General features: G+C 42.0%; 2 protein-coding genes and 2 pseudogenes across 3 annotated transcripts; 2 read left to right on the top strand and 2 right to left on the bottom strand.

The window, feature by feature from the left end:
- Positions 1–28,901: 28,901 nt before the first annotated feature.
- Positions 28,902–30,345, bottom strand: LOC102917902 (EKC/KEOPS complex subunit LAGE3-like). The gene is made up of 3 exons (XM_006992424.4): positions 29,869–30,345; positions 29,405–29,533; positions 28,902–29,228 (listed from the first exon to the last, which is right to left on the bottom strand). Exons 1-3 carry the CDS (start codon positions 30,222–30,224, stop codon positions 29,084–29,086), a joined length of 630 nt encoding a protein of 209 aa, XP_006992486.1. The 5' UTR covers positions 30,225–30,345; the 3' UTR covers positions 28,902–29,083.
- A 12,246-nt stretch (positions 30,346–42,591) lies between these two features.
- LOC143270697 (EKC/KEOPS complex subunit LAGE3-like) lies at positions 42,592–51,967 on the top strand (annotated as a pseudogene).
- A 7,455-nt stretch (positions 51,968–59,422) lies between these two features.
- Positions 59,423–60,596, top strand: LOC143270930 (uncharacterized). Its single transcript, XM_076562290.1, has 3 exons — positions 59,423–59,697; positions 59,893–60,021; positions 60,298–60,596. The coding sequence occupies exons 1-3, from the start codon at positions 59,423–59,425 to the stop codon at positions 60,422–60,424; spliced, it is 531 nt and encodes a 176-aa protein (XP_076418405.1). The 3' UTR covers positions 60,425–60,596.
- Positions 60,597–67,024: 6,428 nt separating this feature from the next.
- LOC143271016 (NAD-dependent protein deacetylase sirtuin-1 pseudogene) lies at positions 67,025–70,515 on the bottom strand (annotated as a pseudogene). The gene has a single exon (XR_013048264.1). The product of XR_013048264.1 is annotated as an NAD-dependent protein deacetylase sirtuin-1 pseudogene (transcript).
- Positions 70,516–71,809: the final 1,294 nt, after the last annotated feature.

The following is a 71,809-nucleotide window of genomic DNA, read 5'->3' as shown; positions in this document are numbered from 1 at the left end:
ACAGTGAGGCAGGGAGAAGTTGCTCTTTATTTGTGAGGCTAGCTATTTAAAGGCAAAAACCACAAGCTCTTCAAGGCAGTTGGGGGGGTTTACCAGGGTGCAACTCGGATTGGTTTATTTTCTTCTCTGTTCTCTTTTAATTGGGTTAGGGTATGTAACCTTTGAATTTACTGGTTGGTGGTTACAATTATCACTTTGGGGGCAGTCCAGCACTAGTCCCAGGCTTTGTCCTTGAGCCGCCATGGGGGATGGCTGGCTAAGCACTGTGGGGGTTGGCTCAGTGGTCCGGGCTCTGTCCTTGAGCCACCATAGGGGCTAGCTGGCCTAGCATGTACTGACTGTGGGGGCTGGCTCTATCTAGGCTCTGTCCTTGACTCATGCACATAATGCTAAGTTGGTGAGGGGTCCCAGACAGTAAACATCTGGCTGAACTTTGAGCAGTCAGAGTACATGTAGAAAGAGAGCTACTGCAAGGACTATTTCTTTTGTTCAGGGCCCTCCCTGAGACTGATTGCTCAGTCTCAGGAAACTGAAATTGAGGCCTGATCTCCGAGAGAAGACTGAGCTGCCTGTTATGGCATCTGCTTGGTCCTTTCACTTGGGATTACGGAAGGGTCTGGATCCTGTTTTAATATGGGGTCGAGGACATGTTTGTGTTTTTTCACAAGAGGAGAATGAAGCTCCGTGGTTACCGGAGCATCTGGTAAGGAGCATGGAACTAAGGAAGGGTCAGCTCCAATGATGTTCCTATAAAGGAACCAAAATGAAAGTGGCTCGATTAGTGTTTCTGAGGTTTTGTCACTGGTTAATGCAAACCATGAGAAAATAGAGTTTGGAGCTGAGCCACTTTTGGCTTTACTAGCTCCTTTAGAAAAATACTTTATATCACCTAATAGCTGTGCAATATTTGGCGAAGAGTGTGATACCTCAGTAACCCCCCCCCTCCCCACTCTATCCCCTACAGACAAAGAGAAGCTTAAACCAGGATTCCTAAGTGTAGATAAGAACTTAGACCCCTTTTCCCCAGGTGTCTGTATCTGCTACAGGGACTTTGGAAAACACAGAGTCAGGATATTCGACCAAAAGACTAAAAAAAAAGGGAGGCGGGTTAAAATAAATTATATGGTCTGTGCTTTTAGGAACTAGCCTCACAAAGAAAGGGGAGCGCTCCTTCCAACCTCCCTGCTGTGAGTGAGAGATTTGGAAGAGCCTCCATGGAGGCTTGTCAACTTAGAATACACCTTACTTTTGCATTCTGTACCTAAAGTCTCCAGTGGCTGCTTTGGGGACGTGATCTAGGCACAACAAGACCCTCACTCTATTGTCTCAAAAAGGGGGCCTTAGACAAAGATATCTCAATATAGATAGACCCAGGCCAGTTTCAAGTCACCAGAAATGATGGCGCCAGCCCCAGGAACTCAAAAGAACAAAGTCAGGATGTCTGATGGTAACCAATTAACCACAAAATGCCCCTCTCCAGAGATAACATGACCAGACCCTGGAGATGAGTTGTAAAACTCCTGACAGGGCAAACAGATAAGCCAGAATAAGATAAAGTCCAGGCCTGGGAAAAACTGGACCAATCAAGGATGGACCCATACTAACCCCCTCCCCTCTAAGAAATTTTATGGGTTTTGCCTATAAAAACTAACTTCCCCAAGAAAGAGTAACTCTTCCCTGCCTCACTTGAGATGGCTTGAGATGAGTTCCCTGTCATGACTTGTAACAAATAAACCTTGCTTTTGCATTCTGGTATGCTCGTCCTTGGTGGTCTCTCTGGGTGTTACGATCTGGGCACAACAAAGAGCTTTGCTAAATACAGTAATTTCACCCTCAGCGTGAAGTGAAGTTTTTCGGTAGAGCAAACCAAGAGTACTGCTGTAATAGAAATGTTTGTCTGAATTGAAGCACTTAAGGGACTATTATGAATTTGGGTGAAGGGTCAGCTGTAGTGGGTAGCCATTCCAGCTTTGGTCTGGAAGTTCCAACCCCCACTGAGGTTTTGGTAACTATCACGTCCACAAGGTGGGGCCAAGGGAGGGCCTGAAGACGCTCTCTTGTTGCTGGTGGACAGAGGAGAGTTCTCCAGAGAACATCGCTGGACTACTGCTGCGTCTTTCCCAGAACCCTCAACCTACCTATTCCTTCATTTGTAAGTTATGCCATTAAATAAATCTCTTTTTAACTATGTGGAGTGGCCTTAATAATTTCACCAATAGTCAGCCTCTAGTTAAAAACCATTTACCGCTGACAGTGCATCTCTGCCAGTTCGGGAATGGTGCATCACAAGTCTATAATGACAACACTCACTAATGATGGGTTCACAACACGCCCCCACAGTTGGGTGTGTTTGCACATGCCCAGCACCAGTTCCAGGTCAAAATAGCCATTTCTGGGTCAAGGCGTCTCACGTGACCAGGATCCGTGAAGTTGCATGATTACGTAAGAGCACACAACGTGATCTACGCACATGCGTGGAGTAGTTACATCAACCTGTGCACACCCAGCCTTTATAAGCCGGCGCCAAATTTCCGGCATTCTCTCCTCTCCTTCTTCTCTACACACGTGTCTTTCACAGGCCTTGGCACTCTCTGTCCCTTTCATCTTAATAAAATTCTTATTAGCCGATTCTGTTGTGTTTTGTGACATTTCCTCGCAGGGTAAGAGTGCAGCAAAATAACTAATAACTAAATCCCAGTGTTTTATAGCAAAGCTGACTATAAACTCTAAACTTTAGAAATGGTGTACATACTTCCTGTCTAGTTAAGAGAATCTTTCTAATAGAGATAGTGATGATAATTAAGAGTAAGAAGTAGAAAAAGATGAAAATAAGATATGTGAGTTTGTAGAAATTCTGTCTTGTTAGATCTGTGTTAAGAAATCTTTAGGTGTTTGCTAAGTTAAATATATGCTAATGGTAGTCCTATATAAGTTTGTAAAATAGATCTATAGAGTCCCTTTAAGAATATAAGCTTGTAAGAAGTAAAGATGCTAGTTGTAAATGTAAGTTTAAATAGGAATAAGATGGAATGAATATAAGAAGTATATAAGAAGTAATAAGAAATATATTTGCTAAAGTAGTTCTATAGTTTCCTTAAGGAGTATAAATAAGTAGATGTTAATATGTTATATGTGAGTTTGTAAAAATGTGTAAATGTTGAGTGTGAGTTTATGCTTAAGCACATGTTATATGTGAGTTTGTGAGAAAGTGTAAATATTGAGTGTGAATCTATGCTTAATGTATATGGTGAAAAAACCTGAGATATACAAGTTAGTGTCATAGCAGACTGCAAAGCAGGCAGTCTGAGTGGTTTTCAAAAGCTCCAGAAGACGCTAAGAAGCTAAGAATGGCGGACGACAGAACCAGCACAACAAGGCATCCGCAGCTGAGATCCATGGAAAATCAATGCAACACAGAAAAACCTAAGCTAACAGCAAAAATGGTGCAGTTTAAAATATTACTATAACTAAAAAGGTCTCTGGCTTGAGAATAAAAGTTGCAGAGATGCTTGTTTGAACTAAAATTGTTAACTGCAAAAAAGTTTTGGTTGTAAAACGTCTCTTCATTTTTGGAAGTGAAAGCCTGATACCAGAATTTACTTTTTTGAACTTTTGGAACTTAAAATGAGATAAAACTACAAAAAGATTTTTTTTTGGTTTTTTGAGACAGGTTTTCTCTGTGTAGCTTTGCGCCTTTCCTGGATCTCACTCTGTAGACCAGGCTGGCCTTGAACTCACAGAGATCCGCCTGGCTCTGCCTCCCAAGTGCTGGGATTAAAGGCCTGCGCCACCGCTGCCCGGCAAAGATTTATTTATTTTTTATGTATACAGTATTCTGTTTGCATGTATCCCTGCAGGCCAGAAGAGGGAGGCAGATCTCATTACCGACAGTTGTGAGCCACCATCTGGGTGTTGGGAAACAGCCAGTGTTCTTAACCTCTGAGCCATCTCTCCAGCCCCAAAAAGATTTTTGTTATGGATTTCTTCATATTTGGAAGGCTAGTAGCAGAATTTATCATTTGAATTTTGAGACTTAATGAACTGAACAATAGATTTCATTGCAATGGGACAATTTTGAGTTTACTTATAGCAATGACTTAGGAACTGGTTTCTGGAATTGGGTTAAAAATGGAACTGTTTAAATGAAGAAATTTATTGTTTCTACCTAGACTCAAGATGCAGTTTTGTGTATGCATATATGCTTTATTAACTGGTGATTCATGAATTGTTTTATGGAACTGTTTATGTAAAAATGGAATTACTTATGGAACTGGTTTTGTGTTACAAATGAAACTGTTTAAACAGAAAAGTTTGGGTTTTCTAACTAGCCTTGAGATTTTGCTTAAAAAATTATAAAGAAAGGGGAGAGTTAATATTCCTTAGCCTATTTAATTTAAAAAATTTATTTTAGTGGATTAATGTTGTTTTGTTAGTAAGAAATGCAAATGGGTATACTAAGATTACTTTAAAGTGTAAAGAGTTTTATTATGAAACTGCTTTTGGGTAAGTTTGTTTTTTTTCTAACTAGGTTTGAGATTTTGTTTAAAATTTTATAAAGAATATTACAAACAATGCTGATATAAACATAGCTGAGCAAGTGCTCTTGTGGTATGATTGAGCATTTCTTGGGTATATGCCCAAGAGTGGTATAGCTGGATCTTGGGGGAGATTGATTCCCAATTTTCTAAGAAAGCACCATATTGATTTCCAAAGTGGTTGTACAAGCTTGCATTCCCACCAGCAGTGGAGGAGAGTTCCCCTAGTTCCACATCCTCTCCAGCATAAGGTGTCTTCAGTGTTTTTGATCTTAGCCATTCTGACAGGCGTAAGGTGGTATCTCAGAGTTGTTTTGATTTGCATTTCCCTGATGATTAGGGATGTTGAGCAATTCCTTAAATGTCTTTCAGCCATTTGAGTTTCCTCTGTTGAGAATTCTCTGTTTAGTTCTATATATAGACCATTTCTTAATTGGACTGTTGGTCTTTTTGATGTCTAATTTCTTGAGTTCCTTATATATTCTGGATATCAGTCCTCTGTCAGATGTGGGGTTGGTGAAGATCTTTTCCCCTTCTGTAGGCTGTCACTTTGCCTTGTTGACTGTATCCTTTGCTCTACAAAAGCTTCTCAGTTTCAAGAGGTCCCATTGATTGATTGTTTCTCTCAGTGCCTGTGCTACCGGTGTTATATTTAGGAAGTGATCTCCTATGCCAATGCGTTATATCAGCATTGTTTGTAATAGCCAAAACCTGGAAACAACCTAGATGCCCTTCAACTGAAGAATGGATAAATAAATTGTGGCACATATACACAATGAAATACTACTCAGCAGAGAAAAACAATAACATCATGAGGTTTGCAGGCAAATGGATGGATCTAGAAAAAAATCATCCTGAGTGAGGTAACCCAGACTCAGAAAGACAAATATGGTATGTACTCACTCATAGGAGGATACTAGATGTGGAACAAGGATGACTGGACTGCTACTCACATCACCAGTGAGGCTACCTGTAAAACAGGACTCCAAGAAAGACACGGGGATCATCCAATGACAGAGAAATGGATGAGATCTACAAGAACAGTCTGGAAATGAGTGGGAGCAATGAACAGCGAGGGTCGAGGGAAGGAGAGCGGGAGATCCCAGCTGGATCAAGAACAGAGAGGGAGAACAAGGAATAGGAGACCATGGTAAATGAAGACCACATGAGAAAAGGAAGAAACAAAGTGCCAAAGAGGCCCACAGAAATCCACAAAGATACCCCCACAAAAGACTGCTGGAAATGGCCAAGAGACAGCCGGGACTGACCTACTCTGGTGATGGGATGGCCAAACACCCTAATAGTTGTGCCAGAAACCCCATCCAAGGACTGAGGAATATGGATGCAGACATCCACAGCTAGGCCCCTGGGTGGAGCGCTGGGAGTCTAATTAGTGAGAAAGAGGAGGGTTTATATGAGCAAGAATTGTTGAAACCAAGGTTGGATAAAGCACAGGGACAAATAGCCAAACGAATGGAAACACATGAACTATGAACCAAAGGCTGAGGGGCCCCCAACTGGATCAGGCCCTCTGAATAGGTGAGACAGTTGATTGTCTTGATCTGTTTGGGAGGCATCTAGGCAGTGGTACCAGGTCCTGGGCTCGCTGCATGAGATAGCTGTTTGAAACCTGGGACTTATACAGGGACGCTTGGCTCAATCTGGGAGGAGGGGACTGGACCTGCCTGGACTGATTCTATCAGATCGATCTCAGTCCTCGGGGGTGGCCTTGATCTGGAGGTGGTGGGAATGGGGGGTGGGCTGGGGGGAAGGGGAGGGGGGCAGGAAGGGGGAGAACAAGGGAATCTGTGGCTCTTATGTAGAAAGAATAGTATTGTAAAATAAAAGAAAAAAATGTAAAAAAAATTTATAAAGAAAAGGAGGAGTTATAACTGAATTAAGGTTGAATTATGTTTGCAGAAATTATGTTTAACCTATTGGTATTAATACACCCTGGTTTTGTGGAGTTAAGGAAATAATTAAGTTTGATGTGAATACATCAGAAGTTTTTCCTATGTTCTATTAGCAAGAAAAATTCAAATGATTAAGAGTTAAAGTTGTAAGACGGAGAAAATTGTTAACTATATATAGCACCATATATGCTAATTCAAATGGTTCTGTTAAGAGTTTGCTTTGTGTTGTAAGATTGGGAGAATTGTGACTATGTATAGTGATATTTATGTTAACCTGTTAATGGTAATGATGAAGCTAAGGGATTCTTTAAGTTTGTAGTTGCCTTAAGAGTTTTTGGTTTAGAAAGGGCTTGAGGTAGCTAAGACTGCTGTAGTCACCTTGGACCTAATTCAAAAGAGAAATGCCATCTATACCATCCTCTACTCCCATACTGGGAGGTGTAACAGCTATGGAGATTGCTATAGGCCATTAATAACGAGTTCTTTTTTTATATATATTAAGAAAGGGGGACCTGTGGGAGCTCGTTTTCGTGTTCCTCGTGGCTTTACCCAGCATGTCCGCATAGAGGATGATTAGGACCACGGGCCTGAGTGCAGGTGTCTGAGATGGTCTGCACTGGACTGTGCTGGGGGGAGGTCTTTTGCTCCACCCCTTGGTGTCTCTATAAATACCCTGGGGCAGAGATAGTCAGGGCCTGTTGGAATAGGTTCCAGGCCCTCTCGAGGCTATCCTTTATTTTCTATCTGTTTATCTCCACACTCTAAATCCTTCTATCTAATATTTCCTTCTGCTCGCACTCAAGAAAACTCTGGGGAGCTGTGGTGTTTGTGGGTAAATGCCCCACAACACTGTGAAGATATATGGGTGTGATTGGTGTAATAAAAAGCTGAATGGCCAATAGCTAGGCTGGAAGTATAGGTGGTATTTATGGAGAATGAATGGAAGAGGAGGAGGAATCTAGGCAGGTAGGAGATGCCAGGAGACATGTAGAGGAAACAGGATATTTTGGATGGTTTTCTTGGGTTTTTCACCTCAAAGATTTTTAACAAATATATCTTAGTATAAATTCAAGTTATTTTCGAAGATGGCGGAGACAAGCAGACGCAGGTAGGCCTGTGGCAGCGGCCCGCAGAGGTAGACGGGTCCGGCAGCAGTGGCTGACAGGGACATTTAGGCCCGGGGACAGCTGGCGGAGACATTCAGGCCCACAGAGGTGGACAGGCCCTGCGGCGGAGATAAGCAGACGGAGGTAGAAGGGCCGGGCGGCGGCGGCCGACAGAGACATTCAGGCCCGGCCGCGGCCCACAGAAGTGGACAGGCCACGCGGCGGAGACAGGCAGATGCAGGTCGGCGACCCGCGGAGGTGGATGGGCCCGGTGGCGGCGGCCGACGGGGACATACAGGCCCAGTGGCAACCGGCAGAGACATACAGGCCCGGTGGCAGTTCACAGAGTTGGATGGGCCCGGCGGCAGTGACGAGCAGAGGTGGGTAGGCCCTCAGTGGCAGCCGGCAGAGACATACAGGCCCGTTGGTGGCCCGCAGAGGCAGACAGACCCACCGGCAGCTGACAGGGACATACAGGCCCGGAGACAAGCTGACGCAGATGGGCCTGTGGCGGCAGGCCGCAGGGGTGGACAGGCCTGGGGACAGAGAGGGGCGGACGCAGCTTGGAACGGGGACGACCCTAGCCCCAACACCTGGGGAAGAGGCTATCTCCGCGGGTCGGAACCAGGGCGAGTCTGGACACTCCGTCTGGGGACAACCCAGGGCTCAACTGCTGATCCTGTGAAACCCAACAACTTGGAGGTGTTGGTGAGACTACCCTGCTCAGCTGAAACCCATCTGGGAGAGGATTCAGATGCCTCCAGTTTGAAGTCTGAAGACACAAGATCAGCTGAGGAGTTGACGAATGAACAAAACGTGACCAGGGAACACAGAAGAAGGCGCTACCCAGTCACCAAACCAGATCACCAGAATCATAAGTATATAATTCACCGACTGAAATCAGCTATCCCTGAAGAAACAGCCCAATAGCACCAATTTAACCAAGAACCCCTACTAAACCAAGACTAAAAAGAGAGGCACTCTCAGACACAGACACCACCTGCACCGCACAGAGGAAAAGATGAGTAGATGCCAGTGCAAAAATACAGGCAACAACATAAAGACCTATATGGCAACATCAGAACCTAGTGATTCTACACCTGCAAGACCTAAACATACCATGACAGAAGAAACAGAAGAAATCAACCCTAAAAATGACTTTAAGAAGATGATAGAGGCCCTTAAAGAAGAAATAAAACATTCCCTCAATGAGGAAATAAAAACTTTCCTTAAAGAGGAAATGAAAAACTACCTTAAAGAGGAAATAAAAACTTTCCTTAAAGAGGAAATGAAAAACTCTCTTAAAGAAGAAATAAAAACTTCCCTTAAAGAGGAAATGAAAAACTCCATTAAAGAGGAAATAAAAAACTCCCTTAAAGAAATGGAAGAAAAAACGAACAAAAAATGGGAAGAAATCAAATCAAGCCAAGAAAAAGCAATTAAACAAATGAAAGAAACATTCCAAGATCTGAAAAATGAATTTGAGACAATAAAGAAAACACATGCTGAGGGAATGCTGGAAATAGAAATCCTGACTAAACGAACAGGAACTACAGAAACAAGCATAACCAACCTATTGCAAGAGATGGAACAGAGAATCTCTGACACTGAAGACATGATAGAGAAAATAGATTCGTCAGTCAAAGAAAACACTAAAGACAAAAAAGTCGTAACACAAAACGTCCAGGAAATTTGGGACACCATGAAAAGACCAAACCTAATAATAATAGGGATAGAAGAAGGAGAAGAATACCAACTCAAAGGCACAGAAAATATATTCAACAAAATCATAGAAGAAAACTTTCCTAACCTAAAGAAAGAAATACATATGAAGATACAAGAAGCTTACAGAACACCGAATAGGCTGGATCCAAAAAAAAAAGTCCCCTCGCCACATAATAATCAAAACACTAAACACACAGAACAAAGAAAAAATATTAAGAGCCGCAAAGGAAAAAGACCAAGTAACATATAAAGGTAAACCCATCAGAATAACACCAGACTACTCAATAGAGACTATGAAAGCTAGAAGATCATGGACAAATCTCATGCAGACACTAAGAGACCACGGATGCCAACCCAGACTATTATACCCAGCAAAACTCTTAATCACCATAGGCGGAGTAAACAAAATATTCCAGGATAAAACCAGATTTAATCAATACCTGTCTACAAACCCAGCCCTACAGAAAGCACTAGAAGGGAAAATTCAACCCAAAGAAGCTAAACACATCCATGAAAAATCAAGCAATAGATAATCCCACACCAACATACACCACAGAAGAAACAAGCTGGTGTAGCTATCCTAATATCTAGAGAAAAGGATGTTTCAAAAGAGAAGTCTTGTGGCAATGCCTCAGTGGTCCAGGTAACTACCAGAACTCGGAAAAGTTGCTTGAACTTGGGATTGACTGGGAGGCCAAAGATTTAAAAAGCAGAAGATTCTCTCAAGACACAAGTTGTGTGATAATAGTGTGTTTTGTGTGTGTGAATGAGAATTTGTAAATGTTGAATTCTAGGCTTCGACAATCATTGTCAGTGCAGATTAAGCTGCAAGTATTTATGCTTTAAAACTTAAATTATAAAGCTAGTTACGTCTTTCTAACAACTAGTTTTAATGTTTATGAGCATATTTTACCTACATTACCTTTTCAGGATGTTGAGAAAGATGCATCACAAGCACAGGCTGGAGGCTGGGGGCTAGATGGTTTTGAGGAAGAGGTCTTGGTGGACTCTTTCATAGAGCAAAGGAAAGCAATGCCTTCTGGGAAATGAGCTAAGTTTTAATCTAGTCTTTAAGATTAGAAGTAAAAAACAAAAATATTAAGGAAAGGAAAACCTAATTGATCTTTGAAGTATTGTTATGTGGAATTGAGTGGGACTTTTGAGGCCTTTCTTCCAGAAAACAAGGACTAGGTTGTCAGGCCTATATTAGGCCTAAACCTTGGTGCCATGTAGTTGTACTTAAATCATTTCAATGGAAAGTGTCTTAGTGATTGGAACTTCTAGTGCAGTTTGGAGTTCTTCCATTTGAAGAATGTGATATTTGCATGGGATTGTTTGAATCTTGTTTTCTAGTCCCTCCCCATCACCACCCTCATAGTCTGAAGGTAGATTTTTCTCTTGATAAAGGAACAAAAAAGGTGAACATCTTGTTTGTAAATAGGTATCTAGTAACTAGTGGTAAACTTGAAATGGTAGAATTCTTTAAAGCCTAATTCTAGATAGCCTTAAGAAAATGTATCTTAATTACTTTTGAACCTGTATTCACCTTGTTTTTTTTTCAAATATCTTAAGTTATATTTTCTTTTTCAGAGCTGCTTCTTATTTGGGGCTACTTTTTTTCTTTTTTTTTTAAATTGAGGCGTTCATTCATAAAAGGGTATATTGTTTTGATGAGACTTTTTACAACTGTGGCTGGATGTCTTTCTTTAGTCTTCCAAGAAGGGCCATTTTACTTTTTTAGAGTTACTTTTAAAAGTCATGAGGTCAACAACTTGGACTACTATGCATGTAAGTGCTAATGCAAATTAAAGCCCAAGTTGACCTCCAGCAGCAGTTCATTCTATGTTGACAGTGAGAGAACACTTTGCCTGTTAGGATACTGTTACTCGTGGACTGAAATGCTGAAGAAACCCCTCCCCTATTTTGTTTTTTTGCAAAAATCAAGGTATATTCTAGGGTTTCCTGGTTGACCTCAACAGATAAACTCAGATGATAGTCTTAGTTCAGAAATGATCTGAATGTAGATTTACAGTCTACGTGTACAGCTAACTAAGTGAGATCGCTTTCACAGTTCTACATGTATCCCATCGGCTCCCCATTAGTCACTGAACTCTTAAAACTGGTATTGTAACATTATCACAATGTTTTGCGCCAATTTTATAAACTTTACAGTGCAATATGTGTTCCTTTTCTGAGGCAAACCAAAGGTATATTTCTCAAGGTTCTGCTGCTATCAGCAGCGTTGATGGAGGATTTTTTATACATTTGTAATAGATAGAAATAAACCAGAAAAAAAGAAGAAAAAAAGGTGGTGGAGGAAAAGGTGAACACTGCAAGAATACTCAAAAGGGCTGAGAGTTGCAAACGCCAAGAATGGCTTTGCATAGTAAATGGAATAGAACAGCTCTGAACTATAGCTTACTTTTCCTGGTTTGGTCTGACAGAATGATTGAATGCTTTTGTACAAAAATCAGAGCCTTAAAAACAAGGATTTGGTGAGATTGTAAAATGGTGTGCCACTTTGGCAAAACAGTTTGGTGGTTGGTCAAAATGCAAAACATTGTTACTTTGTTACTCAACAATTCTACCCTTAGGAATATATCCTCAAACTACTGAAAATGTGCACCTATGAAACATGTACATGAAGGTTTACAGCAGTGTGTTGCTAATAGTAAAAAAGTTAAAACAACTCAAATAGCTATCAAATACTGGAGAGAAATAAAATGTGGCTTATTCATACAATAGAAATTATTAAGACATAAAAATGAATGAGAAACTGACAGAATAAATGACTTTGGTGAACCTTCATAATTTCATTTGTAGATCTTTCCATTTCTAATTTATAAATACATTTGGGGTTATAAATTATAAATGTACTGCCTCCTGTCAACATTGTATACTTCTATTTGATGATTTCTGTGTCAAGCATTATATGGAAATGTTTCCAAGTATTTTCTGTATTAACTGTGAATGAATAGAACAAAATAAATTGCCTGCGATGGAAAAAATAAAATAAAATAAAATAAAATAAAATAAAAAAATTCAAGTTATTTTCAAAAATTTGTCTCCAGATTTGCACTCCAAAATCTGTGAACACATCTCCCAACATTAAGGTTAAAGGAATTTAAGCTAGCTGGGCTACCAAGACTCAATTGTTTTTCTTAATTATTAGCCTAAGCCACAGTCTATATGGCTCCTCAATAGAAACTCATATGTTCTAGCTGAGTGAAACGTCCTTGTATTTATTTTTTAAACCATCAAAACTCTATTTAAACTAACATTATTATCAATTAGAAGTACAGTTTAAGAAGAAATCATCTTCATAATAATACACATGTAAAAATGCCCAGTAGAATGGGATATTTACATAAGATAAACACACTACATTACAGGCAGTTGGGATCTCTCCATACCCAGTCACACCATGCCAGATACCAAAGAAGGATGGCAGTGGCAAACATGTAAAGGCACAGAAGAATCAAAAGACATTCTGGAGTCTATGGTCTCGGGCCTTTCCTATCCGAGATTCATCTATCAGGGATTTTCTTCCTTTTGGGATGACACCTCGAACTTCATTTGCCATCTGCTACTCCTCTGATATGGCCACCAGCAAGCAAAACAAAAACAAAAACAAAAAACAAACAAACAAAAAGCAACTCCCACAAACAAACAAAACAAAACAACCCTGTAGATGTAACCAACCGTCTTATTAAATAAGAAACACAGAACCAATGTAAAAGAGAAAGCCGAGAGGTCAGAGCTCAGAGCTAAAATCTCACCCTTCCTCCTGCGTGCTCCTAGCTTCCTGAAAGAGAGCTATTTCCCTGTGTGTAAGTCATTTCATAGTTTTTTGTTCTGCCTTCTCATTGGTTGTAAACCCAAACACGTGACTGCCTCGTCACTGTCTGTATGTATAGCCCCCCGGGTCTTAAAGGCATATGTCTCCAATGCTGGCTGTATCCCTGAACACACAGAGATCTATGGGATTAAAGGCGTGTGCCACCACCACCACCACCACCACCACCACCACCACCACCACCACCACCACCACCACGCTCTTTCTATGGCTCTAATAGCTCTGACCCCTGGGCAACTTTCTTTATTAACATACAATCAAAATCACATTTCAGTACAATTAGAATACCACCACACAACCCCCCCCCCGAAAAACAATGAAATTGACTAATGATATGCTAATGATATTCTGCTATACTCATAGATCAGTGCCTATCCAATCGTTATCAGAGAGGCTTCCTCCAGCAGCTTATGGGAGCAGATGCAGAGACCCACAGCCAAATATTCAGCAGATCTTGGTGAACCACCACAGAAGAGGGGGGAAGAAGGATTGTAGGAGCCAGAGGAGTTGAGGACACTAAGAGAACAGGCCCACAGAATCAACTAAATAGGGCTCATAGGTGCTCACAGAGACTGAAGCAGCAATCATGGAGCCTATATGGGTCTGCACTAGGTCCTCTGCATACATTTATGATTATTTATCTTGGTGTGTTTGTGGGTCTCCTGACAGTGGGAGAGTGTGTCTCTGACTCTTTTGCCTGGGACCTTTTTCCTCCTACTGGATCGCCTTGTCCAGCTTTGATATGAGGGTTTGTGCCTCGTCTTATTGTAACTTGTTATGCCATGTTCAGTTGATATCACTGGGAGGGCTGCTATTTTTATGAAGGGAAAGGGAGGAGAAGTGGATCTAGGGAAGAGGGGAGGTGGGGAGGGATTGATAGGAATGGAGGGAAGGGAGGTTTTGGTTGGGATGTACCATATATGAGAAGAATAAATGAAAAAAGAAAAAACCCCACAAAATGCCACTGAGAACAACAACAATCAACAACACAATGACCACAATTAACAATAATAACTTTAAGTATCAAGGGCTTCAATTTTTTAATCAAAAGGCACAGGTTGACTGAATGGATCAAGAAGCAAAATCCATCTTTCTCTTGTCTATAAGAAACACAGCCAGGTGGCACATGCCTTTAATCCCAGCACTTGGGAGGCAGAGCCAGGTGGATCTCTGTGAGTTCGAGGCCAGCCTGGTCTACAGAGTGAGATCCAGGAAAGGCACAAAGCTACACAGAGAAACCCTGTCTCAGAAAAACCAAAAAAAAAACCCCAAAAACAAAAACAAAACAAAACAAAACAAAAAAACAAAACAAACAAACAAAAAAACAAACAAAAAAACCCACTTTAGTTTTAAAGATAGGCACCACCTTCTTAGAGTAAAAGGGTAGACAAAATTACTCCAATCAAATGGGACCAGGAAGCAAGTAGGCATCACTCTCCTAATATCGACAAAATAGGCTTCAAACTAAAACTAATCAGAAGAGATAAAGAGTGACACTTCATTCTAATCAATGGAATGGTTAACCAGGAAGATATTACTACCCAAACATATATGTACCAAACTCAGGGGTGCCCAATTTTATAAAAATTGCTATGGATGTTAAGGACACATATTAACATCAATCCATTAGTAGTAGGTGATTTTAGTATGCTACTTTCTCCAATAGACAGGTCATCTGGACAAAAAAAAAAACCCCAAAAAACAAAAAACAGAATTAATTGACACATCAAATTCACTTAACAGATAGCTACAGAACATTCTACCCAAACATCAAAGAATACACATTTTACACAGTACCACATGGCAGCTTTTCTAAAATAGATCACATCCTGGGACACAAAACAAATCTCTACAAGTTGAAAAAGATTGAAATTACTCCTTGTATCTTATCTGACTACAGTGCAATAAACTTAAAACTGACAGCACAAAACAACAACCACAACAAAAACAAAAAAACAAGCAAACTCATGGAGATTAAACAACTTATTACTAAATGATGAGTGGGCCAAAAAAGAGATCAAGAAATAAAAATCTTGGAATTAAATGAAAATGAAAATATAATACAACAACCCCCAGACACATTGAAATCAGTCCTACAAGGGAAATTTATAGTTCTAAGTACTTATATTAAAAAATCATCACAAATAAAATGGTTTAATGATGCAAGCTTTGAAAAAGAAGAACAAAACAAATCAAAACCAAGTTGACCACAAGAAATAATAAAAATTCAAGCAGAAACCAGTGAAATAGAAACAAAGAAAAAGATACAAACAGATTTTTTTGAGGATAAACAAAATTGACAGACATTTGGCCCAGTTAACCAAAATAAAGAAAGAAATGAGATGGCTCAGAGGTTAAGGGCACTCAGGCTGCTATTCCAGAGGTCCTGAGTTCAATTACCAGCACCCACATGTGGTTCACAACCATCTATAATGAGGTCTGTTTCTTGCAGTGTTTAGAGTACCAGCTCCAATACCATACTTATGGTATGTAAAAAATTCCACAATGTCAGTGAGAATTAAACTTTTTCCATCTGAGGGGTAGGAAAGGAGTGTAGCTGAAAGTTTTCCTGTGTCCTGCCTGGTCCTGCAGCTGCTCAGACCCAACTAAACACACAGAGACTTATTTTAATTAAAACTGCTTGGCCACTTAAACTCCTCTCATTTCTGTTAATCTATATGTTGCCATGTGTTCCCTGGCTTTACCCATGTGCCATTACATGCTGCTCCCTAGACGGTGGTGTCTCCTGACACAGCCTTACTCTTCCCAGATTTCTCCTTGTCTGCTTATCCCTCCAATATTTCCTGTCTGGCTACTGGCCAATCAGTGTTTTATTTATCAACCAATCAGAGCAACACATATTCACAGCATACAAAACACCCCACAGCAAAGGAGCACACATGTTCTGATGGTAACTTTCTTTATTAATGCATCTTGAAATCTCTTCTTTGTCTTTACATATTCTCAACAGAAAGCACTAGACAATATATGAGTTACATTTTGAGGGTCACATTACATTTCTTGAGTAAACAATAATCAGAGCCATTCTGATAACACACATGAAATCACATGGTTTCTCTCAGGCTTGGAATGTTGCTCTGACTATGCAGCTGGCATGGCTGAGAGTGAGTAACCATGGCAATGCTCCACTGTCAGCCAAGCTCCCTGGTATGCAGGCTGTAAAGCAAAGAAGGGAGGCATGAATCGCTTGAGTGCTCTGTACTTTCTTGAGGGATGGTGACCTTAAAAGCATCCCAGGACCTAAACATAAACAGTTAGTTGGCTGAACCTTGTGTTTTGTATCATAAAACTGAGATTAGGAGTTCATACAGAGAGTTAGCATTTGTGTAGGGAGTTATGTCTTTAATGTTATCAGTCAGAGTTTTGCAAGCAAAGAACTGGAACTAAAGTTGTTTTGTGCTTGACCTTGGTTCAACAACCAGACACCTGGGAATCTGTCCTTGTGCAATTCATTTGCAGGGACAACTAGTGTATTTTGAATTTGCTCTGAGGCCTTAAGTCAGTTAATTGTATGTAATTGTCTTGAAGCCATGGAATAAAGGCCTGACTATGAAAGTACGTTTTATTCACCCAAAGTACACAATGTAAGAAGTAATAATCTTTCTGTCAATTCACAGACATAACTGTGCCCAATTACTGTAAAATACATTACCAATAAGCTGTGGGAAGAGTCCCATAGCTGTTTTAAGATAGAATTGTAGTAGCACACAAGAAAACTATAGACAGAAGAAAACAACATTCATAGTAGCCTGTGGCCTTGTAAACCTTGCTTGATGAGGTTCCTCCCTCAAAGAGTTATTCATCTGGTGGGTTGACCTTATTATGAATGTCAGTTGTCATGTGCTGCATATTCTTATGGCCTCTGGCATCTGGTGCTCTCTTCTGGCATACAGGTGTATATGCAGGAAGAACATTGTGCACATAATAAAAATTTAAAAGAAGAGAGGCCCTGAATTAGTAGATTCAGGAATGAACAGGAAAACATTGAACAGATACCAAAGAATTTTAGAATATTATAAGAGAATATTTTTTAAAACCTGTACTTCCTTACACTGAAAACCTAAAGCAAATGGATCAATTTCTAGATTCAGCCAAACCACAAAAATTAAACCAAGAAGGCAACTACCTAAACAGAGTCACAACAAATGAGGATATTGAAATAGTATAAAAAACCTTCCAGCTTAAAAAAAGTTTAGGACCAGCTGGATTCACAGCACAATTCTACTAGACATTCAAAGAAGATTTATATAGCCAATTCTTCTTAAATAAAAAAAGAAACAGAAGGAACACTCACCAATTGTAGTCAGATGTTTCTTGGGTCCTGCCAAGCCCCTGCAGTCCTGTGGCCTGCTTATAGAATAATCACTCAGAAGCTTATGTTAATTATAACTGCTCGGCCACTAGCTCAGGCTTATTACTGACTAGTTCTTACATTTAAATTAACCCATAATTCTTATCTCTGTTTAGCCATGTGGCTTGGTACCTTTTCTCAGTTTTGCCTTTTCATCTTACTTCCTCTGTGCCTGGCTAGTGACTCCTGACTCAGCCCTTCCTCTTCCCAGAATTCTTTTAATCTGCTTGCCCTGCCTATACTTTCTGCCTGGCTACTGACCAATCAGTGTTTTATTTATCAACCAATCAGAGCAACACATAGTCTCAGTGTACAGAAAGATAACCCACAGCACTTCCCCTTTTCTGTCTAATCAAAAAGGAAGGTTTTTAACTTTAACCTAGTAAAATTACATATAATAGAACAATTATCTAGCAAGAATTACTGTTACAGTATCTAGTCTATTTATATTTGGTAAAATTAAAGAAAATATTTTATCTATCCTATATTTGTGAGTCTAAAGTTTCATATCTAATTTATCTTTTATCATAACCAAGGAAAATTATAATTATAACTATCTAGTCTTCAACTACATCAAAGACCCCAGAAGGATATAACATTACTTAAATAAACAGGAAATGCATTATAAGCAACTTCCAAAATTCTGGAAATGACAGAGACAGCTGCCTGCCTGGACAGTCATCCAAAGTTCCTCTGTAACATTGGGGTATCTATCTTCAGCCTATAGGCCTAGAGTTTTTCAGTTACTTCTCCTTATGTCCTGTAGAATATTTGGCAGTCTTCTCTGTGAAGCAGGAACATGAAGAACCATTTCGCCTTGCAAAGTTCAGTGGTCACCTTCCTATGGGTCCTGCATGTCCAGTTTATATAACATATTATCAGCAGTCCACGCAAGAGCAGTTCCTTGCCCAAATGGCTATTTTTACCAAGAAGAAGTTAAACTCCATATAGAGTGTCTTTGGTGTCCATCTTCCTCTTTGAAGTAACTTGGTGCTATCAGGAGCAGATGTGTCTCACTGGCCAAAAAGTCTAAATTTTTAAAACATTTTAAATGCCATATTCTGTATGTCTTTGAAGTATTTGAAGATTACCTACTTAACTGAAATATATCTATGTATACCTAGAAAACTTACAAACATGACTATAAGTTTGATTATCATAGAAGACTAATTATTAATCTGTATTTCTTAACTACCCACTACAATTTAAATGAATTACATAAACATAATGCCTTAAACAAGAGTAGAAATATATATACAGTATAACAAAATTAACTTTAAATATTTAGTAAACTAAAATCTATAGCAATGTAAAACATTTTGAACAAGTTGTTGCTCTTTAAAAGTAGGTTCAATAATCTACCCTTTTATTCTATCATTTATATTATCCCCTTTTCTTTTTTAGAAAGAGATTGTATTTATAATCAATAACAATTTTTAACCAACCCCATAAACAAAGAGAAACATCCATAATCCATTTTTTTTGGGGGAATGTGGGCATAGTGTTCTAGGCTACTTTCTGGTGATTGAGGGCAATCCATTTTTTTTGGGAATGTGGGCGTAGTGTTCTAGGTTACTTTCTGGTGATTGAGGGCACTGCATTCTTATGGGGATCCTGAGAAAATTAAGAATTATGGTCAAGTTCTGGGAAGATGGCTATAACCTTTGTTGATAGGTACCATCTGTTAAGGTACAGGTCTGGTTGATCAAATCTGATCTATTTTAACCTGGAACAAATCAATAGCCTCTTGCTTCCTGTAGAAACAAAAACAGAGCCTCCTTTCCAAAGCAACATGTCCTTAGATCCAAATTTTGAAGTTAAGATGCCTTTAAAATATACATATTGGTCTAACTGAGCAGCCTTTACAATCAAATGTCTTTCTGCAGTTAAAAATCCCAAAGACGCCGGGCGGTGGTGGCGCACGCCTTTAATCCCAGCACTCGGGAGGCAGAGGCAGGCGGATCTTTGTGAATTCGAGGCCAGCCTGGGCTACCAAGTGAGTTCCAGGAAAGGTGCAAAGCTACACAGAGAAACCCTGTCTCGAAAAACAAAAAAAAACAAAAACAAAAACAAAAAAAAATCCCAAAGACAATATAATTTAGACTCTGTGTGTGATTTCCATCTTTACATGGCTTATTTTTTATAATACTGTCTCTTTAAAGACTTTATTTTTTTTCTTTTTTAATTTAATTTAATTTTTTTTTAGATAGAACTTGGTTTTTTTTATTATTATTATTTTACAACACCATTCAGTTCAACATAATAGCCACAGATTCCCCTGTTCTCCCCCTCTTGCCCACCCCTCCCCCCAGCCCACCCCCCATTCCCACCTCCTCCAGATCAAGGTCTCCCCCGAGGACCGGGGTTGACCTGGTAGACTCAGTCCAGGCAGGTCCATTCCCCCCTCCCAGACCGAGCCAAGTGTCCCTGCATAAGTCCCAGGATTCAAATAGCCAACTCATGCAACGAGCCCAGGACCTGGCACCAATGAATGGAAGCACAGGATCTATGAACCAAAGGCTGAGGGGCCCCCAACTGGATCAGGCCCCCTGAACGGGTGAGACAGTCATTTGGCTTGATCTGTTTGGGAGGCAGCTGTGCATTGGTGCCAAGACTTTATTTTTTTAAACTGTTTCTTTATAGAACTGTCTATCCTCCTTTTCCTCTATCTTCCAAGCCTATGTGCACTTTTACACGTAATGTAAACCATTTAAAGTCTTATTCCATCTGAATCTGCCGTATTGTGAATTTATTGCTTTAAACTGCAGTGGCTAGTACTGAAGCAGAAGCCTTGGCTGCTGACTCTGCCCACTTCAGCTTCCCAATATGGTGGTGGTACAGTTACCTCCAGCTCTGGGAGCCATGTGCACCATCAACTCTTGGAAGCAGTGGGCCTATGCCTCCATCAAAGCAGTATATAGCTCAGAAACTATTTTTTTGTACTAGCAAAAGCTAAATCTATCATGTACCATGCTGTGCGGCTTGCAGATGCCTCTGTGTACTGCAGCAGGAATCTGCCATGCTGCAGGTCAAGCCCACATGCCACTGTGAACCCGCCATACTGTAGCTCATGGCTTGCCTGAGACATAACCAGAAAGCTGATTTTAGCTTTGTTTTAGAATTTCTTATTAAGTTCTCTCAGGTTTTAGGTGGATACTCTTGTCACCATGTCTTGGTGCCATTTGTAGTCAGATGTTTTTGGGTCCTGCCACGCCCCTGAAGTCCTGTGGCCTGTTCATAGAATAATCACTCAGAAGCTTATATTAATTATAACTGCTCGGCCATTAGCTCAGGCTTATTACTGTCTAGCTCTTACATTTAAATTAACCCATAATTCTTATCTATGTCTAGCCATGTGGCTTGGTACCTTTTCTCAGTTCTGCTTGTCATCTTGCTTCCTCTGGCTGGCTGGCAACTGCTGACTCAGCCCTTCCTCTTTCCAGAATTCTTTTTGTCTGCTTGTCCCTCCTGTACTTCCTGCCTGGCTACTGGCCAATCAGTGTTTTATTTATCAACCAATTAGAGCAACACACATTCACAGCATACAGAACAACATTCCACAGCCCTTCTCCTTTTCTGTCTAAACAAAAGGAAGGTTTTAACTTTAACCTAGTAAAATTACATATAACAAAACAGTTATCAAGCACCACCAACTACCTTCAGCCCCAATTTCTTACTTCAAAAATATCAATTGATGATGAATTTGGTGCTTCTTTCTTGTTTAAGCCTCCCCAACATCCTTGCACCAGAATCCATGATGAAAATTTACCTCAGACTTGCTCATTCACTGACTGTGTGCACAGTGGGTTTGAGGCTTCATCTTAGCCTGGTGAGAACCATAAACTCATGAAGCTCCAGTCCTGCCTGTCAACTGAGGACAGTGTACCCATGAGGTTTCAGTCCAACCTGTAGCCCCATGAAGCTTCAGCCTACCTATTTCCTGGGTGAGGTCAGCATGCCTGCTGAGGTTTCAACCACTCATCTGCCCTAGTTATTAATTAGGCAGGCCTGTTGAGGCTCCAACTCCCTGCTCCCCAATCCTGCAGGGACTCCAATCTGTCATAGCCTCTGACTCTGTTTGGTTTGCAACCACCCTAGGTACCCTGCCAATCTTTGAATCAGAGCTGTCTCAGCTAGTGGATAACATGTAGGAGTAGCATTGGGAATTTAACAGAAAAATAGAGTTAGTGAAAAGTAAACTTGGAAAGTATTAGATTTTGAGTCTGGTGCCCCAACTACCAGTCTAGCAGAGGGGAAAATAACACTACAACAATCTAGTCCCTCTTAAACAGTGTACACATTCAGTTTGAAAAATTAAAGGGAGCTAAATAAATAAATAAATAAGTAAATTTATTCATCATGACCTAGTTCCAAATATGTGAATATCAATGCAAAACACAAGTAACATGAAAACCCAAAGCAATGTAACTCCTTAAAAAATTATTAATCTGGGCTGGATATGATGGTACATGTCTTTAATCCCAGCACAGAGGCAGGTGGATCTCTGTGAGTTCAGGGCCAGCGTGGTCTACAAAGCAAGTTCCAGGACAGCCAGGGCTGTTATACAGAGAAACCCTGTCTTGAAAAACAAAAAACAAAACAAAAAAATTATTAATCATACAGTAACAGTTTCCAGTGAGAGTGAACTAGGTGAAATCCCAGAGAAAACTCAAAAGAATGCTTATAAGTACGTTCAAAGAAGAAGAATAGGGATGGAGAGTTAGCTCGGCAGTTAAAGAGCACTGGCTCCTCTTCCAGAGGACCTTAGTTCAATTCCTAGCACCCACATGGTAGCTTAAAACTGTCTGTAACTCCAGCCCTAGGAAATCTGACACCCTCTTCTGGCCTTTACATAGATGTACATGCATGTAAAACATTCATACATATAAAATAAAAATTAAACAATCAAATAAAATACCCTCTGAACAAATCCCAAAAGAACATAAACAAACATCTGAATGAAAGAATGAAGTAAATTTAAGATATTAAAGAGGAATCCAATAAAGTGATAGAAATACTGCAGAAAAATCGTACTGAAATACATAGTAAATAAAATAAAAAAAGTGGTAGAGGGCTGGTGAAATAGCCCAGCATGAAAGGAGATTTCACACAAGTTGTCCTCTGATCTCCACATACATGCCATGGCACAAATAAACCCACACTCACACAAAATAAATAAATAAATGTAAAAAACTCTGTGGAAAGCCTCACCAATAGAATGGTTCAGGGAGGGCTTTATAAGCTTCATGACGTGAGTTTGATCCCTGGGACCCACATAAAGGTGGAAAGAAAGATTTGACTCCACAAAGTTGTTTTCTGATTTCCCTACATGTGCTGTGGCATGTACACTCTCATGCATATATCACATACACATAATTAATTAATTAATTAATAAAAACAAGAACAAATGAAGGAAAGGATAGAATATTTGAGTTTGAAGAAGATGGAAGAATTGGAATATGAACAAGAAAAAAGATAATCCATGGCTCTGTTGTGACCAGGGTCTGTGGCTCCTGTTACCATTGAGGGCCATGCTGATGCCCGGGGTCTGGGCCACCACCTGAGGTCATGTTCATGTCTGATTGTCGTGCTGCAACTGGGTGATACAGATCTGAATGGTCTGTGCTGCTACCTGGTGCCATGATACCATCTGGGCCAGAGCTGTAGCTGAGGGCCATGTCTGGGTCTGTGGTCTTACGCAGCCAGGGTCTGTGTTGATGTCCATGGCTCCTGTTACCACTAAGGGCTGTGTGGATGCCTAGGGTCTGGTCAGCCACCTGAGACCATGTTGGTGTCCAACCAACATGCTGTTGCTGAGGCCATACTGATCTGTGTGAGCTGAGCTGCCACAGGTGCCATGGTGACATCTGGGCCCGAGCTGTTGCTAGGGGCCATGTCTGGATCCATGGTCCTGCTGCAGCTGGGGTCTGTGTTGATGTTTGTGGCCCATGTTACCACAGGCTGTGGCCATAAGAACCATGCATGCTGAAACCCTAGGGCCAGGCCGAGCTGGCCCTGCCCTTTGCTGGCCCTGGGAAAGCTGACCCTGATCCACTTCAGCAAGAGAGCTGGCTCTGACCCTCATGGGAGAGCTGACCCCATGACCCAGGCACAGGAGAGCTGGCCCTACCCTTCACCACAGACATAGGAGAGCTGGCTTTGATGGCATGGGCATAGCAGAGCTCCCTCCACCCCATGCCTGAGCAGGTTTGACCAGCTCAACTACCACACAGACCCACATCCAGGGCCTTAGGTTGGCCCATCCTAACATCTATTCCATCTAGGACCTACTGGAGTGTGTGAAGAGAGTGACCCTGTGGAATGATACCGGCAGGATCTCCATGACTCGAGGTGGCCACTGGATAGCTGAGAGGAGTTTCCATGAAGGTCTGAGGCCTTGAACCAGACCAAAGACTCACTGCAATGAACATTTGCAAATAAAGCTGATAGGACAAATGGATACCCTTCATGACACACCAAGGTTCCCATTGCTACTAAGACCAATGCAGAGGTGTTTGAGAGGTGGGAAAGACAGAGGAGCAAAGTGGGTTTTTTTTTGGTTTGGTTTTAATTTTTTTTTAATTTCCTTTTTTATTGTGGGGGAGAGAATGCTGCAAAGGTGAAGGGCAGATATGGAAGGACTGGGAAATGAGCAGAATTGGGGTGCATGTGAAATTCCCAAAGAATCAATAAAGAAATTATGTTAAAAAAGAAAAAAAGAAAAATTACTAAGAAGATAAATACAACTTCCAAGATATTCTGGATATTATGAAAAGACCAACTTTACAATTCATAGGCTCAAAAGATGAAGAATTCCATTCTAAAGGCATATAAAACATTTTCAATGAAATAACAGAAAAAATTTCCTAAATTAGAAAGTTGTCAATCCAGGTATAAGAAGCATTTCTAATGCCAAATAGACAAGACCAGAGAACTTTCCTTCCTCATATTCTAATTAAGTCACTAAATATACAGAACAAAGGAAAATATTGAAAGCAGCAAGAGAGAAGTGACAAGTCATCTATAAAGGAAGGCTCATCAGAGTAGCTGCAAATTTTTAAACAAAAACTTTAAAATCCAGAGAGCTTGGTATGATATTTTTCATGTTTTGAAAGACAACATTTGCCAATCCAGACTACTATATCAAGAAAAGCCATCTGTCATAATTGAATGAAAAAGGAAAACTTTCCATGATAAAAATCAGACTTAAGGAATTCATGACTATTAGACTAGCTCTCTCTCCACAAGATACTTGAAGGAGTTCTTCAGACTGAAGAGATAGACAAACACATACATGAGGCTACAGGGAAGAACAAACATTTGAATAACATAAGGATGAGAGGAGTAGGAAAAAATAGAAAGCATTACAAAATCAACAAAGTGACAGGTAATAATAAGCACATTTCAACAATAAGTTAATGATCTCAATTACTCCACCAAAAGACAGACTATTAGACTGGATTAAAAGCCAATGTCCACCTATTTGTTGTCTCCAAGAAACGTACATCACCATAAAAGACAGATACTTCTTTAAGGTAAAAGGATGAAAAAAATGAATTCCATGCAAACACTATTAAGAAACAAGTAGAAATTCTAATAGCTGACAAAATAGGGTTTAATCCAAAACCAGTAGGAAGATACAAAGGAGATCACTTGACACTAATTATAAGAACAGTCTGGCAAGAGGATATTACAATTCTAAATGTATATGCACCAAATATTATTGTAAATTGTATACAATTTCACAGTACAAGCACTACTGTAGGTAAAGCCACAGATTAATCTCAGCACCACAATAATGGTGGGTAACTTCAATACCCTATTCTCATCAGTAGGCAGGTCATCTGGACAGAAAGTAAACAGAAACATTGAAGGTAAATGATGTCATAGCTCAAATGGACTTAAAAGACATCTAAAAAACCCCAACCTATCCAAACACTTCAGAGTACACATTCTTTTCAGCAACCCATGGACTTTTTCTAAAATAAATCATATATGAGGATCAAAAAATATGTCTTATAAAATATGGGAAAATTGCGATAATTTCTTATGTTCTAGCTGATCACAATGGAGTAAGATTACAAATCAACAGCAAGAGAAACTATAGAACATACACAAACTCATAGAGATTAAATAACACTGATTTTTTTGAAGCAGGGTCTCATGCAGTCCATATTAATCCCTAACTCATTATGTAGCTGAGGCTGTCCTTCAACCCCTGATCTTTATGCTTCTAACTCTTAAGATATAGGATTACGGGTATGTGCCACCAAGCCCAGCCTAAACACCATTGTATGATGACTAGTCCTTTGAAGAAATCAAGGAATTCAAAAAATTACTAGAAATGAATGAAAACAGTATTCTAAAACCCAGGGGATAGGATGAAAGTAGTTCTAAGAAGTGAGTTTATAGGTCTAGGGGCCTATATTAAGAAAGCTGAGGAATCTCAGGGCTGGGTAAATAGCTTAGTTGGTAAAATGCTTGCTATGGGAGCCTGAGGACCTGAGTTTGTAGCTCTAGCACCTGTGGGAAAAAACAGCCAAGTGTAATGGTCCATGCTCTAATCTCAGAGCTGTGTAGGCAATGAAAGGAGGACTCTGGGAGCTTGCTAGTCAGGAATTCTAGCTAAATTGGCAAGCTCTATGTTCAGTGAAATCCTGTTTCCCCTAAATATGGTGGGGAATGATAGAGAAAGGCACCTGATAACAACCTTCGGCCTCCACACATGAATGAGCACAATTCCCTGTCCCCCTTTCTGTAAAATTGGAGATCACAAATAAACAACTTCATGATATGGTCCTTGGAAAAAGAACAGGTTAACTCTAAAATCAGTAGATGGAAAGGAAAGAAATAATCAAGATCAGGGCAAAGTGGGGCAAGATGGCTTATTGAGTTAAAACCCTTGCTTCACAAACCTGACAACTTGAGTTTGATACTTGGAATTCATGTAAAGTTGGAAAGAGAGAATCAACTCCACAAAGTTGTCCACATACATATCATACACACTATAGAAATAAGTAAAATAACAGTAAAAGATTTATTTAAAAAATTACAAATGAAAAGGGAGCTATTTTGACAAATACTAATGAAATTCAGAACATCACTAGGCTAAACCTTAAAAACACATGCTTCACCAAATTGGTAAATCTAAAATAAATGGATGAATTTCTAGATGTATATGATCTACTAAAATTAAACCAAGATGAGACAAATAATTTAAACAAATCTATGACAAGTTGTAAGATTGAAGAAGCATTAATAATTAAAAAACCCCTCAAGACTAAAAAAATTTATGCCAAGATGGCATCACTGCTGACTTCTGCCAGATCGTCAAAGAAAAACTAATATCAACACTTTTCAAACTGTTCTGAGTTAGGGAAGGATACTGGCACAGGTAAGGGCTTTCTGAATAGACCCCCAAATGATCAGGAAATGAGGCTAACTATTGACAGATAGGACCTCACAAAATTAAAAAGCTTCTGTATAGCAAAAGAAAGTCAAATGAGAGAAGAGTTAGCTTACAGAATAGGAGAAAATATTTTTGAACTACACATCTGACAGAGGATTAATATCTAGAATATACAAAGAACTAAAAAAAAACTCAAAACAAAACTAACAAGAAAACAAACAACCCAACCAAAAATAGACTAGGAGGATGGGAAGGAGTGCTGTGAAATGCTGTCTTCTGTGCATGACATATCTGATGCATCCATGAACCCAGCCGAAGCAGCTACCTGCAGAAGACTGAGATCAGAAATATTCCATCATAGACATGTGAGAGACTAGTACGGACCCACATTTTCCTGAGGAGCTATAGGCAGTTAAAGGTTGCTGAGGAGGATGAGTCATATTTGTCAGAGGTATAGGTTATATTAAGTTGCCCTTGCTCAAATAAATAACCCATGTTCAGGCAAACAACCCTAATTAAATTCAGTCACACACACAAACGTGTATGACATGAAAGTAGGAGGGGGAAGGAGGTAACAGAACAATATGATCAAAATATATTTTATATGTAACATATGCATTTACATATAATTGTGAAATAAGTAAAAATTTCAGGATGGGTTAAGGAGATGGACAGAGAGTTATAAAGAGAAAAAAATACAAAAATGACCAATAAATATTTAAAAATGTATCCAATATGACCACCACCAGGGAAACAAATTAAAACTGCACTGAGAGTCTGTCCCATGAGCCCAGTTAAAATGGCTATTATCACCAGATGGTGGTGGCACATACCTTTAATCCTAGCACTTGGGAGGCAAAGACAGGAGGATGTCTGTGAGTTTGAGGCCAGCCTCATCTACAGAGTGAGTTTCAGGACAACTTGGACTACACAGGGAAAAATGAACAAACCAAACCAAACCAAACCAAACCAACCAAACCAACCAAACCAACCAACCAACCAACCAACCAACCAACCAATCAAAAACCAAACCAAACCCAAACAAACAAACAAACAAACAAACAAACAAACAAACAAACAGAATTGCTGTTATCAAGAGAACAAATGATAACAGATGCTGGTGAAGATGTGGGGAAAGGGGAAATCTTACTGAATGTTAACACACTAGTGTGCAGTTTTCTCAAAAAGCTAAAAATACAACTACCTTAAGACACTGATATAGCACCCCTGAACAAATACCTAACAGATTCTACATCCTACTTACAAAGGCACTTGCCCATGTTATTCTTGTTACCTGCAATTCTTTTACAATAGCTAAAAATTGGGATCAGTCTAGTTGTCTATCAACTAATGTACAGATAATATAATTAAAGCTCATATACATATGGAATTTTATTAACCCATTAAAAATGAAATCATCCAATTTGCAAGAAAATGAATGGAGCTGTAAAATATATTAAGTGAAGAAAATCAAGGTTCAGAAACAAAAACCCAACATGTTCAATATTAAAAAATTACCTAATTTTTTATATAGATATATTTACATGGGACTTAGTGTGGGTAGAGCCAGTAAAGTAGAAAGAGGCCAGAGAAGTGAAAAAAAGCTTTAAGGAAGAGGAGTGGGAAGGGTGAATGAATATATATGATAGGAAAATAAAAGGGGAGGAGTGCAGGAGATGATAGGGTTAAAGTGGGAACAGCTATGAAAAGAGAGGGAGAGAAGGAAAGACAGCAATAAAAAAGTATGTATGAAAATGCCACAAGGAAATAAGCTACATTGCATGCTAAAATAAAAAAAAAATCAGATCAATTAAATACTCTGAATATATTTAAGTAATTTAGTTTTCCTTCCATATTCTAAATTGTCTTAAATTACTTTGGACTGCTCAAACATTTAAATCCCAGAACTTCTCCTCCACAAAAGCACACAGATGAGAAAATCTGGCGGTTTTTTGCCATAGTCAAAAGTAAAGTCAGATGAAAAATATTTGCTAATTTTTATTTTGTCCAATAACATTTAAACACCCACTCCTTTAGCAACTGGGAAACAATCCAACCACGAGACTAATACGTGGCACACAGTATTGAAACACTGAACCTTTATGGGCAAAATAACAATTACTCAAAACGTGAAACGCCTCTGACTTTTCTTGTATCTGGCAACACGTTAGGATTCACGGCTTCTTCTTCGTCCTCGTTTGACAACAGCAACAAACTCCAGGCGCTGAATGTTTCTCATCACCAGGGAGAGCTGGTCAAGGAAAGTGTTGATGGAAATTCTGAAGAGGACAGGGTCTTCAGTAGTCCACCTACTGAAATTGAGAGAAAGAAGCACTGTCAGGGAAATGATGAGGGACCTGTTCAGGTCCACCACACTGTGCCTTCCTGCTTACATTAAATCCACCAATGTCTCCATTAGGGCACCCCTAGAATGCACACCGCCTCCCAACCCTGAGGCACCCCTACTCCAGACTTTAGGAATACTGACACAGACAAGATACTGTCATTCACTGTGAGCTCCTGCTGAACCATCACTTGCTGGCGACGGGAATTGGAGACCAGGGATCTGCGGGCCATGTCTGCCTCCACTGCAGACCTGAAAGGCACTGTTACAGAGCTGGGAGGAGATAAGGTTAAGGTACCATCCACTACTTCGTTTTCCTCTGCCTGGATACACTTCCTTAGGCCTGCCTGGCAATGAGCGCTCCTGCCACCCGAGCCCAATCACCTCCTACCTCCCCAGTGGTTCGGGTCTTCTATACACTTCAGCCCTCTAAGGCTAGGAGTCTCCTTGTCCTGTCAGGATGTCAACTGCTGCACTGGATTGTCCACACTACACCCACCTGTCCTTTCCCTAGTCATCTGTGCCCCGTGCCCCGAAAGCCTTCCACGGAAGTTTTAGCCTCCCTATGATTCAGTGGCCCCTGCCAAGGGTCTCTTAGGAAAGGATACAACTCCAGGAGTCGATTTCCAGTTGTTGATGCAGTATCTCCGCTGGGTCCAGGGACAAGTGGTGGCTGCTCGCTGTGGGGAACGACAGCCGCCTCTTCAGCGGCTGCACCGGACCCTACAGGACTCCCTGGGCTGGGGCTGCCTGGAGCAGCCTGGCAACCAGGAGCAGCTGGGCTACCAGGAGCAGCTGGGCTACTGGAATCTTGTGGGCCACTCTGAGGGGAGCTGCCATGGTCACCTTCGGTCGCCGAACTTTGAGAGCTAGCCTGGCCTTCGGGTGCTTGAGGACTCTGCTGCCCGTCCTCGCCTTCTTCAGCCCCTGCTCTCCCCTCTATGCCCCCATCAGGGTCCTGCATGACTACTCTGGCTTTCCCCTCAGCACCCTAACCCCTGCCACTAACACATCCGGACCACTCACACTCGGCCGAGAAAAGGAAGTTCTTGTGCCAAGTGCAGCGGGTTTAAACAGAACAGCACGTGAGGCCCACTGCGCATGTGCAAACAAGATCTCGCGAGGATTGGTTCCCCGCTAAACTAGCGTTCCGTTCTGTTCAGATTTGCGTGCGTGAGCGCGCCCCGCGGGCGGGTGCGAGTGCGTCTCTGAGAGCCCACAAAGTACAGCTCGCTCACACAGCTCCTTCCTTGCGGGGTATATGGGACTCTCCAATATATGTTTCTTCCAACTGCCCCACCCATGAGCGGCACTGATCCCAGCAAGCTAGCTGCCAGGGAAGCTCAGCCCAGCAGCAGGAGTGGGTGGGTGGTGCTACCTGGGTATTCAGAGTGCAAGCTGACTGACCAGTGTCCCGAACACCCTGACATGTCAGGACCCTGCTATGATGGTTCTGCCTGGACCCACAACACCCTCATACACAATTCAGTGCTCTTCAGCTGGGCAAGGCCTAGTGATATTGATTAGTGTGACTGAAAGAGTAAGCTCATCACAGCCCTTGATTACTGTGATCCATAAGCAGGGTGGGCTTACAGAAACCATCTGTCATAGCAGCAGCCTCTGTTTGGAGCCCAGCACACAAGCTCGCCCTTTGTCATGTGAAAGAGTTGTATTTACACTCTCAGTGAAGCCAGGAGTGCTTTCAGGGGTAGAGTTTCCCCTGTGTTTCCCTCCTGCGGGGGTAAGGGGGCGGGTTGTCTGCCCAGTTGTGTTTCCTGCTTGGAGGCGTTCAGGTGGTGAGGGACTGTGGGTTCCTGTTAGGTGTGTAAGAAGGGTGAGCAACCATGCAGGCTGAAGACCAAGATGCTGCTGCTGCTGCTGCAGTTGGGGATGAAGGAAGAGGATATTCTGGAGTCACAGAGTCATTGGTGCTCCTGTTGGTGATGGAGAGCCAGGAGCCACAATGTACTCCTACCTACCTTATAGGTGCCTCATACCTGTGGCCTGAGTGGAGATTTTTTGACAGAATCTGGAGGATCCAGTGCACCAGGATACAGAGAGCATCCTTTATCAGGCTTGTGTGGACATACTGGATGGTGGTTTGGTCTACAGTTTGTCTGGGTGCCTTGGGCACATGGCCACAACACTAGGAAGCAGATTTTTTTCATGTGTATCCTAGTCGAGGTAGCCAATTAGGTTGGGGATGTTTTGTGCAGTGGGTGGCTTATTGATAGCACGGGGGAATATATACAGGGAAACAATGAGAAAGAAGATAACTGAGGACTTGGTCTAGTGGAGATGAGTGATTCCAAATTTGGAACAGAGGCCGGATGGTGGCCCAGGCAGGGAGTGGTGGTGGTAGTGGTGGTAAACAGAGATCTCCGAGTGATAGGGAAATTTGAGTTATAAAGTCAGTGTTACATGGTGCCTTAACCATCCTCCACCAGAGTCTTCATGGTGCCTTTCCCTTCACTCTTGGAAGCAGAGGTGGCCTTCCAGTATCTGGTTCCTCAGGACCATGCACTCCAAGGTACAGTTCAAAAAGAATCCACAGTGTCTGGCAATGTAATGATTATGTGAGTGAAGAAAAGGATCTAAGTAGGCCATTTTGCTTATGTCTGGGTTCACTCTCCATCATCCAAGAATGGGTAGGATACAAGAATATGCCTTGATGCCATGGGCCTATTCCCATAAGAGAAATCACCAGAAGTAAATGTATAGTTACCTTTCTCTTCTCCATCACTTTTAGCAAATTGACTGCTAAAGACTCTAGAATAAGGAAAATTTCCATCACCTCTTATCCAGACCAGGTTGCCCTGTTGGTTCAGACCATGCAGCATTTTGCATTCTCATTTTTTGCTAGGCCTCAACAAGGCAGACAGAGTTAAGTCTAACCTAATGTTCTTTAGATGGGACATTTGTGGTTGATATATTGTGCACCCCAATAAACTTATCTGGGGGGGTCAGAGAACAGAACAGCCATAATATTAAACATAGAGGTTAGGCAGTGGTAGCACACGCCTTTAATCTTAGCATTCCAGAGGCAGAAATCCCTCTGGATCTCTGTGAGTTCAAAGCCACACTGGAAACAGCCAGGCATGGTGACTCATTAATCTCAGGAAGTGATGGCAGGAACCAGAAAGCTATATAAGGTATGAAAACCAGGAACTAGCCTGGTTAATATTTTAGGCTTTTGAGCAGCAGTTCAGCTGAGATTCATTTGGATAAGGACTGAGAGGCTTCCAGTCTGAGGAAACAGGATCAGCTGAGGAATTGGCAAGGTGAGGAAGCTGTGGCTGGTTCTGCTTCTCTGATCATTCAGTGTTCACCCCAATACCTGGCTCTGGGTTTGTTTTTTATTAATAAGAACTTTTAAGATTTGTGCTACTGGCCGGGCGGTGGTGGCGCACGCCTTTAATCCCAGCACTCGGGAGGCAGAGGCAGGCGGATCTCTGTGAGTTCGAGGCCAGCCTGGGCTACCAAGTGAGCTCCAGGAAAGGCGCAAAGCTACGCAGAGAAACCTTGTCTCAAAAAACCAAAAAAAAAAAAAAAAGATTTGTGCTACAGACATCCTTCCCTAGGTATTGGGTATGTGCACTGGCTGCTACTTTATCCTCGGGCCTAATAGCTAGATTGCATTGGCCCCTTTGGGTGCTCCACCCTATTGTTGCCTTGTTGGAAGAGGGAAGCACTAAAACATTTGTTAACTTAGAAAATAAAGCTAGGTTACTCAACTGCATCTGAATTTCTTTTCAGCCCATGGTCTTCCATATTTTCTTTTTTTTTTCTTACATTGAAGGAAGGTGGTCCCATAATTCTGGTATTCCTGTGGTTAAAAGGAAAGAAGTTGGAGTGTAGAAGAAAATGGAAATTACTTCTGTCTTGTTTTTCACTTTGAATTGTTTTCTGAATTATGTTGCATTTTTTTTACACTCAAGTCTATATTTCCTGAATTTTATTAAGTCCATTGTAACTTATCAACTAAATTTGTAACTTATATGAGAAAAACAAATGCTGCAGGCCGCAGGAATATATCATAAGAACTCAGCTGGTTATGGCAAAGTCACTACCTGGAGGGATCAGGGAATTCCTCCAGAGGAAGCCAAATCCCAAGGAGTCTTTGGTGTTACTTGGCTTGTTATATATCAGCTGTCTTCTGTTATGAAAATCATGTGTGCCTTCATAGTTTTCTCAATTGACTTTTCCCTAAGAAGGGCTAACAGTGTGGACTGATCACTCTCTGGACATACACATTCCAAGTATTTGGAGAACAGCCTCAGGAAAGGCTTTCTCTGGAATCAGATTATCTCCCTTGGCCACTTTCAAGGACTATAGGAAACACCACCCAGGTGGGTGCCCATTGTTAGTCCCAGGTGGACTAACAATGATAACAGCCCACATGCAAGTCTTCTGACTTACGGTAAATTCCACAAGGAGACACCGCCTAGGAGAGGTGGATGTTAAGTAATAGCTTTACACAATTTAGCTCGGACCCTCCCTTTATATACCGAGACTTCCAGGGCACCGGGAGAGAAGAGAGAAGAGAATGGAAGAACTAGATGGGTAAGAACTTGAGAGGAACAAACTGAGATGGGGAAGAAGTAGATTGGAGGGCTACAGGAGAGTACTAGAGGAATGAGATGGAAGATGAGAAAGAGCCAGATGGGGAAGAACAAGGTGAGGAAGAGTCAGATGAGAGAGAAGGAGACGGGAGAGGAGCTGATAGGAGAAAGAACTAGATAGATGAGAACCTAGAAGGGACAGAACTAGATGAAGGAATTAAGATAGAACATAGAGGGGATCGCAGACAAGTGTAGAGAGAAATCAGGCTAAAGATGACCTAAATATGAGAGTAGAATATAAGCTTATAGCTGTCATAGAATAATAAAGTATATGGACTAAGGAGTTTCGTGTACACAGATTCATTTCATTTCATCAAAGATTAATTATCAGCTGGTTGTAGATTCTTCCCAGACCCTGGGAGGGGACTATCGAGGGGCTGGACCCCCATAGTCCCCGATAAACAAACAAGCAAGAAACTCAGGAAAACTGGACCAATCAAGGGTGGACCCATACTAACCCCCTCCTCTCTGAAGAATTCTGTGTTTTTTGCCTTCAAAAGCTCATCTCCCCAAGAAAGAGGAACTCTCCTCCCTGCCTTGCTGCGCCGGGCACTGCAGACGAGGGTTCCTTGCTAGCTCGTATTGCGCCAAGAAGTAAACCTTGCTATTGCATTCTGGATATATCTGGTCTCCTGGTGGTCTCTTTGGGGGTCCTAATCTGGGCATAACAGTCCCATAATTCTGGTATTCTTGTGGTTAAAAGGAAAGAAGTTGGAGTGTAGAAGAAAATGGAAATTACTTCTGTCTTGTTTTTCACTTTGAATTGTTTTCTGAATTATGTTGCATTTTTTTGCACTCAAGTCTATATTTCCTGAATTTTATTAAGTCCATTGTAACTTATCAACTAAATTTGTAACTTCTGAGAAAAACAAACAAGCAAGCAAACAAAATTCCCTTGCTGTTTGCCAAACATCATGTCAGACAGGAGGGATGATTGTCTGAAGCTTATTCAAAGAGCTCAGCATCCAGAGAGGGCACAGGAAAGAGTAAACTATTGGCATTCAGAAGACCACATTCTTCAGGGATTTACTAAAGGCTGCTTAGGGCACTCTCAGTGAGAGCCTGGGAAGATGCCAGAGGGAGCATGGTGATCCTTATTGCTAATCAGTTAGTGAAAGACCTCTTTGATGGAGAGTTTGCTGATATCCATTTGTTTACCCTAGGACCTCCCCCCATTTTCTGCCCCTTAGAGACACCCACTTACCACCACCAATTGTTCAAATCCTATACTTTTGTTTCTAAACCCTGAATATTATCTCATTGTGTGACAGCATTTTATTTTCCCGTTCCTACTGAGATGGTAACCTGGGTTACTCCAGAACCAAACTACCATCAGTAAATGCGCCTGTTCCTGCATCCCTCTGTTCCTCCTGTCTGAAATTCTCTGGAAAATGTACTCAGGAGTGAGTGTTTGGGTCATAGGACATGTGTGAGCCAGATTGCGCTGAGTAAGTATGTCCAGGTTGTTTTTCAGAATTCTGACTTGGTATGCACTGCAGGAGTCGCGCTCAGTCTGTGAACTGGATGTTCAGCCAACAGAGGGAAGAGTGGTGGCAAGTGTGCACCAGCACCTCAAAGGCGTTGCCGTGGATACGACAAATACATTTCACTGTCTAGAGCTTGCCATTGTGTGCTGTCTAACTGCAAACAGCACCATGGGCTATGTATCAGGCTGGTGGGCTGCTTCTCAGCCACATACTGACAATTATGGTATATGAGAATAGATTTCAGGGGGAGAAATTCCAGCTCCGCCATTGAGTCATTTCCCTGTGGATTTTCGAGAGTTACTTTCATAAAATTTTCTTCTTTTTCTGTCTTGTCTGTAAACTTTGACTAGAATTGGTCATTGCCTCTAAATTCTTTTCTCTCTTTCTTAATGTTTTTTTTTATTAATTATTTGGAAATGTCACATAATACACTCTGATCACATTCACCTCCCAGTCCTCCCAGGCCCATTCCCCATCCTCTACCCTTGTGACTTCCAAAACAAAAGGAAAAAAATACAAAGTCCAATTTGTGTTGCCCATATACTCACTGGAGCATGGAGAAACTCCTAGTGGCCAGCCCCTTAAAGATAACTGAGTCCTTCCCCTAACCTACCCCCACCAGAAGCCATCAGCTGTGAAGAGCTACACTTCAGCATCTTTATAACAATTTTTAAGAATTCTCTTCAATGGCTTCCTGTCTAGACTGTTTCTTTTCTTTGTGGGGGTGGGGAGAGGTTGCCACAGAACCCTTCAATGTCTCTCATTCTCAACTGTGAGTCTGCATATCACTGTGAGTCATGGATATCACTGCAAAAGAAGCTTCCTTGCCCTTTATAGTCAGCAGCAGCATGGATTATGGACTTCCACGTGGTTTCTAACTACAGCAAGGACCATTCAGTTGCTAAATCTATAGTTTCACCATTTTCCCCTGTGTGCGCAGCTCTGTTCTGCCATCTTTCCTTCCAACTTTGTGAGGCCACTTTTAAAAACCATCTTCCCATAGGACCTGCCCTTCTCTAGTTTTTCTGGGGACACTGTGGCCTCTGCAGACTCCTCCACTGCCACCTTGTCTCCCCTTAGAGACTCCATAGGTTTCTCAGGCTCCTCAGAAGTGCTCTGTGGCAGCAGGTACCGGCTTCGATCACAGTCTTGCTTCAGGTTTTCATCCTTGATGGTGATGACGTGGTCCTGGATCTGGTTCTGCAGCACCAGCTACTCCACTTGCTCCTGCAGCTTGTAGATGGAGTAGATATTAGGGTGGACCAACTCGAATTGATGGATCTGGGCCCAGATTTTTTTTTTTAAGACAGGTTCTTACCATGTAGTGTTGGCTGTCTTATAACTTGCAATGTAGATCAGTCTGGTATCTAGCTCATAGAAATCTTCCTGCCTCTGCCACCCAAGTGCTGGGATTGAATGTATGAGCTACCACACCTGGCTTGTGTTTTTATACCAAGTGCATAACATAAACAGGTAATGTATTCATCATCAAGCCCATCATTACTGTAATTAAAGATATAAACTATTTGTATCTAAAGCATGATATTCTAAAAAAAAATTGTTTCCAAACATGTACTGGAATAGATGCATAAGCATTATGATATAATTGCTGAACACGTCATACTTTCATTTTCCCTTGCATTAAAATACGGATTTCATGGAAATCGGTAGAAGTCTTTGCCTGATGTTCCTCTGGATTTCTCTATGCTTTTTTGATCAGACCCACCAAACCTCTCCTAGTCCTACCTGACTGGATGGAATCCAATGAAAATAAAGCAATCTGCTTCCTAGTCCTCTAGCTGTAGTCCTGTAGCATTCATCCTGTTCTGACTCAGTCTGTGGACTAGACCATTGGTCAGCATGTCCACATAGGCCTGCCAGAGGATGAACATCTGCCTACTGTTCAGAGGTTTGATGTGCTTGTGAGCCCCATGTTGGCCCTGTGACATGAGGGTCTTGCTTCTTGGGAACCTGGATTCCAGGGCTGCCTGGACCACCAAAGTGCCTTTGGCCTTTATCCCATGTGCTCAGGTCCTTTCACAGGGACCCACACACTCTGAGTGCTATCACGTAGCAGGAAATATGCTGATAGAAACTAGTTCTACCCTTCTTCATACCACCCTACCTCTTTAGGACATCACTGTTTCTTTTTTTTTTTTTTGCAATTTGTCTTTTTTTTTTTTTTTTACAATACTATTCAGTTCTACATAATAGCCACAGATTCCCTTGTTCTCTCCCTTCCTGCCCCCTCCCCTCCCCCCCAGCCCATCTCCCATTCCCACCTCCTCCAGATCAAGGTCTCCCCCGAGGACTGAGATCGACCTGATAGACTCAGTTCAGGCAGGTCCAGTCCCCTCCTCCCAGATTGAGCCAAGCGTCCCTGCATAAGTCCCAGGTTTCAAACCGCTAACTCATGCAATGAGCCCAGGACCTGGTACCACTGCCTAGATGCCTCCCAAACAGATCAAGCCAATCGACTGTCTCACCTATTCAGAGGGCCTGATCCAGTTGGGGGCCCCTCAGCCTTTGGTTCATAGTTCATGACATCACTGTTTCTTAAGTCATATTTGTGACTTACTGGTCAAGAACATAGATGTCCTTTCATGAAACATATCCTTCATTAGCTTACTTTGAGAAAAAGCATTTTCAGAATTTAGTATTTTCACTTCATTAGCTTTAACTCCTGATGTTATTAGCAATGGTGATATTTAGCATTGGTTTCTTATAAGGAACTTTCAGGTAAAGCAACTATTTAAGACAGCTAGATTTTCTGAAGTTTGTTTCCCATCTAATAAAGCAGTCATTTCTTTTTTGAATGCCTGTTTCCTTGTCTCCTTATTAGATTTGCAAAGGAATTACTCATTGCAGGCAGTTTGTTCAAAAGGCAAAGAACTTTTTTAATTTCAGCATAAGTTTCTTCATATCCAAGACAACGTTCAGTGTGTAAACTGGTTTCCCCTGCTTTAAGGATTTTAAAGTAGCTTGTTTGCTCTTAAAGGTAGCTTTTTGTCTTCCAACTACTGTAAAACTTTGCACAGCTATTAGGGTAAAGAAGGCATTTTACCAAAGGATCCCCAAACTGCGAAGTGCCTAGTTCCATATCCTTTCAATTTTTCATTGGAACTGACACTTAAACTCTTAGATGATTTTCACCCTTATTCTTTTTAAAAGCTGTATTTTAAGTTTACCATGAACCTATTTTCGAGCTGACAAAAGTGTTTGGGGGCAATGTCATCATCTTTAGCAGAAAAAACTACCTTTCCTTTATATCAGTCCATAATAATATCAGTCCCTTATATCAGTCCCTTATATCATTTCCCATATTTCTTTTCGGGTCTGAGAGTCAACCGGTTCTCTTTTACTAGACTTGCCTCGGAGGTTTGAACAAAGTCTTTTGCTTTTGCAACGGGAGATTTGAACAAGCATTTTACATTTTCAGCTATGGCACATTGGGAGATTCCTATTCTCTCCTCAGCTGGCTTCAACAGGTGTCTCTCCTTCATTTGACACTGGTCCCAGATCAGAACCACACCTGCCTCATTTAGTGCGCATTGAGGCTGGCATTTTTGATAGCAACTTTCCTGGGGCTTGTGTTTGTTTTAGCCAGTCAGTGAAAAACAAATATTTACAACAGTTTTTCCATAGCTCCTTCAGAGAGATTTTCTCCCACTGATTTATCTCATTTTGCTTGTTTGTCCCCCTGCCCCCCCAGATGCAGAGCTTCAGGTATCTGTCTGCAGTTCTGTATCTCTGCTAGCTGCCTTTGGAAGTAGGGGCTTTTTTTCTCCCCTGAATCTGCCTCAAACTCTAGCAGCTTTGTCAGGTCATGCATTTTCTGGGGAGGATTATGTCCCTTCTCTGTTTCTTCAGAGTCTTTCTCCCTGACAGTATCCAGTTTGGTCTCAGTTTATCCCCTCTACCTCAGAAACATTTCCAACACTACAGTGGCAGCTTTCCCTGCTACTGGAGGTAGGGGTTTTTTGTCCATTTGTTTTCAGGGTTTGTGTGGTTTGCGTACAGACTGAAAATCTAACAAGGGAGGTTTTTGCCATTTCTAAACTCACATTAGGACAGGTGCTTTGCCTCATCAGGCCTTCACCTGGCCCAGTCCCCCAGTGGGTTGTGTTTGCTTGTCTGGGTGCTCAGGACAGAGCTTATGCCAGAGGCAATCACCCCTCAGGGCTACACCCCCTCATCTCACCTGGAGTCAGTTGAAACAAGGCTTTTCTCAAAGAGATGCTTTCTCTGACAGAAAAGAAAGCTTTACTCCTGGATTGTTCTGTCCTGCCCTGGCTGGGCTCTTTCCCCAGACAGCGTTCTGACTCAGCAGCACAACTGCTTCAGACACAGTTCAGCTTTCCATTTTCCAGAAAGGTCCTTACTCTGATAGGAAAGCTTTTTCTCAGATTACTTTTTGCAGTTGTGGACCTATCAATCCGGGACTTGTAGGAAAGCAGACAACTGTGCCGTTCCCACCGGCTTTAGCTTTGGTTGTTCATTATCAATCTTCCCCTGGGTCCTGCACCTTCCTGCCTCACCTCTGTGCTCCAGGAAGTTTGCAACTGCAGGAACCCTAGTATCCCCGAAATGCACTCCAACTCAGAGATGCCAGTCGCCTCTGGGTTTTTACTCAGAAGCTGGGATACCATGCTAACAGTTTGCATTGCTTCAAGGAATCTTTGCATTAGGACGATTAGAAATACCTTTTCATTCTGAAACGCTCACTCAGAAACAAAACCCTTGATGCCTCAGCTTGGCTGTAACTGAAAAGCTTGGCTTTTTTTGCTTTTCTCAGGTAAAGTTTCCTGCCCTTTTGGGCTCTCTGTAGCTCTTCACCCACACTCTCCCAAGTGTTTCCCTCAGGGTACTCTGACCCACTGCCTTTTATTAGCTTGAAGAGACAGAGCTTAGAAGAGGTTTTTAGGAACTTGTCCCTGCCTCCTGCATTGCAGGGAGGATTTTTAAAGCTTGAAAGAGAACTTGGAGAGGTTTTGCCATCTTAAGAGGTTTGTTGTTTTCCCTTTGAGCTAATCACAGGTGGTCCCCATACTAATATCTTCAGGTGATTCTAATTTTTGTCCTTCTGAGAGAGAAAGTTTAAGGCTTTAGTTTTCAAGTTTAAGAGAGCTTTTGAGAAAGATTAAAGCTTTTTAGAGAGATGTTTCCCCCCAAATTTTCCAAGAAAAGCTTTATAGTTTAAGAGAAAGATTTTTCCCCCCAGGAGAAAGACCAACTTTTCCCAAAACTTCTGAACTTTAAACTTTTTGGCTTTTTACACCCGCATTTTTGCCTCAGGGAGAAAACACTTTCTCCTGCCGCTTGGACTTAGCATTTCAGCTGTCCCCAGGTCAAAAGCTTCCATAGGAAACTTATTCTTCTCCATAAGCTCAAAGAAGAGCTTTTTTACTACCCGTAAAGCCCAAAGAAAGATTTTTTTCCCCAGTTTGCATTCATAGCCCCCAAAGTTAGAAAATTGAAGAGTTTTTCGGTCTAGTTGCCTTACCTTTTTTTTTTTCCTACACGATCTTACACTTCTAAGTTTTTCCTAAACTATATTACTACGCTATACCTTATACTTATTTTTCACAGATAGAAATTGAGAAAGGGATAGAAGATAGAAAATTTTGACAGAAGAGAATTTCGCTGCAGCATCGGACATCCTTCCAGTCCATTTTCCTTTTCTCTCGAGGATAAAACCCCTGCCTCTCAATAATATATATAAAAATATATATATTTTCCATAACACCGGCATTCCTTTCCACTGGCAGGGCTGATTCAGCACTTTCACCAAAAACTCTGTAATAAAACTATTATTTTCCTTTATCTTTAGTCCCTATTACTTTGTTTTTAGTTCCCCCCTTTTTTAGTCCCCCCTTTTTTCTTTAGTCCCTTTTTTCTTTTTTTAGTCCCTGTTCATGGCGCCATTCTGTGGGGCATTTACCCACCTACCCCACAGCTCCCCAGAGTTTTCTTGAGTGTGAGCAGCAGGAAATATTAGATAGAAAGATTTATTGTGGAGAATCTTGTGGAGATAAACAGATAGAAAATAAAGGATAGCTTCGAGAGGGCCTGGAACCTATTCCAGCCGGGCCCCAACTGTCTCTGTCCCAGGGTTTTTATAGAGACACCAAGGGGTGGAGCAAAAGACCTCCTCTCCTGGCACAGCCAAGTGCAGACCATCTCAGACACCTGCACTCAGGCCCGTGGTCCTGATCATCCTCTATGTGGACCTGCTGGGTAAAGCCACGAGGAACCCAAGAAGGGCTCCCACAATGATACCCAGAGGGACAAGCATGTGTATAATTAACCTACTGACTGCTCCCTGCCATCCAGTTATGGGACAGGGGTACATGCCTCTGGGCCTATCCCATGCCATCCCATGCCATTTCATGCCATGCCATGCCATCCCATCCCATCCCATCCCTGACACAGGGTCCAGCCTTAGGATCATGAATACAGGGATGTGGTGAAGATCTATCTCTGATCTCTACCAGCACTAATCTCTTTCAGTCACACTAATCAGTGTCATTAAGGGATGCCCCTCTTGTAAGGGATTTTGGGCTGCATTGTGTGCAAGGGTATTCTGGATTCAGGCATAATAGTTTGGCTCAGCGGAACCATCTCTCAGGGTCCCAACAACTGCGGGTATGCTGGACACAGGCTGGACCTGCTTGAGCAGGCAATCTTGCAACACCATGTACTACCGCTGCCTTGGAGAGCTTCCTGAAGCCTCAGGCTTTTTGTGCCAAGGAAGCATTGACACCTTAGGATAGAGAAATGTGGGGGAATCCTATACTGAAAGGTTCCATCAGTACAAGCCGCCTAGAGGAGAAGCCAAGTTAAGAGGCAGGAATTGTGTGTGTGTGTGTGTGTGTGTGTGTGTGTGTGTGTGTGTGTGTGTGCGTGCGTGCGTGCGTGCGTGTGTGTGTCAGACACACTCACCAAAAGCCAGGCGGTAGCTCAGCAGGAGCCAATCCTCACCAGAACTTGCTTGCAGGGAGCTGGAGTTGTTGCCTCCCCAGACACACTCACCAAAAGCCAGGCGGTAGCTCAGCAGGAGCCAACCCTTGTGAGAATTTGATTGTGCAAGCTCAGTGGGCCTCACGTGGTGTGCTGGATGTTAGCAGGTGGGGCTTGTAACCGCCACCTCATCTCCTTAGCTGAGCCTGAGAGCCTTCTCCTTGCTTGAGTCAGGGGAGCTGAGTGGAAAGTCAGAATCTCCATGCAGGATCCTGATGAGGATGCAAGTGGCAGAACAGGGCTTGAAGAAGATGAGGATGGGCAGCATAGACCTCGAGCTTCCAATGTCCAGGTTAACTCTCAGAGTTCAGTGGCCGAGAGTGACCAAGATGACGTCCCTTATGAGAGTGGCCCACAAGATGCCAGTAGCCAGTCTGTTCCAGGCAACTCCTGCCCAGGGAACCTTTAAGGGTTAGGAGTGGCAACTGAAGAGGAAGCTGTCATTCCCCAAGATGAGCAGCCACCACTTCTCCCTAGACCCAGTGGAGAAGCTGCAACAACTGCAAGTCGACTCCTGGAGTTGTATCCTTTCCTGGGAGATTCTTGGCAAGGGCTATGGGAAGAGAGGGAGGATGAAACATGAAAGGAAGGTTTTGGGGTGGGTGAGCAGGAAGGTTGACAGCAGGGTAAGGAAGGGACAGAGTGGTATGCTCTGGAGAGTTAGTCCAAGAAATGTCATGCTGGCAGGACAGGGAGTTGCCTAATCCTGAGGACTTCGGGATGTAGAAGAAAACTCAAACCATTGGGGAGGTGGGAGGTGGGTGAGCCTTGTTTAGGATCGTCAGAAAGAAGGTTCTGGTGTAGTCTTGGTCTTGGGCAGCAGAAGGGGGCAGTGCCAGACAGGCCTCAGAAGTATACCAGGCCACATTGCAATAAAAAACCTAATAGTGGATGGTGCCTTAACCATAGCCCCCTTCCAGCTCTGTAGATGTAACCAATTGTATTATTAAAATAAGAAACACAGAGCCAAGGTAAAAGAGAAAAGCCGAGAGGTCAGAGCTCAGAGATAAAATCTTACCTCCTGCAGTGCTCCTAGCTTCCCCGAGAGAGGGAGGTACTTCCTGTGTCCCTGTTTAAATAATCTTTCTGTTCTGCCTTCTCATTGGTTGTAAACCCAACCACATGACTGCCTCATCACTGCCTGTAAGTACCGCCCTCCAGGTCTTAAAGGCGTATGTCTCCAATACTGGCTGTATCCCTGAACACACAGAAATCTACCTAGCTCTTCTAACCACCACGCTCTTACTATGGCTCTAATAGCTCTGACCCCAGGGCAACTTTATTTATTAACATAAAATTAAAATAACATTTCAGTACAAATAAAATATCACCACATTTCCCCTTTTCTATTTTAATAAAAAGAAAAAAGGCAAAAGGTTATAACTAACAAAAGAAAAACTATATACAAAAGTACAATAACTATATACAATATATACAAGTAACAAATACCTAAACGATGTCTAGTCCATTTGTATTTGACAAATCAGAGAAAATAATTCCCTTATCTATCCTATTTTAGTAAGTTCAAAATGTATCTAATTCACTTTCTATCCTAATTAATCTTCAACTATAACTAACTAATCTTCAACTCCCTCAGAGACCCAAGAAGGAAATAATATTAGCTAACAAAAATAAAAACAGGAAGTGCACAAAAGCAACTTCCAAAAATTTTGTGAGTTGACAGAAACAGCCAGCTGCCTGGACAGTCACCTGAGGTTTCTCCACAGTGTTGGGGCATCATCTTCAGCCTATAGGCTTATGGTATCTGACAGACTCATTTGTGAAGTAGGTTGTACACAAGGTCAACAGTTCAACCTCACACTGGGTGAGAGCAGTCCATGTACCAGAAACACCTGAATTCCACTAGTGTCATGTCATGATTCAGGATTTTAAATTCTGGAAATTGTTGATGGTTTTTGAATTCAGCTGTCCATTCTTCTTGGCTGTGTATATATGGCTTCATCTAAGCATCCCCTTCTCCACATCCCTCTATTAAATGCCAGTCTACTATTGAGAGGCGTGAGCTTTCAGTTGCTGTTCCATTGCACAACAGAAGCCATCGGCCCACTGCCTGTTCAGCTGCCTTCAAAGAAAAGGGCACTGTACCTTTTCCAGATTGTGAAGGCCACTTCAGGGATGGTGCCATATTGTCCTGGCCTCAGAAGATGCCGTCTGATAAAGCCATAACCACACTTGTTTTGGCAGGAATTGGTAGTCCTTTGTTTCGTGTTCTGTCTGTCCATTTTTTCTGTTGATTTGAGGATACTTTGTTGTCCAGTGGCTAACTTTTGCCACAATGAAAATTAACTCCATATGCAGTTTCTTCAATGCCCATATTTTCTCTGAAGTAGATTGGTACTGCCAGGAGCCGACATGTCTCAAAAAAAGAAAAATTTCTAAGTTATTAAAACATTTTAAATGCCATATTCTGTAGATCTCTGAAGGGTTTGAAGATGACCTGTCTAAAATACATCTGCTCAATTTTTAAAACATATCTAATATGACTACAATTTCTATTGTAATGTCTAACTACTAACTTTCATTTCTTTATATCCTAATAGTTGGTAATAATGTAAAGTATTTAAAACTAGTAATTGTCTTTTTCTTTTCTTTCTTTCTTTTTCTTTTTTTTTTTTAAACAAGAACCTTAAATCTAATCTCCTTTGCTTAGCCTTTTTCCTAACTCTTGACAACTTGTAACCTACCCCCCTAAATAATGAAAATTATCCCAGACCCAAAACCCATTAAAAAGACCAAAAAACCACCCGCCCCACACCACTTCTTTGGCAATGTGGGTGTCATATTCTTAAAATTGCTTCCTGCTGGGTATGGGCGAAGTTATCTTTATCCTGAAAGAAAAATTTAAGTTAATTGTCAAATTCTAGGAAAGGTAACTATATCCTTCATTATTATCCAGTCTGTGTATAAAGCCAAAGTTCAGGGTTTATCTCAAGTCCTTATTCAAGTAGTCTTTAAGACTGGATCATCTCAGCTAGTCATCTCAAAATTGCTCTGAGCACCTTGTAGTTCAAAGCTGATCTGTAGATGATGTTTGTCAGTTTAGTGATATTATTATTGTCCACGTGGAATTGTTGTTGTTGTTGTTGTTGTTGTTGTGGGGCCCCATTTTCTTTCCGGAGACTTCAGTTGATGTTAGGCCTGGCCGTGATTTCCTGCAGAAAACTGATAAGAGACTCGAACACAAAGACATATATATGCAGCTAATTGAAGCCTTTTTTCTAGAATTAGTTAGTACTCTATATGACCATTCATATCTTAACAAAGTTTAAAATGTATATGTATCTATTAATCTTGTAAATTTTGATATAAAATTTATACTTTAAGAAAAGTTTAAAGAATCAGAATAGAATCAAAGAGTTGAGATTAGTAATAGAATAGTCCCTTAATTAATTTGGCTTTTGTCCTGTCCCATAGCAGAAAATGGCTCTTTTATTCTGTCATGATACAGGGAGTTTGTATTTTCATTTTAACAACATGCTTGAGTTTAAAGAAGGAGAGAGCCATTCTCCAACTCCAAAGTCAGCTTTAAATTTTAATTGAACTGGGACTATTAGAAAACCAATAGTGTTAAATCTTTAGAGAAAAGCAGAAACAAACATTTAAGAAGACATAAATTTTTTTTTTTTTAGATTATATATACCCATACGCTGTTTCACTTTGTTTCCTGGGATAGATGATTTGTCCCTTTTCTTCAGTTGTCTCATTTGTCTTGTGTTCTTCAGATTCCTTAACCATCATTCTCCTAAAAGACAAAAACAAAAACCTTCCCCCAAGACTAATTTTGGGGATGTTCCTTTTTGGCAAGTTATTATCTGATTAAATGAAAAGGCATGTGTTACTGTACAAGTTAGTTTAAATTGGATGTTCATGCTGGTTGATGAACTATCATCTCTAATTAAGAGGTTTCTCTTGTCCAAATCGAACCTTTATCAATTTTGATGGTACCCACAGCTTATCTTCTCCTGTAGAAACAAAAGCAAAACCTCGTCCCCAACGTAATACATACCCTGGTTTCCATTCTGAGGTCAGCACATCCTTAAAGTATATAGGCTGATTTAATTCTGTAGTTTTTTCTATTACCCAATGTCTCTCTGCAGCTGTTGTTCCTTTCTCATTGGCATTCAGAAAATTCAAAGTTAATAGAGCATTATGCAGTCTATTTCTGGGGGTTTTTGTTACTCCTTTCTGTTTATTTAGCATATCCTTTAGTGTTCTGTTTGATCTTTCTATAACTGCTTGACCTGTAGGATTATGTGGTATACCTGTAATATGCTTTATTTTGTAATAATCAAAAAACTGTTTCATTTTAACAGAGACATATGATGGAGCATTGTCAGTTTTAATTTGTGCAGGTATGCCCATGATGGCCATAACTTCTAGCAAATGAGTGATTACAGAATCAGCTTTTTCAGAACTCAAAGCAGTTGCCCATTGAAATCCTGAATAAGTATCGATAGTGTGGTGTACATATTTCAGTTTTCCAAATTCTGCAAAGTGAAACACGTCCATCTGCCAGATTTCATTCCTCTGAGTACCCTTTGGGTTACATCCTGCTGGTAATGGCGTTTGATTATAGAAGGAACAAGTAGGACATTTCTTTACTATTTCTTTGGCTTGTTGCCAGGTTATGGAAAAATCCTTTTTTAAACCTTTACTATTGACATGATGTTTTTTATGAAATTCTGAGGCCTCCAGCACATTTCCTATCAATAATTTATCAATCTCTTCATTGCCTTGTGCTAGAGGGCCTGGCAGACCAGTATGAGATCGGATGTGAGTTATATATAAAGGATGACTCCTTTTCCTGATTGTATCTTGTAATTGAATAAATAGTGAAGTTAATTCTGAATCATCAGGGATAAATTCTGCAGTCTCAATATGTAATACCACTCTTTCAGCATACTGAGAGTCAGTTACTATGTTGAGAGGTTCTGAAAAATCCATTAATACCAACAGAATAGCATACAATTCTGATTTTTGCACTGAATTATAAGGACTTTGTACCACTTTACTTAAATTTTCTGATTTGTAACCTGCCTTTCCTTGTTTATTGGCATCTGTATAAAATGTACGAACTCCAGATATGGGTTTTTGCCGTACAATTCGAGGCAAGATCCAATCAGCTCTCTTTATAAAATCAATTCTGTTGCTTTTGGGATATTTGCTGTTAATTTCTCCCAAAAAATTACTGCAAGCTCTTTGCCAAGGTTCACTTTCTGTCCATAATTTTTCAATGTCCTCCTTAGTTAAAGGTACGACAATTTCTGCTGGGTCTATTCCTGCTAATTGACGAAGTCTCAATTTTCCTTTCCAAATCAAGTCAGAGATTTTTTCCCCATAAGTTTTTAATTTTTTATTTGGTTTATTTGGTAAAAATATCCATTCCAATATAATATCTTCCCTCTGCATTAATATTCCAGTAGGGGAATGCCTAGAAGGTAAAATAACCAAAATGCAATCCAGCTTTGGATCAATACGATCCACGTGCCCTTCATGTACTTTCTTTTCTACCAAGGCCAATTCTTTCTCAGCTTCAGGTGATAATTCTCTTGGACTATTTAAGTCCTTGTCACCTTCTAAGGTTTTGAACAAATTAGTCAGTTCATCATTTTTTACCCCAACAATAGTTCGTAGATGAGAAATATCTCCAAATAATCTTTGAAAGTCATTAAGAGTCTGTAGTCTATCTCTCCTAATTTGCACCTTTTGGGGTCTAATTTTTTGTAGCTCTATTTTATATCCTAAATAATTAATAGAATCTCCTCTTTGTATTTTTTCAGGAGCAATTTGTAATCCCCAGCAAGGCAAAATTTTCTTTACTTCTTCAAACATTCTTTCTAAAGTATCTGCATTTGAGTCAGCTAGTAAAATATCATCCATATAATGATAAATTATAGATTTAGGAAATTTTTTACGTATCACTTCCAATGGCTGTTGTACAAAATATTGGCACAGAGTTGGGCTATTTAACATTCCCTGTGGGAGGACCCTCCATTGAAATCTTTTAACCGGTTGAGAATTATTATAAGTAGGCACTGTGAAAGCAAATCTTTCTCTGTCTTTTTCTTGTAAGGGTATTGAAAAGAAACAGTCTTTTAAATCAATAACTATGAGAGGCCATCCTTTTGGTAACAGAGTAGGCAAAGGAATTCCAGATTGTAGAGAGCCCATCGGCTGAATTACTTTGTTAATTGCTCTAAGGTCTGTTACCATTCTCCATTTACCAGATTTCTTTTTAATAACAAATACAGGAGAATTCCAAGGGCTGGTTGACTGTTCAATATGCTGAGCATTTAGCTGTTCTTCTACCAGCTCTTCTAAAGCCTGGAGTTTCTCTGTTGTTAAAGGCCATTGCTGAACCCATACAGGCTTGTCTGTTAACCATTTTAAAGGTAGAGCTGTTGGTATTTTTGGAAGATTATCAGTTGTTGTGCCCTGTTCTTGTATAATATGGATGGCTGGTGACCACTCAAAATAATGCCTTCTAATATTTCTCTCAGAAACATGTGCTAGTTTATGATTTGTTTCTGAGATTGGAGGGATTTTAATCTGAGTATTCCATTGTTGCAACAAGTCTCGACTCCACAGGTTCATAGCTATGTTAGCGACATATGGTTTTAATTTTCCTCTCTGTCCTTCTGGACCTATACATTCCAGCCATCTTGCACTCTGTTTCACTCCAGATAATGTCCCAATTCCTAACAGTTGAACGTTTACCTCTTGAAGAGGCCAAGCTGGATGCCAAAATTCTGGTGCAATTATGGTAATGTCCGCACCTGTGTCTACCAGACCAGACAACAAAACACCATTTATTTTTATCGTTAATTTTGGTCTCTGTTCATTAATAGAAGTTTGCCAAAAAATTTTCTTTATGTTTTCTCCTGAATTTTCTATTCTCTCTTTTTCATCATCCTGACCAGCATGATTTATTCCAATAGTCATTTGGTTATTTAATCGCTCAGAGCAGGGATTTCCTCTACAGCTGCAGGAAAGGTTTGAACTGGTTTTGCTATGGGGGCCTGCATGAGGCCCCTCCGGGAGTTTCCCGAAAACTGAGGCAAAGGATTACCCTGTCTGTCCTTTGTTGATCTACATTCATTGGTCCAGTGTTTTCCCTTACCACACCTTCTGCATACTCCAGAAGGAAGGGGCATTCTGTTGCCATTGTTCCTTGAAGAAACATTGCTTCTAGGAATGACCTGTTTACAGTCCCTTTTAAAATGTCCTTGCTTTCCACACCCAAAACATCTAACACTCCTCAAACCTTTTGAAATTACTTCTCCTACCCACGTATCATCATGCTCATCAACCTCAACATTAATTGTTTCTCTAATCCAATCTTCCAAAGGTGCAGATCTTGCCCTTAACGGCCTGATTATTCTTTTGCATGCTGCATTCGCATTCTCAAATGCCAAAGCTTCAATTATTGCCTTACTAGCTTCTGATCCTGAGACCATTCTGTTTACTGCTGAAGCCAGTCTTTCTAAAAAATCTGTGAAAGATTCTTTTGGGCCTTGCATAACCTTTGTGAATGACTCAGGTTTTTTTCCTGGTTCATCAACTCTGTCCCATGCATTCAAGGCTGCCATTCGACATAAAATTACGGTTTGAACATCATATAAACATTGTGTTTGTATTGAAGCATATTGGCCTTCTCCAATAAGCTGATCCTGACAAACTTGTATTCCTTTAGCCCTCCATTGTGTTTCTACGTTTCTAGCTTCATCCTTAAACCACGTTAGAAATTGAATTCTCTGGCTGGGTTCCAGAACAGCTTGTGCAAGGTCCCGCCAGTCCTGTGGTATAATCCTATTATATGTTGACCAAGAGTTTAACATTTGCTTTACATATGGGGAATGCATGCCATAAGATACTATTGCCTCCTTAAACCTTTTAAAATCCATCAGTTCAATTGGAGCCCAGATATTTTGTGTAGCCATTTGATCAGGCATCTGCTGTACGGTTACAGGATAAATTAAGGATGACTGTGTGAAAACAGGCTTTCTTTCTGTAACCTTAAGATCCAAACTTGAACCAACTTCACTGTTAAAATTAACAGGTTTTTCTAAAGCTGTTATCCTGGCACTTAAATCGACTATCTTTTTAAATAGTAAAATGAGAATAAGCATGGTGATTAACTGCATAATTCCCATAATACTAATCTTTTCATATAGTTCTTCCATTGTCAGACTGCCTAAAATTTCAAAAACCCAATTTTCTTCCAATGTACACAGAAAACCCATTTTTTCCTTTATGACTTACCAAATCTGCGTAGAACAGTAGAAATCCGAGCAAATTTCAAAAGAGCCACCTAGTGTCCTAGGTGTGAATCCAGAGAGAGAGAGAGAGAGAGAGAGAGAGAGAGAGAGAGAGAGACAGAAACAGAGAGACAGAGAGAAAGCAAGAGAGAAAGCGAAAGCGAAAGTGAAAGTGAAAGTGAAAGCGAAGGGGTAGCTGGCTAAAGCTTAGAGCCAGCCACTTGTTCCCTCTTGAGCCGAGTCAAGGCTTGGCTTTACAGGCAGGGGCCCTGTTTAGCAGGGCAGGCCTGAGCTGTTTGTAGCACTGGCTTTAAGCAAGCAGCTCACAGTCCAGCCTGAGCCCAGACCTGGGCCGGGGCTAGGGAGCTGGCTGCTCCGGCTAGGGAGCCAGCCCCAAGCAGTTTTTAATGGATTCTTGTCACGTTGGGCGCCAGATGTAGATGTAACCAATTGTATTATTAAAATAAGAAACACAGAGCCAAGGTAAAAGAGAAAAGCCGAGAGGTCAGAGCTCAGAGATAAAATCTTACCTCCTGCAGTGCTCCTAGCTTCCCCGAGAGAGGGAGGTACTTCCTGTGTCCCTGTTTAAATAATCTTTCTGTTCTGCCTTCTCATTGGTTGTAAACCCAACCACATGACTGCCTCATCACTGCCTGTAAGTACCGCCCTCCAGGTCTTAAAGGCGTATGTCTCCAATACTGGCTGTATCCCTGAACACACAGAAATCTACCTAGCTCTTCTAACCACCACGCTCTTACTATGGCTCTAATAGCTCTGACCCCAGGGCAACTTTATTTATTAACATAAAATTAAAATAACATTTCAGTACAAATAAAATATCACCACACAGCTCTGTAAGAATGCCTTTCCCATATGCTGTGGAGGCAGACATGGCCCGCAGGTCTCTGGTCACCAATGCCCAGCACCAGCTATTAATGGTTCCACAGGAGTACACTGTGAATGACACTATCTTGGCTGCGTCAGTTTTCCAAAAGTCTGGAGTGTATGTGGCCTCAGGGTTGGAAGGCAGTGTGCACTCTAGGGGTGCCCTAATGGAGACATTGGTGGGTTAGATGTAAGTGGGAAGGCACGGTGTGGTAGACCTGAACAGATCCCTTATCATTTCCCTCATGGTGTCTTCTTCCCACTTTAAGGAAGTGAACTACAGAAGACCCTGTTCTCTTCCAAATTTCCAGCAATAGCTTCCTTGATCAACTCTCCCTGGTCATGAGAAACATTCAACACCTTCAGTTTATGGCTGTTGTCAAATGGGGAAGAGGAAGAAGTCATAATAACTAACCTGTTACTTGCTACAAGACAAGACAGAGGCATTTCATGCTTTTGATAATTGTTACCTTGCCTTCAGATTTCAATGTTTTGATGCAATTCACCCTCTATAAGTCTCTAGATAGGCTTGTTTCTCTGTTGCTAAAGGAATGGGTGCTTAAAAATTTATTGTTGAACAAAATACAACTGACCTATTGTGGGTTTTGTTCATTTGTTTGTTTGTATGACTTAACTTTTGGCTATGGCAGAAGCCTCCATTTTTTCTCATGTGTGTGCTTCTGTGAAGGAGAAGTTCTGGCATTCAGAATTTCTTGTAGTCTTAAATAAATAATTTAAGAGAGTTTAGGGAATGGAAGAAAAAGTAAATTACTCAAGTCCAGTCATTAATCACTAAATACAGTAATGTTTGAAATAAGAGTTTAATAAGAAAAAACAGTACTTACCTAGCAATTAGGAGATAATGGGTTCAATGCAGAGTACCATTCAGCCAACAAAAAAACAAATGTTTTGACTTCATTACCATTTTTTCTTTGAAATATCTTTGTTCTGTTGTTAAAAAAAAGAAACCTCTTCCAGTTTGGAGAGATGGCTCATTGGTTAAGAGCCTGGGCTGCACTTCATGAGAACATAAGTTCTGTTCCTAGCATACACATGGTGACTAACAACCTTCTGTAACTCCAATTCCAGGGGATCCAAATATCATCTGTAGCACATAGAAAGTGGCACATAGAAATCCATATGAAGACCCATATGAAAAAAAATAAAATTTTAATTTAAAAGGTCTTAGCTCTATAGTTGCATTAATATATTAAATTATAAAATTAGCCTATGAGCTTTTAAGATTAGTATATTTTTTCTTCAAAACTTATGGAACATTCTTCCATTTTTTTTGAAATTCTTTCTTTCTTTCTTTCTTTCTTTCTTTCTTTCTTTCTTTCTTTCTTTCTTTTTTTTTTTTCGAGACAGGGTTTCTTTGTGTAGTCCTGGCTATCCTGCAACTCACTCTGGAGACCAGGCTGGCCTCAAACTCACTGAGATCCATCTGCCTCTGCCTCTCAAGTGCTGGGATTAAAGGCATGCACCACCACTGCCTGGCAATTTCTGGAATTCTAAAGCAAGGACCATCACATAAAACACCCTAATGTAACCATCAAATATTTAGGGCTTTCTAGGTTTTTTCCCTATCATGAATAATTTCATTCAAAAATACACAGTTCCTTAAGGTATATTAGAAGAGGCAGAATTCCTCAGTCAAACATTTATCGATTCACATATTAAATTTCTCCATGTATACTACTCAACCATTTTCTAATATGGGCCTTATACATCCCAAATCTTAATCTGCCATACCCACTGTCATGACCACTGGGTTGGTTATTTTCCTACAAAAGTGAAAAACTAAATTGGTGTGAGAGCACAAGAAAGTAGAAACACCAGAGTGGTATATTTTTGGCTCCTGGTGTGGGATATATTGTGTATCAAATAAAGCTTGCCTGAGGATCAGAGGACAGAGCCAGTCACTAGATTAAACATAGAGGCCAGGCAGTGGAGGCACACACCTTTAATCCTAGCACTGGGGAGGCAGAGATCCATCTGGATCTCTGAGTCCAAAACCACCCTGGACTACATGAGATTGACTCAGTCTAGGAGAAACTGAGCCAGGCAGTGGTGGCACACAACTTTAATCCAGTACTTGAGATCTCATGCCTTTCCTACCAGTATTTGGGAAGCACACACACCATTAATCCCAGCACTAGGAAGGTTGAGACAGGAAATGATATGGCTGGGTGGAAAAAGGCATATAAGGCGTGAGGAGACAGGAACTAGGCCTTTTCTGCTGAGTATGCAGAGGCTTTCAGTCTGAGGATTCATGGAGATAGGATCTTGCCTTGCATTCGGCCTGAGGATTCTGTAGTGGTGAGAAGTTTCTCTAGTGGCTTGTTCCTTTGTCTCTGATCTTCCAGCATTTACTCCAATATCTGGCTCTGGGTTTTTATTTAAAGACCATTATAAATTCGAGCAAAATCCTGGACACTCTTTCATATTAGTGTAGAGAAGCAATCAATGGGGTAATTGATTGTGCTTGTGAAGTAGTGCCTAGCTGTGTACAAACGGCCTGCATGCAAGAATCTTGCTAAAGTCACTCATTAGTTCTTGTGACTCTTTTGTAGGCCCCATTATGTATATATATATATATATATATATATATATATATATATATATATATATATATATGAATGTCAGTAAAGGCAATTTTCTTTCTTTCTGATCTGATACTGTTTCTTGATTGTGTTCTTTCTTTACTCTGTCTTGGATGTTCCCTGGCCTTTGATCTATCCCTGGTATGTTTTGGGTTGGGGTCAGGCCTCTCTGAGAGCCCTGCCTACTGCTTCCTGAAAGATGATGTTTTGTATGCAGGTGGTGGGGCGCAGACACAGGCTCCTGGTTTGTTTGGATTGGGCACTTACCTATGAATGGTTCCATTTGTACAAGTTCCCAGGGCAGGCTGGAGAGATGGCTCAGTGGTTAAGAGCACTGGCTGCTCTTCCAGAGGATCCAGGTTCAATTCCCAGCAACCACATGGTGGCTCACAAGTTCTCAGGGCAAGGACTGTGTGGGGGAGGAGTGGTTGTTTGGCCCCAAGGCCTAGGGGAGTGAAGTTTCAGCTGGAACCAACCCTTGCAAGATCCTGTCTGCACAGACACAGTGGGCTTCACATATGCACTGTATATAAAGGTGTGGAGCTGGGTCTGTTTCACCTCAGTCATTCAAGAGAGGGTGAGTGGTGTGGTCCTTTTGGAGGTGGGTGTTGAGTGGAAAACCAGAGTCCTCATACAGGACCCCTGTATGAACCCAGATGGGAAAGCAGACAGTGCAGAAGGTGAGGATAGGTGTAGGTAGGTGTCAAGCTCCTGATGCTCCTGCTAACTCACAGAGTTCAGCATCTGAGGGTGGCCATAGCAGTTCACTCAGAAGATACTGGTATCCAGGCTTCTCCAGACAGTCTCAACATAGGGAGCTCTGTAGGGTCAGGAGTGGCAGCTGAAGAGGCAGCTGTCAATCCCCAGGTACCAAATATTCCTGGACCCAGTGGAGATGCTCCAACAATAATTGGAAGTTTACTCTTGGGGTTTGTAACCTTTCATAGGAGACCCTTTTCAGGGGCTACAGGAGCACAGGGAAGCTAAAATAGACTTTTGTGAGTGCCTGTCAGGGAGTCATGTGAAAGAATAATAAACCTGAACATTTGGCCTTGGGGGTGGTGGTGACATTTTTAATGCAGTGGAGAAAATATACACTATGCAGGGAATGATGCTGGGACATTGTATATAAGCTTCCAGGGCTTATCCAATCCAATTTCTTAAACCAATACAAATGGAATTCTTCAATATGGATTTCCTCTAAACTGCCCCACCCACATGTGTTATTGATTCTGAGGACCACAGAAAGCCTTGTCATGGCACTACTCATGAGTGGTATAACCCAAGAATTCAGAGCACCTGTGCAAGCAGGTCTTGTCTGTCTTGGACACTCTAAGAAGATGTTAAGAAACTTACAGATGGGTCCTCTCAGCTTCTCCACCCAAACTGTCCCTTTGGACTGAGAACACCATCTTATATAAGTAAGTCCCACATTTTTCACCAGGCAGGCATCACCTAGTGGTATTGGTTAATGTGGCTTAATAAGAAGGCCCATTAAAGTTCTGTATTACTAACTCTGTGTTCCACAGTCATTCTATGCTTATAGGAACCATCTGTCATGGCAATGGCTTCTAGTTGGGACTCTGGTAGAGAGGCCTGTCTTTTTTTTCAGGAAATAATATGGAAAAGGTATATTTACACATGCCCCAGAGAAGTCACTTGTGCTTTGAAAGGCAGGACTTTTTAGTGTTAGCTCAGTTACTGAGTCGCTGCTGCCACAGGGAACTCAGCTCCCTTCCCCAGTAGCCCCTCGCTTCTCTGTGCTCCTTCCCCTCCCCTGCCTCTCCTCTCCTCCCCTCTCCTACTCACCTTCTGGTCTTCTGCCTTTCATAGGACATTTCCACAAAAGAAAAGGAATCCTATTGTATGCCTGGTATCCAGAATCCTCTTTTCAACCCCTTTGGTGATCCAAGAAAGGGTTATGACCTGCTTCCTGCTGGTGCTGAGGATTCTATCCATATAAGAATTTAACAGAGAAATGGCAGAAGGCTCTTACGACTACTGTCTGAGGAACTGCTGATGATTACTATGAACCCAGTGAAGGTGTTGAAGAAGAAATTTTCCGGCAATAAATAGTAGTATCATTGAGCATCCAGAACACAGGATGAAATTCAGCTACAGGGTGATAATTGCAAAAGGACACACCAGTTCTGATAGAGATTATATCCTTTGTCACAAGTCTCAAAAACTCACAGCTTGTATAATGCAACCATTTGGGGTATCTTTAAAAAAAAAACCATAATTCTTTATTGATCATTCGGAAATTTCACATCATGCACCCTAATCCTGCTCATCTCCCAGTCCCTCCATATGGGCTCCTCACCCCTGTAGCATGTCCCCTCAAAAGAACCCCCCCAAATTAATTCAAAACAAAACAAAACAAACAAACAAAACCCCTCATCCCATCTTTCCAACATCTCTTCATTTATCCTAGTGGCATCAGGAGCTGCAGTGTGTATGCAGTATACCCTTTTGTCTAATCAGCCCCATCTGTAAAACGTTCATTACAATGAGTCATTAGTTTGGTTCAAGGCCTCTGTCACACCATCATTACAGGATCCTCACCAAAACTCTTCTCAGATATCCTGCTGTCATAGAACCTCAAGTCATAGAAATCCTGTGGTTATCGTTCTGCAGGACCAGTCCCTTCACATACTCCAGTAGGTCATAGATGAGGTAGATGTTAGGGTGGGCCAACCCAAGGCCCAAGATGTGGGTCTGGGTGGTAGCTGATCTGGTTGTCTCTGCCACTGGGATCGCCCCATTCAGGGGAGAGGCAGAGCCAGCTCTCTTAGGCTATCAGGGCCAGCTCTTCCATGCTTGTGGTGAAGGGTGGGGCTATCTCTCCTGAGGAGGGGGGAGCTCTCTCATGGTGGACAGGGCCAGCTCTCCTGATGCAGTATCCATTGAGGGACAGGGCCAGTTATCCCAGGGCCAATGAGAGGTGGGGCTGTCTCAGCACAGCTCTAAGGTTTCAACATGCATTTTTCCTATGACTTGGGATACCTTTTTAACTTGGACTAGTGTAACTCCTTCCTGAAATAAATGGAAAAAGACACTTTCTAGTCTGGAAGTCCCTTTTTTAAACAAAGGTCAAGCACTAAGCCTTGGCAGAGCCCCATCTGAAACAAAATAATATCTATATTTCAGCCAAGCCCAGAGCCCGGAGATTGCAGAAGGCTATGTCTGGCCAGAAGCTAATTGTCACCACTTGAAGAGCCCATGTGTAAGGCAGCAGCTGTGCCACTAGAGGGAGTCTCTGGCAGTAAAAAGAAACCCTTATGTCTAACCTGACTAGGTCAGCAAAATTCAGAAAGGGCTACTTTCCCTCCAAGGAGGTGATGGGACATCTGGCTTGCCACCAGGGTCATATTTTTTGACTAGACATATCCTAGCATAGGGATATCCAAACAACAGAATGTGACAATAGCCTAATACTGGTTAAACTTTTGGCAAGGGAACAAATACCAAACTGATGCCATCCATTAGCCTGCAACTCACTAGCAGCAGCTGCCCGATGCCATGTGAAGGAACAAACTGGTTTTTGGCTCTATTTTCCCTTACAGCTTTAATGTAATATAATGTATCTGAACCCTTGTTTTAATAAAATTTGTTTTCAGAAATAAATAAATAAATATATAGGCAGAGTTTTGCAAATGTTTCCACTTGGCAGGATAGAGTGAGAATAGTGATTGACTCTGTTTCCTCATAAGTGGTGGCACTCATGGGACAAAGGAGTGTCGACTTCTCTTAGGGAGTGGAAGAGTAGTATGCAGCCATGCAGACTGAAAAACAAGGTTCACAAGCTCTCTCACCCTCTCTCTCCTTTTTTCTCCCTTCTGTTTTTCTAACAGTTAGTGACTGCCTAAGTACTCTCCAATTATCAAGTAGAGTTAGGGTAAGCTCATGTTAACTTGTCATTCCTGATGACGAGGACTTTTTTTTTTTCCTTTTTCTCTGTTGTTTGTTTTGTTTTGAGATAAGACCCCAATAGCCCAGGCTGGCCTCAAAATACCCATACAGACAACTAAAACCTTGAACTCCTGATCCTCCTGCATCTGCTGATAGAATGCTGGGATTACAGGCATATACCATGAACCCCTAACTCCCACCCCACCCCCATCCTGAATCAGTCTCCCAAATTTTACAACACCAAGGTCTGTCCAGACTGGACCATGTGCTCTAGCCTTCAGTGTTCTCACTATTGCCTGAGATGTACCATACACAGAAGTGACTCCTTGGTGCCCTCCAGAAACATCCCCCAAGACCAACATACATACACAAACACACAGACATGCCATAGACATAGAACTGTTATTGACTGGACTGAATCTGGCACAGATGTAGACATCTTTATCCTGTCCCTCTCTGGCTGTGGGCCCAGGTTATCCACCCAGCCCTTATGTAGCCTGCACTGTCCTGGAAGATGGTTCTTACAAGTCCCCCTCCCAGGTCATCAAGTACCCTGGGCCCAAAAGACACTGATAGTGGCCCTAGGGACAAGCTCCCCCGTACCTATCCTGCTGACTGTCCTCTCTAATCCACTTCTGACAGAATCAGATCTCTCTGAGCCAATCCCATACAACTCCCTCCTGTCCTCCACATGGTTCCCAACCCTAGGACTGTGTTGAGAGGGATAAGTCTCTGAACTAAGCTGACATAAGGGTTGTGATGGGCCATGCTGCATCAATCACAGTAATCAGTGTCTTTGGTGACGACTTGCTGGAGAGGAAAGTGGAGCTGAAGTAAGGCGTGTGTGTGTGTGTGTGTGTGTGTGTGTGTGTGTGTGTGTGTGTGTGTGTGTGTTATGGATTTAGGGGAAAACAGTTTAGGCAAGGCAGCTTGACTGAACCATCTATCAGGGTTTTGAAGTCTCCGAGTGTCTGTCTAGAACATAGACCGGGCCTGGTTTCATAGGCAGTCTGAATATTGGTGTTGCAGCACCCATGACTGCTGTCACCCTGAGCTATCTGAAGCCTCAGGGTTTCATGACACTCGTGAAGTGGCCAGTTTATCGGGAATGCATGATGTGGGGTCCATTTGAGCAATCCAGCTGCAGACCATTAGAGATCCCTCAGGTCTATGAGGAAGACCATTTTGGCCAGAACCATCCTCGAGAGGTCCTGTTTTCACAGTGCTGTGGGCCTCGCCTCATGTGGTGCACTGAGGAGAATAGGGCGGGGCTTGGCAGAGGCACCTCAGTCCTTTCTAAAACCGGCAGGGGGCGTTAGTGTCGGTGGTGGGTTCTGAGACGCTCTGAGCAGCCATGAAGGACCCTGGCAGCAGCGCGGGTGACACACCAAGCTGCAGAGAAGACCAGAGTAGCCTCCCAAGCTCTGGTGTCCAGGACAGCGGAGATGGTAGCCAAAGAGCTGAGGACAATGCCTGTGTGCCTAATGCTCCTGACTGCTCTGGAATTCCCCAAGGTTGTGAAGGCAGAGGCGAGGAGGGCACTCTGGAGGAGAAAGCTGACCTTGTGGAGAGTCCACCACATGATCCAGTGCAGGAGGGAGAAAGCGAGGAAAGCCAATTCCTGGAGTTGTATCCTTTCTGAGTTTGTGACAGCAGCTGAGGGATAGTCTGGAGGTGGCCTGAGATGGTCAGGGAGAGGGCTGGGGGGCCCAGCATGGGGACGCCTTGAGGAAGTGGTGGAATTAAGGGCTCTGGAGGAGGCAACCTGTGGGGACATCACCCAGGGACAACGAGATGAAGTCACCTTAACGGTATCCCCACCAGTGACCTCACAGTGCCTTTCCTGTCCTTCATGGATGCAGAGATCGCACGCTTGTACTTGACCCGAGAAGAGGAGTCCCTGGAAGGAGCAGTTCACAGGGAGCTCAGAGTGACTGGCAGTGACCTCATTATGTAAGTTCTGGAAGGGGAGGAGCCTGTTTGGGGGCAGTAGGCAGCTGTTTCTGTCTCTGCCTGAGGAGCTCGCCCTATTGTATGTTTGCAGACATCTTAGGAGTCACTGTAAGGAGGGGGCGTGGTGAGCCCAGCCTGTAGGAACCTGACGGGGAGACTGAGGGAGTCCTGGAAGGATTGGGTCCACTGGCTCCAGGGGAGGCATGGAGGAGGATTGGGCCGAGGGGGAGCATTCAATGGCTCTAGTGTGACTGTTCCTTTCCCCCTCACTTTTAGTCGAGTAACTTCTGAAAACTCCAGCCTCCTCCACAGTTGTGTCTCCTCCCTGCTCAGCCAGCTTTCCACAGTGGTGACTGCCCTGAGGTTCTTTGTGCCTGAGTTCTTCAAGCCTCACCAGGAATAGAGGCTTGGACTCTCAGCATGAATCCTTCTGCCCTAGTCACTGTACCCTTCCCTAGGGCAAAGACTCCCACTTGGCATTGCTTTACTGGGGAGGGGAGGGTAGTGGTGGTAATTGTTTCTTTGTGCTTACCCTCGGGTGGCTAAATGTTTGCCAATATTGAAAATAGAATAAAACTGAGAGGCTGGTCTGGGTCTGTCTTTGTCCAGTTACACTGCTAGTCCAGATTTCCTCATCTTCATGCCCGCGTTGCAGGAGAGCCTCTGGGTTTCAGATGCTCAAGTACTGCAAGGTGATTTCAGGCAGTTTAGGAACTATAAAAGCACTTGGGTGCTGTCATTCAGTGTTAGCTACCACTAGCACTTTAAAATGCATTTGAACTGTTGAAGTCAAAGACATTCCTGATACAGAAATGTCATGGACAGAAAAGGTTTACTGCACCAATTTAAAATCAGTTTTGTTCTGGAAATATTTATATGTGACGTAAGAGCTTGGCTTGACCACTTTCTAAAACATGTCTACAAACATAAATTGAATAAGTACACTACAGCCCACCATGGTGGTGCCTGCCTGTAACCCCAGTACTTGGGAATCTGAGGCAAGAGGACTGAGAATTCAAGACAGACATTGTCCAGGTCTGACTTTTCTTGTCAACTTTACACCAGCTAGGGTTATCTAACTTCTCAATTGAGAAAAAACCCACCCCCACTAGATTGCCTGTAGTCAAATCTATAGGACATTTTCTTGATTAATGATTTATGTGGGAGGACTCAGTGCACTGTCCCGCCAGGTGCCACCCCCTGGGCAGATGGTCTTGAGTTGTTTAAGAAAGCAAGCTGAGCAAGTCATAGGGAGCAAGCCAGTAAGCAGTGTTCCTCCATGGCCTCTGCTTCAGTTCCTGCCTCCAGTATCCTGCCTTGAGTTCCCGCCCTGACTTCCCTCATGATGGACTATAGAGTGTAAGCTGGAATGGACTCTTTCCTCCCAAACTTGTTTTTTTGTCATGGTGGTTTTATCACAGCACTGGAAACCCTAAGATAGACCCCCAACTCATTAATAAAGCTCTTTACATTACATTTGATGAGCTTGTCCTGCCCCTGCCTCTGCCCTCTTGGATGAGGGGTCATAAGCACTTCTGTATATGTTGGTCAGTTGTTTGCTTCTCATGGATTCCACAGCACACACATACTTTTCCATTTTTTTTTTTTTTGGTTTTTCGAGACAGGGTTTCTCTGTGTAGCATTGCACCTTTCCTGGAGCTCACTTGGTAGCCCAGGCTGGCCTCGAACTCACAGAGATCCACCTGGCTCTGCCCCCCAAGTGCTGGGATTAAAGGTGTGCACCACCAATGCCTGGCTCCATTGTTTTTTTAAAAGATTTATTTTAATTGTAAGTATGGGGTGGGAGGCATGTACTCACAACTACATTGGCCACAGAAATCAGAGGTATCAGATCTCCTGGAGCCAGAGATATATTCATGAGACCACCCACCCCAGAGTGGGTTCTGGGAAGTGAACTGTGGTCCTCTGGATGAGCAGTAGGTGCTCTTCATTGCTGAGGTATTTCTCCAGACCCTATTAGTTTTTTTGTTTTTTTGTTTGTTGTTGTTTTTGTTTTTGAATTAGTCACAAAATAATGGGTTTCAGTATGGGGTTTTCCTACATATTTTGTCTTGATGCTCTTCTCCCATCCTCCTTCATCAACTCAATACCCTCCCCTGCTGGGCCCCTGCCTCCCCATTCTACCTCCTCTTTTGCTTTCATGTCATGTGTGTTTTGTTACTCTCTATTTTCCACTTTTAATTTTTTTTTTTTTACTTTATATGTATGGGTGTTTTGCCTGCATGTATGTCTATGCACCATGTGTATGCCTGGTGCCCACAGAGGTCAGAAGAGGGCATTGAATAATCGACATGAAGGTGCTGGGAATTGAACCCATGTCCTCTGGAAGAGCAGCCAACATTTTTAACTGCTGGGCCATCTTTTCAGGCCCCTGTTACTCTCTATTTTTTCCTATTTTCCTCTAATCAACCTTCCTTGTTGCTGTGCTATTCACAATAATGAGGAAATGGAACAAGCATATATGCCCATCAATGGATAAATAAATAAGGATAGTTGATACAATGCATGCAGTGCTAGGATTGTTGACAGGCCAGTGACACTCTGGTTGTGAATGACTTCACCAAAGACAGAAGGCGGGAACAGACTTTAGTAGGTATACCACAGGGTACTGTGAACATGACAGTAGAAAGTTTATGTAGGATGGCAATTTGAGGGACTGCTTTTTCATTCAGGAGAGGGGTTAAGCAGTTGGTCAGGCAGTGTTTCAATGAAAGGGTGTCCTAGAAAGATTATACTTGGAGCTTATCATACATAGTACCAGACGTGCCCTGACATAATGGTGGTCTTGTTTCCTGTCACGAATGGCTCACTATGAATACACACCTGCCAGTTTTTGTCAACTTGACACAAACTAGAGTCACCTGGGAAGAAGAAGCTTCATCTAAGGAATTGCCTCCATCAGCTTGGTTGGCCTGTGAATTTTCTGGATTAATGACTGATGTGGAAGGGGCCCAGACCACTGTGGGCAGTGCCATCCCTGGACAGATGGTCCTGGGTTATATAAGAAAACAAGCTGAGTAGTAACCCTTGCGAAGCAAGCCAAGGTGAACACTGTTTCCCCTATGGTTTCTGCTCCAGTTCCTGTCTCCAGGTTTCTGCCTTGAATTACTGTCTTGGCTTCCCTCCATGATGGACAGTAAGCTGTAAGACAAATGAACCCTTTTCTCCTCAAATTGGTTTTGGGCAGGGTTTTATCACAGCAACAGAAAGCAAAGTAGAACAACATCCTAAATCTTCATTAGCATGTTTCAACTGGTGTTTGCTATGGTTAACTCTTTCATACTAGATAATGGTTCTGCTGGGAGGCAGCAGTGGTCTCACTCTGAGCCCAGTCTGCTCTGAGGTTAAAGCTGCCTTCTTTTTGAGTTTAGAAAGGCTCAGCAGCCACTATTTATAAAAAAAAAAAAAAAAAAAAAAAAAAAAGAATCTGCTACAGGAAAGAAAACTGAAATCATGACATTTGGAAGAAATTGGATGATCTTGGAAATTATGGCCGTAAGTAAGTTATCCCAGGCTCAGGAAAATAAACATGGTATACGTTTTCTCATAGGAAGATCCTAGATCCTACGCGCGCGCGCGCGCGTGTGTGTGTGTGTGTGTGTGTGTGTGTGTGTGTGTGTATGTGAATATATAAGGGGGTAGGTGGAGTGGGTCATGAATGGAGAAAAGGAACTACAGAAATGCTTTCATTTACTTTTCTGCTCATTTAAGTCTTAGGACCTGAGGTCCAAGATTGCTCTCCCCTAATTGCGTGCTCCCACCAGAATGCTTGTTTCAATACACCCTTTCCCTGATGGATCTACTTCTTCCCAGCAGCAACAGCAGCCCATTTGTGACAGGGCAAGACAGTGCAGAGGTTCCTCCATCTTGTATTTTTTGCTGAGGCCATTTTAGGTTTGACTAGAATTTTACCTCCTTTGTGGAAAATCCCATAGAAAATCACCCAGCTCTGTTCTAGGAATCTGAGGTCAAGATGCCTCAGCTAATTTATCTTGGCCTCTGTTAAACTGCATGTTTGTGCAAACTTCTTCCTCCAGCTAACTGCTTACCTTAGCTTCTGTTAAACTGCTTGCTTGAAAAAAACTTCCCCATTCAGTTGCTGAGCAAGATAACAGGATGTGGTTTTTGCTGTTAAAACCCCTTGCTCTAAATGCTCAGAGTTACACTTGGGCTCCAAATACACAGGTATAGTCCTAGCCACCTGGAATAAATACTTTCAATTGGCTATAGACTGTGTCTGAATGGTCTTATCTGGTGGGCTCCCAGTAACAAACTTAGTTGGCATGGTAAGAGCAAGCAGTACTGAAATCTTAGAACAGAACCTCCTGTGGCATCTGGCCCCTGTTTTAGATCAGTGAGGAACAGTTTCAGGGCAACAGTGATGTATTTAAAGGGAGAGAGGCTTGTAGTATTGAGGAAGCATCAGTAGAAAGAAAACCAAGCCAGGCCGTGGTGGCGCACGCCTTTAATCCCAGCACTCTGAAGGCAGAGGCAGGCGGATCTCTGTGAGCTCAAGGCCAGCCTGGGCTACAGAGTGAGTTCCAGGAAAGGCGCAAAGCTACACAGAGAAACCCTGTCTTGAAAAACCAACCAACCAACCAACCAACCAACCAAACAAACAAACAAATAAATAAATAAATAAAATAAAAAGAAGCAAAAGCTAAGAAAGAAAGAAAGAAAGAAAGAAAGAAAGAAAGAAAGAAAGAAAGAAAGAAAGAAAGAAAGAAAGAAAGAAAACCAAGTACCCATGTCCCCAGAAAGAAAGTTTCTGCATAAAGGTAGAAAGCAGTTTTCTCCTTGAAGAAGCAGCTACCAGACAGTGGTGTGCAGAAGAGGTGCTGTGCTTTAAAGCTGCAAAGTGGCAGGAAGATGTCTCACCCTTAAGCAGATAGAACCTATCCCATGTGTTCTCAAGAAAACCAGTTGCACAGGAATGACAAGTTGACACCACCTCTCATACCTAAGTCATCCTCAGTTTATTTGGAAATTGGGCTGTCCTTCTGTAACACTGAATTGGTGTTATGGACTGACGGTGTATGTCTTCCCCAAATCATATACTGACTTCTTAGCTACCAATGAGTCTTTTAGTTTGGGGCTGATATATTATGGCCACCTCCCCAAAAGGACCAGAACTCCAGTGTCCTCTCAGACTATAGTCTACAGATGTTATGATTTTAGCATCACTAGCTGAAGGAGGGCAGAAAAGTTCATCCTACTGTTAGTTTCCAATGGTCTTCTTCCCTACTGAGATCCTGACATGTCATCTCCCCCATAAAACTAGTACAATGCATACATCTGCCCCATGCCTACCACTACAGGTGTCCCTTTCATCCTGGCATCCAGCTCCTTGTCAGGACTCTTCTATCTAGAGATACACTAAGACACATCTAACCACACCATGGCCTGCCTGGAGTGTTAATACCCACATCTCCAGCTGTCCTTTCAACTTCTGCCATAGCCCCAGAGGCCAGAGTCAAGGCACCCAGGATCTTTCTTTAGCAGCATCCCCTACTCCTCATGCACTACCAGGAATGAGACTGGGCCTGCAGCAGGAGCCTACTCCACATGGTGCCCAAGACACCATTGTGGTGAGCCTGGCTTTGCAGTCTGTTCCTTCCTAAATGAACAGGGTCCTTCCATCACCTGCCATGTACAATGAATGCTGTGAGTAGAATCACTCTGAGGAAGAAAATAATGGACACCGTGGAAAGATCCCCCCTTTTTGCCTTGGCTGACTCCTTTCTTCTGGCATATTTTTCTCTCATTCTAACCACCCATCCTAAACATAATCTTAGCCTCTTCCTGGCATTATTTCCCTCCTTTTCATCCTCCTTCTCTTCTCCTGTATCTTGCCACTGTTTCCCAACACTCCCTCTGGTATACTGGGAAGCCAAACAGGATTGCACTACCTAGTTTAGCAGGAAAAAAAAAAAAACAACTATGCAAGGGTCAAACACTTGAGATTCTCTGTCTTAAGGCTAGTTTCACAATTCCTTGAAAGTTTTATTTGGATTTTATCTTATGCATATGAGTATTTTGCCTACATGTATGTATGTCCACCACAACTGTACCTGATTCACAAATCAGTCAAAAGGAGGCATCGGATCCTCTGGAACTGTAATTATGGATGGTTGTGAGTCATCATGTGGGTACAGGGAACCAAACACAGGACCTCTGCAGGAGCAATATGTACTCTTAACCACCCAACCACCTCTCCATCCCCAATTCCTTAGAACTTCTAAAGATGAGATATGAGATAGTTGAGCCTGAACTACACACAGGACAGGAGGTTGGGGTTTCTGAAGCCTGTGGGAATCAGAGAGCATAGTTTGGACTCAAAGGATTTATGCAGAAGTGGGAGCTCTGCCTCAGGAGTCTGGATTCAGTGAACCCTCATTCCCCAGATCTTCACCTTCATGGACCAAGATGGCTCTTGTCAGCAGCACAAGCAAGACAGAAGCTGCAGCAGATCATTAGCCTGGTGTTCATTCACAACAGTGTGTGTAGATTAAGTGAGGAGGGGCCTTATCACTTCAGAGCCATCTTCCCAGACCTGTCAGTGGCTGGATCACCAGGGCTGAGCCCCAGAGTCAGTGTTATGGGGGAGATAATCAGGTCAAGATGCTCCCAACGTCCCTGGGCTTTCTTCATTAGTGCCTTGCTTTGGGCCCTGTGGGAAAGGGGTATCAGAGAATAAGGCCTTTCTCCACACTATCAGCAATAACCCACCATCCTGCCCTGGTTCCCCTGCATTGGGAGTGGCCACACAGTCCTTGCTATTAATACTCCAATCACATCTTTATTAACCCTCTTTCTCCACTTCCAAGGGATATTGGGGATATTGCCAACCTTTTTCACCACCTCCCTGGTCTATCTCAGCTTATCATCAACCAGGGAGGTAGAAAGAAGATGTTGGACAGTATGGCTCTTTGTGTATCTCCTCTGTTCAACATCAAAAACTGCATCTCTTTTTTTTTAAAGGTCAAATGACAATTTTAATATAAGACTTTAAAACAAGATACAAGTATAAAACACTGTATTTCAAAAGTTGGAGGAAGATAATCCAGTCATTAAACAGTCTACAAAACATATGCCGGATTACATAAAAGTCTATTTACAATATAAAAAGAGCTGAAAACAGTCTTCACTGTAAAAATAATTTAAAACAAATTTTTCAATTTAAAATATTGTCTACAGCACAAACACATCATGCAAATGGAAAACTAAATATACGGCATTCTTTAGTTAAGCCAAATTCAGATTGAGAGAGCTTTTTAGGTAAGGAAATGAGCTACTTAATTAGTTTTCTCCTCTGGCAGTAACGGTCCTAGCTGGGTATTTTATGCAGAAAGAACAGCTATATTTCAAAAACTTTTTTTTGGGGGGGTAATAAATACTAAACCAAACATGAATATTTTAAGTTTGGGGATAATGTTTCAAAGTCATCTGTAAAATAAGTACTGACTGCAGTTTCTTTGAGGTGTGAACTGTTTGAAAGGCTAAAAGCTTCTGCAGTTCAGAAAACTCATCACTAGTTTTAAGGCAAGCTAAGCTTTTAAATAAATAAGAACTAGTTTCATTGACTATCTGATTTGTATTCATCTCCATAATACAAGGCTAACACTTTGGGATACATTACACCAAATCCTCTCAACAGGAAACAATGTACTTTCTGGGTGAGTTACAGTTTATTACTTTGGAACTTATAATTAAGAGACTCGTTGCTTTCCTCATTAGTGGAAAAACAGCAGTTCAAAATATTACTCTCTCCCCAGTCTAAGTACCATTATTAGATTCAGAAAGGCTTTGCATGTTCACATCTTGGCAGTTTAATACTTGTGGTGAAGATCTACACAGGCTCTACCACAGTGATAGTTTAAATATTCGCTATTGTTCAACCTAAGGGGACCTATAGACAGGCACTATTGTTTCTAGAGCAACTGAAACATTTTCAAATCATTTATCAGGTTAGTCTCAGGGGCTTGTTTTGACATTACATCTGCAGCAGGTACAAAAGCCATCTTAAGCACTAAATATGCTTCAAACTCTGAGCACCAAATTTTGAGTGCTCCCCACACATGGTGATTTCCTTCTCACATTATAAGTCATCTGTGATTTTAAAAAGTTAGCTGCCACAAGTTTTTGAAAATGCCAGTGTTTTCAAAGGTAACTACTAAAAATAAAAAGTTCAGCCGAACAGAATATGAGGATTTCAAACTGTTCAATGTTACAAACAAAAGTGTGAAATACCATTCTTTGGTCTAGATAAGCTGTTCCCTTTACATTAACATTCCAATGGCTTTTTGAAAACTTTAAAATGTTGAAAATTAATAGGCAAAAACAAAATTATATATACATAGGGATGTATCATACAAATGAACCTTTAAAGGAAACTGAAGTCAACTAACAACTGATTAAAGATACCTAGTACCTTTAAAAAGTTAGTTGAATGTACAAGTACAGAAATAATGGAACTTTAAAAATTATGACAATTATTATCCAGTCTATAAATATTACATCTTTCTGATTTCCTTGTTCAAGTTCACAAGTAAACATTCATTTTGACATGCTGAAGTTCCCAATGCTGGTGGAGCAATTCCTGTACCTGGACAACTGTAATAATGTTATAATTTGTCTGATGGACAGTTTACATCTGTCACCTCCTGTCTCATGGCTGTAGCTTCATTAACTCCCTCTTGATCCCCTCCATCAGCTCCAAATCCAGATCCTCCAGCACCTTCAGGTCTATCATTATCATCTTCCAAGCCATTATAGAACTCTTCAATCTCACTTTCATCTTCCATGGGTTCTCCTAAACTTGGACTCGGGCATGTGCCACTGTCACTGTTACTGCCACAGGAACTAGAGGATAAGACATCGTCTTCAGAGTCTGAGTACACCTCCGCACCATGGAATATGTAACGATTTGGTGGTACAAAAAGGTACTGATTACCATCAAGACGCTTACTAATTTGCTCCTTTGCAAGTCTGTTGGGCCAACATTTTCTCACTGCTTCCACAACTGAAGGTCTTTCGTTTTTCTCTCCAGTACTGGAACCAACAGCCTTGAAATCTGGATTTTCCACATTAATGCCCTCCACATTCCTACAAGTCTGTACTACTTGTGATTTTTCTTCCACACCACCTTTTGATTCAGATACTTCTAAATCATCAACTTTGTTCTTTGTTGCTTGATCTACAAGTGTAGAAATCACAGAAGAGTCTTGGGGTACAGTTCTTTCAGGTGAACTTGAGTCTTCTGAAATATGAAGAGGTGTTGGTGGCAATTCTGATAAATGAACCAATTCCTTTTGTGTTCGTGGAGGTTTTTCAGTAATTTCTGAAAGCTTTACAGGGTTACAACAAAGTTTGGCATATTCACCACCTAACCTATGACACAACTCATTAATTATGACATCACAGTCTCCAAGAAGCTCTACATCAAAATGCAGATGAGGCAATGGTTCCCTATTTATTAATATTTGAGGCACTTCATGGGGTATGGAACTTGGAATTAGTGCTACTGGTCTTACTTTCAGAGAAGACCCAATAACAATGAGGAGGTCAACTTCATCTTTGTCATACTTCATGGCTCTATGAAATTGTTCTGGTAAATTTTCACCAAAGAAGACAATCTCCGGCTTCATGATAGCAAGTGGCTCATCAGCCGGGCACCTAGGACAACGAGGAACTACCTGATTAAAAATGTCTCCTCGAACAGCTTCACAATCAACTTTGTATTTGCAAATCAGGCAAGATGCTGTTGCAAAGGAACCATGACACTGGATGATCCTTTGGATTCCTGCAACCTGCTCCAAGGTATCTATATTTTGAGTATAGTTTCGAAGTAGTTTTCCTTCCTTATCTGACAAAGCTATGAATTTGTGACACAGAGATGGCTGGAACTGTCCGGGATATATTTCCTTTGCAAACTTGAAGAATGGTCTTGGATCTTTTCTAAAATACTCAATATCAAACATGGCTTGAGGATCTGGGAGATCTGGGAAGTCCACTGCAAGGCGAGCATAAATACCATCTCGTGATCTGAAGTCAGGTATCCCACAGGAAACAGAAACCCCGGCTCCAGTTAACACGACTATCTTCTTGCACTCTTATAGTAACCTCACAGCATCTTCAATTGTATTAATGTCTTTCCTTTTTTTCCGTTTTGGTGGTTCTGAAAGGATATTAATAACAATCTGCCACAGTGTCATGTCATCCAGCTCAGGTGGAGGAATCGTTTCTGGTAGTAAATCTTTAAGGATTGTTCGAGGATCGGTGCCAATCATGAGACGCTGCTGAACGAAAGTATATGGACCTATCCTGGGCCGTGGAGTCCAGTCGCTAGAGCTTGCGTGGGAAGTCCTGTCCTCTTCGTCACTTTCACAGGAGTGAAAGCCATTAGTGATGATCTCATCAGTGAACAGGAGGTTGTCCCGGTAGCCGATCGCTGTCGCTGCCGCCGCCGCCGCCGCCGCCGCCGCCGCTGCCTCGTCGTCCTCCTCCTCGCCCTCGTCGTCGTCGAAGTCGTCGGCAGCCCTCGGCTCCCGCCGCAGGCCCGACCCATTGTCTCCGTCCCCGGCCGCGGCGGTCACCGGGGCCTCCCGCTCCGCGCCCGCCGCCGCCGCCACCGCCACCACCGCCGCCGGGATCGCGGCGCTCGGCGTCTCACACCCCGCGGCGGCGGCCACCGCCGCGGAGCTCGGCTCGCCGGGGCTGTGCCCGCCGCCGCCGCCGCCAAAACTGCATCTCTTTACAGTCCATTTTGAATCTCCCATTCCTCCGAAGCAATTTCCTCCTGCCCTCCAAGTCTGCAAGGTGACTGAAGGAGGGATGTCCAGTCAGGTCAGGAGAATTCTCAGTAAGGAAATAATATCTCGAGAATCTTGCCTTCAGATATAAAGAAATAAACAGAGGAAGCACACCTGGAAGAGAATGGACGTGATGGGGGAAGGCATGCAACCCAAGACCAGGGAAAGAATTAATCCAAGGATGACAGCCACATAGAAACTCATTGGCAGAGAAGCAGCCAGGCACATTGAGGACAGAGGACAGTGAAGACATAGTTTGAAATATTAACTGTGTGACATTAACAAAACTAAGCCAATGGGAGAGAATGGCAATTTTTATCTAAGACAGGTAACTCACTCAAATTCAAAATATAGGGGAATTGCAGCAGGATCATGATGGGACCTGAGAGTCAAAAGAATGTAAGGCAGCCCATTAATGATCAGTGAGGGAAAGAGAAGGGAAGAAACGAGGGAGGGAAGGAAGAGACTTTTAATTCAGCCAATAGAACAAATATTGGATTAGTGCACATTTTTCCTCTCTAGTCCCAACCTCTTCAGGCCAATTACCAAGGCCATTGCCAATGGCACATGCACAGAGACTCTCTTCTTCTAATCCACAGTGTCAGATCTTCCCAGGACTGCAAGGGGGTACTGTTCACACACATGGCTGACCAGGAACTGGATTTACCCACCTACTGGAAAGAAGCCTCAAAGCACAAAAAGTATATGGGATGCAGGACACAAAGGCACAGGATATGAGGCTGAGAGGGACACTGATCAATGGAAGTCCAGACACAGAGGAGATGAGCAATACCATGTGCTCTATCTCTTGGCGGGAGAAACTGACAGTGGACCCTAAGAGACACCCAGAGTTTAAGAGATGATGTGAGAATCTGGGTAGCTGCAGTCTTTGAGATTGAGTGGGGAAGCTGCAGAGGAACAGAGCACTGCCTCTTCCAGAGGGTCCAGCTAGAGCC

The sequence above is a fragment of the Peromyscus maniculatus genome, chromosome X, assembly GCF_049852395.1.
Source record: "Peromyscus maniculatus bairdii isolate BWxNUB_F1_BW_parent chromosome X, HU_Pman_BW_mat_3.1, whole genome shotgun sequence".
Taxonomy (NCBI): domain Eukaryota; kingdom Metazoa; phylum Chordata; class Mammalia; order Rodentia; family Cricetidae; genus Peromyscus; species Peromyscus maniculatus.
Note: the sequence above shows the minus strand (reverse complement) of the source record. Positions and strands in the feature narration are given on the sequence as shown.

Excerpts from the sequence above, each read along its gene's own strand:
- LOC102917902 (XM_006992424.4), bottom strand. The coding sequence starts at position 30,224 with ATGCAGGACCCTGATGGGGGCATAGAGGGGAGAGCAGGGGCTGAAGAA. Across the intron at positions 29,534-29,868 it reads GGAAATCGACTCCTGGAGTT|CTCTGTAACAGTGCCTTTCA; the intron begins GTATCCTTTCCT and ends ATCTCCTCCCAG. Across the intron at positions 29,229-29,404 it reads AATGACAGTATCTTGTCTGT|TAGGTGGACTACTGAAGACC; the intron begins GTCAGTATTCCT and ends TCTCAATTTCAG.
- LOC143270930 (XM_076562290.1), top strand. The coding sequence starts at position 59,423 with ATGAAGGACCCTGGCAGCAGCGCGGGTGACACACCAAGCTGCAGAGAA. Across the intron at positions 59,698-59,892 it reads GAAAGCCAATTCCTGGAGTT|TGACCTCACAGTGCCTTTCC; the intron begins GTATCCTTTCTG and ends TATCCCCACCAG. Across the intron at positions 60,022-60,297 it reads ACTGGCAGTGACCTCATTAT|TCGAGTAACTTCTGAAAACT; the intron begins GTAAGTTCTGGA and ends CCTCACTTTTAG.